At 41.8% G+C, this 72,089-nt stretch overlaps 1 protein-coding gene across 1 annotated transcript; it reads left to right on the forward strand.

Annotated features, from left to right (window-relative positions):
- Nucleotides 1-3,750: 3,750 nt before the first annotated feature.
- On the forward strand, nt 3,751-41,884 carry LOC139695296 (uncharacterized). The gene is made up of 3 exons (XM_071593994.1): nt 3,751-4,004; nt 10,821-11,528; nt 40,482-41,884. The coding sequence occupies exons 1-3, from the start codon at nt 3,984-3,986 to the stop codon at nt 40,758-40,760; spliced, it is 1,008 nt and encodes a 335-aa protein (XP_071450095.1). The 5' UTR covers nt 3,751-3,983; the 3' UTR covers nt 40,761-41,884.
- The last annotated feature ends 30,205 nt before the right edge of the window (nt 41,885-72,089 follow it).

Here is a 72,089-nt window from a genome sequence, read left to right on the forward strand (position 1 = left end):
GCACAAAATGGAGAAGATTGGAGGATTGCAGTCAACCAATCTCAGGATTGAAGTGACGGTGATTTTTTTCCATCTCCCCTTGCATTTCCCCTTTTTGAAACGCATTTCAACCGACTCACTATTTTCACTCAATAACCTGCCTCGTCTAAGTAATTAGTTTTGGAGAAATGTGAATAAAATTAGCCTAAAAATATTTAAGATATAGTTGAGGCCGACACTTAATGTAATTCCATTATAAAGAAACTAGTCGGCGATAAAAATTGTATCTTGTGGAGTTGCTTGATCCTACAAATTCGATGATAAATTTAACTAAATTAAATTATCCTGATAGGCTTCCATTTGGGTTGGAGGGTTGCGGACTAATTCTAACGTCCAATCAAACAATGAGCCGACTGAGGTTCTCGGACTCGCTCTCATGGACAGATGTCGTTCTTATGCTCTTCTTGGTTCAAATACCCGCCCGCCCACAATAATATGTACATTCAACAAACGTGTGTATTACCCTGCGAGCTGTACAATAATGCCGCAAAGTGTTAAGATAGGAATTACCATACTTTAGATACTTCTGTGAGGGTAAGTTGAAAGGTTCTCGGCCTGACACAGACATGGCGTTCAAGTCAAACGTCCTTGACCAGCTGGATGACAAAATTCGCGGGAAGAGGCCTAGTTTGAAGAAGAAAAAAATAATCTTCCACCCGGACAACGCACCTACTCACAATGGTGCATTGGCGATAGAAAAACAATGGCATTTGGGGAACGATTTGCTTGGCAATCCCCCGTATTCTTCAGATCTAGCACCCACAGACTTCTATCTGTTCCCAAACTTGAAGAAATATTTATTTGGGAAGCATTTTCGTCCAATCAAGAAGTTGAGACAGCCGTAGATGGATATTTTCATAGCCTTCCAGGCTCTAACTTCCGGGAAGTAATAGTGAAGTCGGAAAAACGCTGGACCAAGTGCGTTGAAGTCAATTGAGATTATATAGAAAAATAAAACGATCTTTTAATTGAAAATTGAAGTCTTTACATCTTACCATTGTCTGTGAGAGGAGTTATGTTTTCCTTTTAAGACATGTTTGTAAAAAGAAACAGGAATGTTATCACAAGGTCCACGTTAAAACGTCTGTAGACCTCATTGAAGGTAGAAGATGGAGGATAGAGAAGGATGATGAACATTTCGAGGAAACGAGGAGCATCCCAAGGAACTGAGAAGGGAAAGGAAAGTAAAAGTGATTCGAGCCCGGGGGGAAGAGGTGAGGGTGGGCGCCCGAGGGGGAGAGGGGGATGACGGAGAATGGGAGAGACAAAATTTGGATTTCGAGCCCCACCCCCCTCTAATGTTTCAAGGTCTAGGTTTTTTTATAAATATGCACGCACCCTGGTCCTGCTGAGACAAAGAATAATACCAAGACATTTAACTAAATTACAAGTTTTCCCCATGACGCAAGAAAGAAAATAATGTGGCGTATGAAGGCGAGTTTGAAAACATGATATCAATGAGCGGCGCTACTCATGATCCCTCGGGCAAATTGATTTCCTGCCTCTTGGGCATGACTGCTTAACATAATACCTTTCATTCCGTGTTTGCTTACCGAGGAGTGATCATGTAAACGTTTCCTTATACTGTTTTTTTGTTCCCATAGCGACCGACGTCTTCCTCCGGAGATTTAACTTGCCCCATCTATTCCTCAAGAGAAGAGCGATCTTTCATCTAGAGCGCGGGGTCATCTGGATTGACGGGCAGGCATCACTCAGGGATGACACATACGAGTGGGGTGGGGCCCAACACAGCCCGACCCTCAAAGGTCGACAGACAGAAGAAGTAATCGCCCAGGGATCCTATTGTGAAATACGTAGTTGGACTTTTAAGTGGATCGCTGTTTAAGCAGCGGGGGGTTGACTCAAATGATTCAGGTCTTCAAGCGATTGTGACGAAAAAATTCCCCGAGGGTAGGAATATTTCCACATCATAAATGTAGACGAAAAAAAATAATGTTTCAACGTAAACACGGTTTATTATGAAATTAATGCGCATGATTTTATTGTGACGCGACAAGCCATGGCATCGCGGTAAAAACGGTCGGGAAATGTGGTAAGAGATCCGTCCTTCCAAACCAGCCGGTTGCAAGTTTGCTCCGAGCAGTCTGAGTGGAAAGACGTGCCTCCGCATTTAGTGTGTTTCTCCACTTTGTAACACGGCGGGATGGAGCGCCCAGCCAGCCAAATGCCACACGCTCCTAGCCACACGTCCTTCATAGTTCTCAAGGTCTTAGCCCAGAAAACCGCCACCCCAGAGATCCCACAGCCCCCATTATAGTCGCCTTACTTGGCTCCGAGTGATTTTATTTGTTTCCCCAGCTGAAGGGAGAGCTGGAGGGAAAACATTGGGAGACCGCGGAAACATTCAAAAGCATATTACAACGTTCCTGAGAAAGATACTCCCGTCAAGAAATTTCAGGGTGTCTTTAAGGCGTAGCAGACACGTCTCCGCAAGTTTAGCATTGCTGCTGGAGGAGAATGTTGAAGAATTTTTTCAAGTACGATCAATAATTCTATGTTTCCCAGATAATGCGCATTACTTTTAAAGTTGACCCTGTTTGTCATTTAATATGGGAAACTTTCAAAATATATCATCAAAAACGGCCTTTACGTTGAACATTGATTGTTTGATGAGATAAATATAATATATTCAATTGGAAGATTGGAAATCAGAAATTTCTTTGCAAGAACGTCTATTTGGACCCATCGCATGGATGCGAAACTTGGACATGGGGAAAAAGAGAAAAGGCTCGGTTGGAAGCCAAGTTGCTTATCTGAGAATGTTAAGGGCATATTATAGGCCACCCCACTTAGAACTATGGTAGATCAGATCACCAACTTAAAATCAGAGAGATTTATTGTAGAATGGATAGATATTAGAAATTTCGTGTTTTCCTCAAATCCTCAGAGGTCATAATGGAAATGACAGCAATTGCGTCGGAAAAAACTGGAATTGGTTGTGTTTATATTTGTCGATATCTTGCATCTTTCTTTCTGCATGATATTCTTCTTATTTAATAGACCCATCTTTTTACATTTCTGCAGCATGATTTGAATGTACGTATCCAGTTATTGAATATTTTTACATGTAATTACTTTCTTTCTTGCGTGATTTAGGTTTGTCGAGTGCATGAGCAAACTAATATTTGTGTAGAGGTGACTTACTATGGTTTCGAATGTTGTTTTATTCAAGTTTATGGGTGGTGACTTAACACCCCCCGCCACACACCCTTGCGGCGATTTTCGGGGTATTGTGTTGACGTATATGTAAAAGTAACAGGTTTACAGTCCTTCAATTTTGCTATACTTACCAATATAATCACTCTGGACTTGGAAGCCTTACCTTGTTATTAAATATGCTATCGCTACTTTGAAGGATTCGCTCAAATATCATAAAATGAAAGACACGTCACAATTTCCAAACGCAAGTGACAGTTATCGCAGCCTTTTCCGTCATATGTGTTAATTACAAGGAGCATGCTCTTGTATCGATGCATAGGAGGCAATCTGGTGGGACTGTTCGGAACAGTCGGCCCCCCCCCGCCCCCTCCCCATGAACTGGGAGGGAGGCTCCCCTCCCTCCCCCCGGAGACGGAGGGGGCGGGCGGAGGAGGATGGCGCCTCCCCCATTCCCCTCCGCCCTCCCCGCCCCTCCACTGGGGAATAAAAGGGCCGCCGGATCCTCCGGGGACAGTCAGAGTCGCGTGTCGGTGGAAAAGGGAGAACACGCACGGAAGACCTAGCCGGTCACTGGTGGCGATTGCGCCGCACAACATTTAAGTGTGAGGGCCCGCCGGGAGTGAGACCGCACGACCGAGGGAGAAGAGGACTCAGGGCCCCGCAGACAACGTCTCCACCGACCGGGGGAAGGGACCCCTTTTTGCCGTCGCCAACGAGACGGCCCCAGCAGAGCTACACGGCACGTCGATCAACGAGAAGCAACAATGAAGGCCACAATTCTACAGGTGCTTTACAAGGACACGGATATATCATTGTTATTACACATGTAGCCTTTGTCGCTGTTTCCTGTAATTCTATCCCCCACCATCAGTGGCCCCTGCTTCGCCGTCAGGGACCCCAGATTTGAGTTGGCACGGCCTCCGAAATGATTCCCACCCGCGGCGATGGGATTCCGTACCTGCGAGGAGACTTCGAGTCTCGCTACACATACCACTTCGCCCTCCGAAAGTGCTCTGTTCTAATTTTACGACGTCGAGAGTGTCGGGCATCGACGAGGGGGTTTTATTGTTCAAGACGGTTCGGAATTATTACGAGGACTAAAATATGAAAATGAAGGTCATCTTGGCTATTGTACGAATTTCTTGGAGTGTGTCAAGTGGGAGAGCGAGGGGATTGGCTTTTTCAATTCCCATCAAAGTCCAACTCGCAACGCAAAGTTTAAACCCATGATGCATATTCTTTCAAAAATTTTAACAAACACAATTTTATCCGAAATACCAAAATGAATTTTTTATATTGTTTCCCGATAAATAGGCAAAATATTGCAATAACTACCACTATTTTTCAAAGCTTTACAAATAAATACGACCCGAAAAGAGATGTCTGTTCGGTAAACACTGGACAGATTTCAAAAATCCATGTCACAGAAAAGATTTTCCTAATCTTTTGCTTTTTTTAACCACAAATAATGATCACGCGTTTATTGCATCCAATCCAGCATAATATAGTAGAAAAAATCATGAGTAAAATTCAAGAGCTCAATTTTGATAAATGCGAACCGTAGACCTAATGTTCGCTATTTTAAATTCATTTATTGAGCACCGAAAAAATATTGTATTGAAATGCTGTGACTTTCCAAAGATTACATACCCAGCGGGAATAATTAGATACAGCAGATGATCATTACACTGTCTAATTCAGGGTGAATTGCCCTGGGGAGACAATTTGAGCAACAGGAAGACTAACGAGCAACCACTATACAGACAAGAACGTATGTCGTGGGAGTGCGTTTGAAAATTAACGACCCATCGCGCGTGCACTAGTCGTACATACAAGACGCGGTCAGCGTAGGGGCTGACGGAGGGCGAAGGGAAAAGCCAACGGCGACCCAACTAATTACTTCCGCACCACAGATATGCTCGGACGAGCTCGAGTAACTCGAACTACAAATACAACCGTAAAGCCCTTAGCATAAAAAGAAGGTTTTTTAAGACTATCTGCCTATCAACAGCAACACAGAGAGAGAGAGAGTGGAAGTTGGAAAATAGAAAAGGATTTATGATGGAATTTGTAATCTCTAAGGGTGCTAGACAATTTTCTACAACAACGCAAAGACTTCCATAATTTCAGGGTGAATTTTCCATTCACTTAATCAAATTTAAATCTGTCGAAAACTAGTTCCTGTTCTAAGCTTCTCTCTAAACAAGATTACGAATATCAAGCCTTTGAATTTCATTTTAATTTTTGCTTTTGGCAGTCAAGGTACCTTGAATAAATTATTTAGTAAAAGCAAGAAAAGCTTTATGGCTGAATATTAAATAAGAATTGCCATTTAAAATAAGGACCTATCAAAACACCAATTTAGTAAGTGGAAACTATATGAAAAAACAATGATTTTGCCTTAATGCTAGTTTCAATCACATTAATTTCTCTTCAGCAAAGAGGTTACATTCTCGCCTTTCCTCACTGTTTGATAGATCCTCAACACTAGATTTTTTTTTGGAATTTAAATTTAATAATTTGTCACTAATAAATACGGACTAACAGTACTGTTTAAGAATCGCACCGTAAAGGAACCCCTTTCCAGTCGGTGATTCCATAATGTGTACGCACCGTTCCATTCTCATTTTTCATGCAACCTTGGCTAAAAAAGTAAACCCTTAAAACGTTCACTAAACCTAAAGTTACTTGTTTAAGTCTGTAATATATTTGAATCTAGTTTCCGACGTTCGTTAAAACCTTGTATATTTATGCACGCGCTTATTTCTGATTTTTGTCTCATTTATTTGGTCATTGTTTGTCCTACCACCACACTATATTTCTTAGTGATTCGATCATTAATTTTGTAACGTAAGCAAAGTATCATGAGGAATTGAAATTGATTTCTTTTTCAATCCATTACGACTAGTTCCAGCTATAGTTTTCCGTGATCTTGTCTGTAATTCTGAATAGACGTCATTATCCAGGTTGTTTAACTAGGTTACGACGAGTGATAAGTGAACTATAATGACCGTTTGAATGTAAATCTCATTTCGAGAGATCAGGGGAGAATTATACAATATCAAATTGGAATTCTCAATATATTTCGGAGAAATCGATATAAATTTTGGTTAATACTACTGTTGGAGCAAAAGGCAAAGTGTAATCCCTTCTGGACACGTTCACTGTCATCTTGAACATTGTGAAAACTAGAATCAGACTCATTCATTGAATTGCTTTCCCTGTCAACACTCGATTGGAAAAATGTGATTGAATCGAGGAACCAAATTTCCAAGGCGATCATCTAGTTAGCAGAAGAGAAATCATCAACCCTGAATTGACTTTATTAAAATAATACGCTGCGTAGGTAAAGGAGCCTTTTCTCACGTAACATCTCCGGAAATGATTCAAATCATCTGACTCGTTCTTATTAGGTGTCAGAGACGTGTAAACGACAAATTGAGAGTTTAGATTACAAAATCATCCCTATTTCATTTAATACCCACTCCACTCTCTCGCTTATGGTGAGAGACACGCGGAGTACGACAGAGCGGATTCCTACTACATTTATATATATATATATATATATATATATATATATATATATATATATCATTACACAGTAACAAACAATATAGAAACACAAAAAAATATCACTCACACGTTATTTCTTGATAATTTCGACGGAATTCTACTCCGTCTATATATAGGATTCCTAATGTTCCGATGAAGACGGAGTAGAATTCCGTCGAAATTATCGAGAAATAACGTGTGAGTGATCTTTTTTTGTGTTTCTATATTGTTTGTTACTGTGTAATGTACTATTCGGCACTCCCGTGTTACGTCTACGAAAGCATAAATATATATATATATATATATATATATATATATATATATATATATATATATATATATATATATATATATAATTGGCTGACACAACATAACACAAATAGAAAAGAATAGACACATATAAAAGAACACTTACACGGTAAATTGTTCGAGCTTTCGGCCCTCTCAGGGGCCTTCTTCAAGAGAGACTCTCTTGAAGAGACAGTCTCTCTTGAAGAAGGCCCCTGAGAGGGCCGAAAGCTCGAACAATTTACCGTGTAAGTGTTCTTTTATATGTGTCTATTCTTTTCTATTTGTGTTATGTTGTGTCAGCCAATTATTGTGCCGCTCGTATGAGTTTTTCCGTACAATCGTTATATATATATATATATATATATATATATATATATATATATATATATATATATATATATATACATGTGGGTCCCGGGTTCGATTCCCAGGCAAGGCACTCTGGGCACCTGCAGCCCCAACCAAGCTAAGTGATTTTTCGGGTACCAGGTCTTCATGGGAAACCATAATCGGTACAGGGAAAGGAACTGGCCCCCCTACCCTAATGTGTGAATTTTCACACGCCGTATAGGGCTTAGTACTGGGTCTCTACCATCACCTACTAAACCGACCTTCGGGTTGATTACTGTGTTTATGGTTATATATATATATATATATATATATATATATATAATATATATATATATATATATGTATATATGTATATATATATATATTTCATTGGCATTAACGCGTTCAGCTCCGGTGAGCAAAAGCGTGTTATAAATCAATGATGAGAACTACGTCATCAAAAGTTATAAACAAATTTAATTTTTTCTCTCTTTCGTGAAAGAAAGAGTTTAAAAAATAAATTGATTTTCAGAGTCATTCATTCCATCGCGACGGCGATCATAGAGAAGTGCGTGGGTTACGACGGTTGGCGTGGGGAACCGAGTGTGGTATCATCTTCTGGGAGGGGAAACCACACAACTAACGCACAAATAACACTCTTTGCACAATTCCACCGGGGAAAGGGGGCCCGGGGGACGTCCGTCACAACCGGAAGTGCGTCATGCAAATGCGGTCAAGCAGTTTCCTCGCCTCATCCGTTTGCGTAAGCGCTGAAATCCCTCGCATTAAAAAAACATCGACACCAATGAAAGTCGAACGCGATTTCGCGCCGAGTGGTGCCCGACGCATTATTCATCCAGAGAGGGGCGAAGGGGTGGGTTGGGGGGAGGGAAGGTGGGGGTGTTGAGGGAAGGGGAGAGGATGAGGGAGAGGGAGGAGGTGGCGCGTGAGGGGAGGGGCAAGTAGTTGTTCTTCTTCGAACGCAGAGGGCGCCCCCCCTTGGAGGGTGAGATGGAGGGAGAAAGTAGTCGAGTGGGGATCCTTTCCCTTTCGTTGCCGCTTCCTCCGCGAGAGGGAGGAATGGAAGGAGGGCGCGCCTGGAGATGGGGTCCACGGCGGGCGGGAGAAGGTAGGAAAAGATGCAACGTTCATTCCACCTTTAAGAGTGTTCCAAGGTCCTCGAGACAACAGGCATTGCCCAAGACGACTACCGTGCCCTCCTGGGGGAAAAAATAAAAACACCCGCGGACGCTATCAAATCCTCTTTTTGCGAAACCAATCTATTTTCGAATTCATCTCTCACGTCATCTTATTTCTCTTAAGCGAAAATATGTTACGCGGCTTTCGTGGGAGACCCGTTAATACATTTTTCGATCGGCCAGACGCGGAGTGAGTACCATATTTTTTCTCAAGTAAAGATTTAATGTTGGCTAGTTTCATATGCGATGCCTTTACCAGTTTCGATTTTAAAAAGCTATATTTAAGTGTTTATCACAATTTTGCTCCTTGTAGCTGTCATTTCGTTCAAATTCGTGGAATCATTATGAGAAAGGTTTTTAATTTTTTAATTTCTGTGCTTACAACTTTGTTATTTCGTGAACTCAAACCAAATCTTTGGCCTTATTTTTAATGATCATTGTAAATAATTTAATAATTAGTATTTATAAGGTAATAATTAAAGTGTTACCAAACCAATTAAAAAAAACCATAAATACAGTAATCAACCCGAAGGTCGGTTTGGTATGGGTGATGGTAGAGATCACCCCGTAGTAAGCCTTATACGGCGTGTGAAAATTCACACATCAGGGTAGGGGGGCCAGTTCCTTTCCCTGTGCCGGATATGGTTTCCCAGGAAGACCTGGTACCCGAAAAACCACTTAAGCTTGGGTGGAGCTGCAGGTGCCCAGAGTGCCTTGCCCAGGAATCGAACCCGGGACCCTCCGGTCAGCAGTCCAACGCTGTACCAAACCAATTATATTGTCAAAATTATAATTTTATCAGACGCTACTCTCTCATCTCGCCCTATGCGGCTTTTACTTTCTCAACTAATAAACTCCAATTAAATCGATAAAATTGGATTGCAGCATTAATAAAATAATCATGTTAGATTTTATAGACTTTCATTGTGCCATGAATTTCGAATGGCTAATGGTAGAGAGAGGTGGCGTTATCGCTTGGTGTGGTACACTTTTCGTTAGTTTCCACATGTTTTAACTAAAGAGGACTTAATGTTTCGACATTTATAAGAAAAACGTTTTAACTCACACGGATACAAGCCCAGATACTATCAAAATACATACACTTATATCCAACAATGTACCTATAAACCTGCACCTGTGAGTGTTGGTTTTGCATATGGTTAAATTTTCCATTCACGGGCGGTGACGTTAACCCCCCCGCCACACGCCCTTGCGGCGGCTTGTGGGAAATTATGTAGATATACATGTAGAAACCATTCAATGAAGCAAGAATAATAGTCGCGGGAATTTAGATTGCAGCATCTATTCTCACCTAGCGGGAATTTTTTTGTTGCGACAAAATTGCAAAAAGTCGAAAATTGGCAATAAGATATTGCCAATTTCCAACAGATTGGATCCATTTTCCCCACCTGATTTCGATGAAATCACCTCATTTCCTTCAGGTGTCCGTGTCGTCACTGTCACCGCCGCCATGCCACGTGATGTAAGGGGGCCGTGTAAAATAAATAAATACAATTTCCCGGATAACGAGGCGAATATATATTATATATATAATAATATCTATATATATATACATATATATGTATATATATATATATATATATATATATATATATATATATATATATATATATATATATATGTATATATATATATATATATTTATATTTTTATATACATACATATCGCAGCGAATCAAAATCACAAATATTCAGAAAATCATATCCAAGTCAGCGTTTCCTTTTTGTTTTAATTATGTTTCCATCTCCAAAAAAAATTGTAGCAAAGGGTGAGCACCTAAAACCAATTAATCTATTTAAACAGCTCGATTTTTTTATTTGAAGAAATATCCACAGTTTGCCCAAAATTCTGAGTTCTCGAACTTAGCTCAGAAAACGATTTACGAATTCATTTCAACGTTGGGTAGAAGAGTAATGTCGAATTCCAATTGAAATGATAATTTATGCATGGTAGGTATTTAAGTGTTATTGGTAATAAGCATAAAAATCGGCTTAAGTGTACCGCAATATTTATGCACCTGTAATCAATATCTAATTCAGAAAATGGATTTTCAAATGTTTACTTTGGATGAATAAATTGTGTGGAATAAGATTTCACTAGATAGAACTAGATCCAGGTCTGAGTTAAGGAAACTCGTTTCTATGGAGACGCCACTGATTACGTGTGGCCCTATACTAATGTCTCTCTCTCTCTCTTCGCATGCCAAAGGTTGCTGTGGCGTTCCTTGCAGCACTAAGCGCCGCCAGCGCCGAGCCTCCAGCACCCGGCCAAAACGCGTACCTGCCTCCGGACAAGGGCTACCACTATCCCCCGCCCAAAGTCCCATTCCCATCGCCGTCCCCAACAAGCCCCCCGTACCGGCCCCCTACACCAACACAGCCCCCTTTCCGACCACCTACGCCCACGCAACCGCCTTATAGGCCCCCTACGCCCACAAGACCACCGTACAGGCCCCCGACACCAACACAGCCACCGTACAGACCACCTACACCAACACAGCCACCATACAGGCCCCCGACACCAACACAGCCACCATACAGGCCCCCGACACCAACACAGCCACCATACAGGCCCCCGACACCAACACAGCCACCATACAGGCCTCCAACACCAACGCAGCCACCATACAGACCCCCGACACCAACACAACCCCCGTACAGCTACCAGCCGCCAACGGTGACCTTCACACCTCCCCCGCCCACATACAGGCCACCGCCCACTTACACCTACCCACCATCCACGAGGCCCACCACTCCCTCAGGGCCCCCTGACTATGGTCTTCCGGACGACGGTAGGCCCAACTACGAGAGGCCCCCAACCTACGGGCCCCCAGATGTGACGCCACCAAGACCACCAGTGCCCAGGCCCACGCCACCACGACCCCAGCCGCCAACGCCCCCAGGACCTCCCGGCGAGGTAAGATCCTAATCCAACGGAGCACTTAGTCTGACTTTGTCTCGCTTGCATGGGAGAGATCGCAACGCTAGCAACTGCGGGCTATTCCAATATTGCAACAAAACTCCAACACACACCTGAAAATCACGAAATTTCCAATTGGATATAAGATATTTATGCTCTTACCAGTAAAGTTATATGAAAAACCGATGGAAAATTTTGTTCGCATGAATTCCGTCATCAATTGAAACAGAAATTCTCGGGAGAAAACATTGAAATTTTCGATTTAAAAGTTTCGAGTGCATCCATTGACCAAATTTGCCGATCGTGGACCGAGGCATAATTAATTTGGAGAATATTGTCGCAGTTCGTTGGAAGTAAAGTTAGTTGATTCCCACTCAATTAGTGGTGCTTACTTCAGAAACTCGAAACTTTAAATTCTGAAATTTAAATTATTAAATCCTTGTTGTTTTTATCATAAATGTGACAAAAGGCGGAACACATTTCACTCAGTACGGTATGAAGCAAGAACCTGTACGCGTTTCACTACGCGGTAAACATTTAGGCAAAATATATCTGAGGTAGTGCCGGAAATGGAAATATCATTCGATAATTCCCACTAAAACACAGCGTATGCATGCGACATAACAGATATAAATAATCCCTGCAAGAAAAAATAAATCAAAGTGCGCTTTTGTCTCAAAATTTGAATCACTTCTATAGATGAAAACGCATTAGTCCACGCAAGTGACATTTATTCGGTCGCGACAATAAAGCTGGCAAATTGTAGCAATTCGTAGCATAAAACATTTTCTCGCGCCATTAAATTGCTTATGATCACAAATTATAAGATGCCATCGAATGTGATAAATCAAAACTTACCATACGTAATAAAAATATCTATACGATAAAACAAATCCATATCAGATAAGACCTCGGGTGTAATTTATTGCAACGGTTAAGCATTCCATTTTGAAACGCCATATCAAAACTTATATTTCAAGAGTACAATGTTCTTAGAAGAAGACAAGGAAGGAAAGACTAGTGTCCAAAATATTTCAGGAATATTAAAGAAGTAGCTGCTAGTAAACCTGGCGACTACACTGGATAACTTAGAATTTCTCGTCAGCAACAGAACAAACCAGAAAAGTTACCTGTGTATTTAAGATTCCTAGTGGGTTTATGTGAACATGCACGTTTTAGTATTTCTCAGGGCACTGAAAACCCGTGAATTAGTGATAATTGCGAAAATTTATGGCTAAACAAAAGTCATTACTACCTATCGCTTTCTCTTTCTTAATACGTCAAATTGCTTTTTAGCAGGGCAGTAGTAATAAAATACGCCCGCACTTTTTCGACACACACTCCCCGGCCTATATCTAGCTTCCATTGCTTCATAACAACGGAAGCGGTCACTTTTGATTCTAGATACACCCGGAGATGGCAGAAGAAGCGCTCTCAAGGCCGGGAGAGAATGAAAATGACCGAATCTCTATTGCTTTCAATTCACAATTCAATCTAAATCTCTTGTGAGTGTTGTACTAATTGATGGTTAATGAAAATTTTAAGAAAGCTATCCCATACTTAAGACGACTGAATAGAAGTTCCATAGGCATAGTTCACATAAATACGTAATTAAGCCGAACGTTTTCTTGAAATTCACTCTTGGGTGCCATAAAAAACACTATATATATATATATATATATATATATATATATATATATATATATATATATATATATATATATGAACTAGATTTGGAAGTATTCATCAAATCGTATATAAATTTCTTTCTTTCTTTGGTGTTTTCAAATTTTTTCTGTGCCCACTGAATCAATTTGGACTGTTTTAGTGTCTAACTTATCATTGCAACCGAATTTTGTTAGCTTTTTCTTTTAAGAAACGTCATGGATTTGATGTAGCGTGAATCTGGGCTTTAATTTATGAAATTTTGCCAGCGCGATAATTTCGAATCGTGCAGTAAGGGACGTGTATATTCACCCGACCAAAAGCTATTTGCAGGTAAATAAAATCAGGAGAGAAGGATACGCATTAGGTAGCCAGAGAAACGTATAGATTACCATAGCTCACAACAATGGCCGCGATTAGTAGCTTAGCAGCGATTTTTAAATGAAAAGCGGTTGCTCACTGATTATGCGTCTTTTAATGCGAAAAACAGTCGCCGGATATAAAAGTCTTTTAAAGGAAGGCCGAGCCTCGAAGCCATTGTAGGCGGGCCTCCATCCCGAGGACTTATTTTCCCAGAATAGTTCTCCTGACTATATTCAAAACGTCACGATACCCGTGCATTTCAAATATTTTAAATTCCCGAATGTTTATTTAAAAAAAACTAAAAGATCCATATCTATTAAAGACGGCATTGAAAAACCGGGGAAATAGGAATACTACGTCGTTAAATTATTAAAAAGATAGTAGCTACTTCCTTAAACGGAATGAAGACAATTCGGCTATAAAATTGAACCAAGGAATGCCCAAGCATGCAAGCACTTTCAGACGTAACATGGTGGAAACCTTTCATCATGAAAGACAAGACTTTGCTTTCGCGCATAGGATTCTTTTTATTAAGACCTAGGTTTCATTACAGCGTAACATCTTCAGGTCCTGAAGATGACGTCTGAAGAGTACACCCTGCAACGAAACCTAGGTCGTAATAAAAAAATTCTACGTGAGAAAACAAAATATCTCTTTTTGTCATCCCTGGTGCCATTTAGAAAAAACTCATTGGAAAGGGCATCTTGAAAAAATGCCTAATTTGCGTTTTAAAACTTAATGCAAAAAATCTCTATTTTATTTTACTGGTTGAATGGCTATGAGAGTGTGTACACGAGTATAATCAAAGGTAAGCATTGCGTCTGGAGAAAAAATAATTAAGTGAAACTATTCCTCTAGATTTAAACTAAAGTGTGCTTGACTTGCCTCACTGCACATACTTCAATGATATTATCGGTATATGTTCACGAGTATTAGATTGGTATTCAACTCGACTGCATTAATAATATTTCAAAATGACCGAATGGAACAAGGGGGATGCATATATAATTGAATTTGCTGTACCAGCTAAAGCACTGTGGAGTGGATCTATGCATCATATTATCCGGCACTTTAATATCCCTTTGGCACGAACTCTGGTGGGACGGGACGAAACATTTGATCACAAAAGAAAACAATATTTCTATGCGTTGCACAAAACACATAAAGCAAAAAAATTTGCGTGAAATTTGACAACTTTCAAGTCGATTTAAAATTCAATTGTGCTACGTTTTCAGGGAGCCTGCCGTCAAAACATTTACCATTACCTCAACATGGTCTTAACCGAGCTATGTAGTAAACATTACGTTCTAGGGACCTGACTATCATAATTAGGGTTATAAATTTCCAGCATATCATAGAATCATGGTATTAGTCATGTAGATGCATTACCGACTACAGAGATATAATTTTTGTAATATTAAAAATTAGCGTTTTTAAAATGTATATATTTTTCTAGATATTTTAGTAGTGCTTCCATTTTTTGAAGAATGACTATATTTTCCTTTATTCAACAAAGGACTAAGCCGTATCTTTCACAGTAGTAGATTTTCAGGGAAGGCGACCGGCTGACAGCTGAGTTCATGGGGATGAATGAGAAAGAATGAAGGGTAGAGAGAAACCTAGCGTCGGAATTAGCCTACTCTAAGGCGCCAAGGGGTAACACAGTTTTACGTCCCATCCGACGGACGGCGTACTCACGAAAAGTGCTAACGAATGCTGTTCCCTCGCATGTTACGTGACATATTTCGCATCAGCTGTCGTGGTTTTCATCGATTGGGCTCGTTAACGAAAAAATTAGTACGAAAGATTGCAGACGGTGTCGGAATGTGAGGTTAAAGGGTTCATCTATATCTACACAATACCCCACAAGTCACCGCAAGGGCGCGAGGCCACCCGAAAAATAGAATAAAACCACCCGACATATTACCTCTACCCAACTATTAGTTTCTACATACACTCGATTCAATTTAATCCCGCGAAGGAAAATGCAAAAATATTCAATTACAGGATACTTATATTCAAATCATGCTTTAGAACAGTTAAAAAGATGGGTCTATAAAATGAAAGGAACATCATGCAGAAGGACACTGGCGGGAAATTGACAGCTACCAATTCTAATTATTTCCTACACAATTGCTTACATGTCCATTATCATCTCTATTGGTTCGAGGAAAAGACGATATTTTAAATCTATATTTTCTACAATAAATCGCGCTGATTTTACGTTGGTGATCTTAAATCCCATAGTACGCGGGGGCCTGCAATATATCCTTAACATCCTCACATAAATAACCCGCATCAAACTGCACGCAGTAAATTTAACCTGCATTTAAGCCTGCAGTCAACTAGTAGCTCTTATTCTTGTTCTTCAACTAGTTTCGTGATACTGCTAATCATGTTCATGACGTTTCAAAAACCTTGCTGCTCTTCGTTGCACTCAATTTGGTACCAAAATCAAGCCTACTTCATGAGAATCCCATAAACTTGCAGCATACTCAAGCCGGGGCCTAAATAACGTGAAATAACAAAGTGCCTTGACCCTTTTCAAAATATTCTTTTTATGAATCCTAACTTTTTAATGCCTATTCCGCAAACTTTGAATGTATTTTCCCCAGGACGTAAAATCCTTAGTTTCTCGTTACACCCAAGTATTTTACCAATTCCGTTAGTATAATAATGTTGTTTCTCTCTGGAGTGAAGCTTGTTCTGGTGGAGTAGCTTTCCTCCAAACATTTATCGGAACATATTTATTTAAATTTAATATCAGCTCCCATATCTCGCACCGCTTTTAGAATTTGCATGCGTATCGTTAGCTAGTGATTTTTATTATTATGATTGGACCAATTTCATGACTGGATATTTACCTATATATCACACGCCACCGTCAGCAATTAGACGAAGTTTACTGGAAACCTAAGATCCAATATCACTAATGTATAAAAGGAACAATAGCGGACCAATAGCACTTCCTTGTGGGACACCCGGTGTTACGCTTACTGCTTTCTATGTATATGTCTCCTCGTCCAAATGCATTACCTGATAAATCAAACAGGTGAACTGTGGCTAACTGAGGGTGAGGAACAGGGGAGTGGCTCTTCTTCCACCCCTTGCCCCCCCTTGCCCTCCCCATGAAGCACCCTTCCTCCTACGAGCGCGGAGTGAGAGGGAAGACCCAGACAGACTGCCTTGGCACACTAAGTAAGTGAATACTACGTCCGACGAACGTTCGCTCGGATCCCTCGCTTCCGGGCCTCCTCTCCACTCCAATCCCATTGTTCCCACTCCCTCCCCCGCCCCCGCTGGCGAAGGAAACAACTCCCACCCCTTCTAGCCCATCCCCACCCCTTCTAACCCACCCCTAACCACTTTTTTATATTCCATGTTTTTTTTCTGCCACCGCCTCATTTCCCTCCCATTCAAAATTTTTATCGTCGAACCGGTCATTGTCTTTCGAATCGCACGCACACTAAGATGCACACACACACACGCACACGCCGACTGACTCCCCGTTGCGATCTGCAAGCTTCTCGGCATAAGAAAAGAAGTGAGTATGCAAATTACGTGTAACGAAAAAACTGAAACCGGTTCCCGTTTCATATTTTCCTCATTTTCCAATCTATTCTTGTTTATTTTTAAATATTATTATTAGGATTTCTGACGGGCCATATCTTCTGCCAGTGATCAACCCGCGAGTTTTAAGCAAGGCCCAGTCTTTTAATCTTTCAGTCTCGCATTAACGCAATTAATATTATGAATGATTTATGTACTAGTAGCGGATGCTATTGTCTCGTTTAAACCGTGTTGATGACCGCGCGGCATGCGTCGGACGGCGCAGGTCTGGACTGCGTCCGACGGGATTTACTCCCGAGTGGCAAAGCCGCGCCGTGAAGGTGAACCGTTTCAGAGATCCGGAACGGCTCACACAATGGCGGGAAAGACAGAATGCACAGTTTTAAGTGGCCAAAAGGCAATATCTCACGAGGATCAATTATGAATGGAAGCCCACGAGGAACTGATCTCCTCATGGAATGGTAATTTTTTAAGCCATTGTGTCTTCTAGTGTCCTTTAATCCTATGTGATCATAACTGGTCCATGTTGAGACGAGAAGAAAATATATTTTTAAAAATACACAGATTTCAGCGTAAGTTAGAAGCTGTTGCCATGGATGCGTCCGACCATTGTGAAGAAGCTATTTTTATTTGCGAAAGGGGGAATGTTTTAGGTTTACCAATTCAGGGACCCCACACAGTAGTTTGAAAGTAATTTTGCAAGTTGACGGTGAAAGGGCAACTCATTTCGCATGCGATGGTAGCGTGTCATAAGCTAGAATTTAATAGGGTACCGTTTCCGCCAAGTGCTCTATTGCTTTTTGCATTTTTTGCCGTTTATCCTGTATGGCGAAATTTCGTCCCTGGCGAATTTTCGTATCATTTTGAGTCAATCCTATGCTGCTGTTATTTTTCTTCAAAACGTTAGATAAAAAACCGTTGCGCGGTTAGGGATTATGGATTAAAGGCGAGATCGTGAGCTCCTTATTAAATGCGGTCCGATAAAAAAAACACTTTCTTCCTTGGTTGCTTAGATTAGCATGACAAACGAGGTGACTTGGGATGGAGGAGGATTTCAATCGTTTCGAGTGTTTACTTTGTGCTGTCGTTGATTCCACCAAGGTCCCCTCCACGGTCGACATTGAAAATTTTGCGCGCCTTTTTAAAGAATAGAAATAAATTACGAAGATTGGAAGAAGTGATAGCGAGCGGGACTCCACCGTCCAGGGACGAGGAAGGTAATTTGAATTTTTAGTCATTTAGCCAGCAGGAAAAAAATATATATATACATTGTTGAGCAGTTAGTATGATAATTTTTTGCCGAAAAATTTCCCTTCAAATCCTAGCGGAAAATTAAAGTCTTTCAGAAAAACTTTATCGCATAATCAGAATAGCAAGTGATATTTCGGCTCGCGCGATAAGGTTGCCTCCGGATTTACCTGTAATGGCGTTATATCTACTTTCCGGGTTTAAAAAATCTTTGTGGTATCGTTTATATTTGAAACCTTTCTGCTTTCTCGGGATAAGCATAGTGCGCTTTAGTGTCGTGGCGTGCGGAGAAGAATTCAAAATTGTTATAGAAAGCCTGAATAGAATTGGGGCTGTCCTCATTATATCTCAAATTCTAATTCTTCAAAATTTAAACTAATCATAAAATTTTGACTTACCAGGGGGCAATTTTTCACACGCAATCGACGCTCTATATTTAATTAATAAACGTGAGTGACGCCTAGAGACACAGATACAGTAATCTTATTTCTTGAAAATACGTCCATTTCTATAATTATATTTTAGCTTTCCATCATTATTTGAAGATTCGCGATGAGCGAAATACCTTGACGGTTACTGAGAGTGTTATTCATCAAAATGGAAACCGTCATTCTCCCACGATCCATTCCTCTTCTCTCCAATTTCAAACAGTTCTCAAAGTGTAATGAGTCCTTCTCTAATAGATCTGATTTTTTGCATTTTTCAAATGCTAAAGTTTAGGCCAAAAAACACAATGCAAGTACAACTGCAATTGAGTAGTAGTTTTTATGGGAGGCCACGGATAGCTGAAGTAATTTGCGCCGTTAAGGATGGATGGGAAAGGATGAAGGGTGAAGAGAGAATCCCGGCGTCAGTATGAGCTTACTTTTAACGAATGGTGCCTAGGGGCCACACACAATTTAACGTCCCATCCGACGGACGCCATATTCACTAAAAAAATGCTCTCGACAAAGCCCCTCAAGCAGGCATAGGGATGCCATTGAAAAAGATCTGCCACCTCCAGGATTCGAACTGGGACCCTCATGTTGGAAAGCCAGTACGTTATCCACCGTAACATCCCGATCCCCCTGCAGCATTATTACCGCTGCTGTCATTGGCAGGAGTTTTTCATTCGCGAAACATAGAACAATAAGTTCACAAATTAGACGATTCATGAATGGTCAAAGCAGGATTTCAGCAGTTTGACCCTCTGGGTGGGAAGCCAGTACGTTAGCCACCCTACCATCCCGATCTCCAAATGGAATCGAATAGTATGTATAGACCTACGTACGCACTTCAATGGATGGTTCTCAGGGTGTTATAAAACAACGTTTCAGCCATTTCTCCACCAGTTTTCCTTTTCTTGGCATTTAATATAATAATGAATTGCATGCAATAAAAGCGAGAAGGAGAGCTGACATCACCGAGAGTCGAAATCCTCCGCAGCTTCCATGATTTGAAAATGAGAGGAATCTGCGATAAGAGAGACACCCAGTCGAGTCATTAACGCTTCCAATAAATGCCATCGCCACCTTCGTAAGAGCAACCAACAGGACAGATTTGACGTGGTCAACTTAAACATTCTCTCTTTTTCTCACGCACACACACACAGCTATTGTACGTGTTGTGGCCGATGGGTGAAGTCTTTGTTTCCCCCCTCCTTTTCGCGGAAATGCGGGAAATCAGTTTGTAAAATCTCTTCACATACCCCTATAAGAAAATAAATGGAATAATATCAACAGAATTGTCAATTTTAGTTACTCAAGGTTTTATTAACGGAATAAATTAACTCAGGTCTCCCAACCCGTGCCACATTTCCAATCTAGATATGTAAAAACCATATACACAGTTATCAACTCTAAGGACGGTTTCTTAGGTGATGATAGAGTTCACCCGGTACTAAGCGCTATACGGCGAGTGAAATTCACACATCAGGGTAGGGGGGGCAGTTCCTTTCCCTGTGTCGGTTCTGATTTCCCAGGTAGATTTGGTACCTAGATTTTCATATAATATTCATATTGTAAAAATTATACTTTTGTTAAAAAAATCAGAGCAAAATACAAAACTAACGCTATTATATCCTTCTGAGTACTATCGCTGTTGAGATTATAGCATAAGAGTTACTTCTCCTCACTGAAAACACATTAGAGATACAGGTACAGGTCGAGCCTGTATGTCGAGTACTCGTAAATTTATATTCTAGAATAATTTGACATATCTCTCTATTTCAACTCATAATATTTTCTCATTTAAGCATTAAAAATAATTCTTAAAAAATATAAATCGTCATACTCTAATTACGGCTTTGTACGTTTTAATACTGGGACTTGACTGGGTTGATGCCTTAGAGATGGTATTAAGGTATTGAAACATAAAAGAGGCAAAGTAAAATAGCAAATAAATAGGAAAAAACAATACGATCTCCCTAATAATCTTAGCCATAGGCAGAAGGAAAACGTTTTTGGCATGTAATCCCGGGAGTTATTCTATTCACTGATGACAATTGGGGTTCTGCGGATATCTGAGTTCTTTTTTGGAAAGACACCATTGTACTAAACATAATAGAGGAAGATTTTATGTTACGACCAGTACTTTGCCAGTAAAATATTGAATTAAAGAGCACCAAGATCTTTTCCCGGACCTAGGCTCTTAGGATCTATGCATTTCCGAAATAATAAAATGACAGTGTTGGAATGCGTTCAATTTTCACATATTTAGAGCCAGCCTTATTCTTCAAAGATTTGAAGAATAAGGCTGGAAATTTTGAAGAAATTTTGAAGAATTAGAAGCCATTTGGTTCAATAATCGATTGCATTAGTGAACACGAGTATTTTACACAGTTGGAGAAAGAAATCAAGAAAGAACACAAACTAATAAAGCCATTTAGAATGTGAAATCGTTATACTGAGTTGAATGGATCGAAATAAGAATTAAAAATGGAAGAATACAATGGGCACTTTTCAAATAAGGGGACTTCCAGGGGGGCTTGGGGACCACCGGTGGTACTCCGGGCCAGGAAGTTTGTAACGATGAAGGACGTGTGGCTGGGGGCATGCGCCTTGTGGCTGGTCGCTCCATTTCGCCGTGTTACAAAGTCGAAAATAACACTTCCCGCGGAGGCACGTCTTCCTACTCAGACTGCTCGGAGCAAACTTATAACCAGCTGCGTTGAAAGGGCAGACCCCGCACTACATTTCCCGACCGATTTTACCGCAATGCCATGGATTGTCGCATCACAATAAAATCGAGCACATTACTTTCATAATGGTCCATGTGTTTTTACCTCTTCTTCTCTCGTGACACTCCGCATCCTTTTATTGCGTCCTTTTCCCCTTTTAGTTACCCCTCTCAGTATTATTTTGATATCTCTCAATTTATTTCCTTTCACTTATTTACATATTTACATTCTTTATTTCCTTCCTTCGTGTGTCTATCTAATCTGCTTCCTTGCATATTATAGTTTCCTCGGTCTGTTCCCATCAACCGTTCATTTTAGTTTCGTTTTCACGTTCGATATCCCACTCTTCAATGATGTCCTGATTATTTCCTGCTCTGCCCTCACCTCTGTTCTTCTTCGCACGTTTTTCCCGCTCCTCATTGTGCCGCTTCCTTTTCGTCTTAGTTCATTATTCTCTATTTCGTTTCCTCAGCCTTCTCTGTTTCTATTCCCTTAAGACCCCGACGGTTTACTTCAACAGCACTGAATTGTGATCTATTCCGAGAATGTATGGGTGCATTAATTGTGCAGTTTCTGTATCCGGTATTGTTTTTCGGCAGAGATTGTGCCCTCGCCGCAACATTGGTCACTTCCACTTCTCTCTCCTCTTGAGCAAGTCAAAAAACTGAATGATTGACTTAGGCCGTCGAACTGTTCTTTCTTTAGAGTCATTTGCTCTTTTTTCTAACGTCTTGTGCTTCTGCGAATCAGTGAAAATTTCTTGAACATTTAGACAAAAAAACTGGCGCAGATACAGTTGAAAATTTGGATTATTGCATTCGGCGCAACATAACATAATTCGCATTTCTTCCATAATGGACCGTGTACAAAATTATTTTCTCCATCCCAAGTGCGTACTCGCCCGCGATTCCACCCCTCCTTGGCGACGTCCTTCCAAACACACCCCTCCCCCCAAACCTTGTTTTCCTCCCCCCGAGAGGGGAGGGCGTCACTCTATCAAACGCACACAAACACACACAGGCGCACGCACGCACGACCGAGAGAGGACGGGCACCCGAAGGGCATTCATCCAACCACCTCCATCACGCCAGCCCACTCCTCCGTCAAGCCCCCCGGCCGTTAAAAAAGCAGCAAATCCCTTTCCGCCCGCTACTGCACCAGCATAAAGAGACCCGCGCTGCCCCCACTCCCCTCCGCAGCGCGTGGGTGATGGCTGCGGGGGGTTGGAGGGAGGGGGGATGGTGGGGCCGCCGCTTCTTCTTGGGCTGTCCCTCCCCGCCGCGCACCGCTCGCCCCAGACGGAAGAAAACGGAGAAAGAATGACTTCACCCGGCCAGTCACCCAGAGGCATATGCCCTTGACCGCTCCGGCATTATGTTACTTTTCGGGAATCGAGAAACGGGGAACCGTATTTCCCGAGAATTCCCCCAAAATAATCTTTTTCATTTGAATCTCGTTTTTCATCCGTAATAATGGCTGTACCAGTGTATCCATTGAGGTATAACGAAGTGCGATAATGTTGCTGCAATCAATCGTTCACACTGATTCATCGTAATTTACAAATCGGATGGGTAATGGCTCAGAACGAAAACAAACTCCGAAGCATTCTGAACCCTGATTGAATTGAAGTCACGGCAAAATGACAGGCGAAGAATTTTCAAAAGAAAATTTAGTATATTGTAGGAAAGAAGGTCAGGTAAAAATCTTTTCACTTTATTTACAAGTAGTCTTTTGAGTAGGATACATAAGTAATGTATAAATACCGTCAGGTGACCGATAATTCATTCACCAGCGAGAAGGAATTACTTTTATATTGATACATCGATTGATTTTGACAAATATTCTCACTTATTTGGACATTAAATGCTAGTTAAACAAAAATTGGCAATTTTCCACAAAATAACATTTAAAATCACCAGTTTAAATGTGACTACATTATCATCAGATGATGTAATAACATTGAAACCGGTCCTATTAAATTTTATTTTGTAAAATTTGTCAATGTTTGATTAATCATGATATTCCACCACATAACTCCTGAAACGTCTCTTTTTATTAAATGCTAGCTTTAAAGTTTTGTTTTTAAATAACTTCGGATGAGAAATAAAATAATTTCCAAACAAATTCGTCCTAACTCGATGTTTATCTAAATCCTTGAGTGAGCTTAGTTTCCCAACATGGAAAGGATTGCAATTAACAAAATAATTAATGCATTATTCCGAAGAATAATTTAGCTCAATACACACGAAGCTAGATTCATGTCGTAATCGAGATTCGCACGGTTATACGTGTGAAAGATTCGTGTCTCGAAAGGATAGTTTGATTTTCTCTCCATTGAGTCATAACGAAGTGCGAAAATATACCTGCATTCAAATAAAATACGTTACCATGCACAATTTCTGCTTTCCGGTAACATTCATTACAGACACAACCACAGCCGCGTGTGAATATTTTCTTGCATCGGGAAGTGGTTTGCGATTCGTTTTGGTCAATCATACTTTGTCTCTTTGTCAATAATTAATTATTGTTTTGAAGTTTTCTATAGTAAGCGATAGGAGCCGATTGATAATCAATAATATATGGAGGAAAGCTAAATTAAGAAATATAATGACGCAGATAGGGTTACCGACATTTTGTAACCTCCGGGAATCGAGAACGGGAAATCGTACATCCCGAGAATTCTCGATAATTCCCGAAATAATCTCTTTTATTTAATTTTCGTTTATTATCTGTAATGCTGGCTGTAAGAATAGATTCTAATTAAGAGAAAAGCCTTAGAAAAGGTGGGGGAACCGGGTTTCCTGGCCCCCAGAAAAGTCTTTCGGAGTTTTCTAGACACTCCTCTCTGCGCTAATGGATCAACGCAAAGATTGAGTAGATGAAATAATAAATTATAGAAAAAATGAGAGATAGAGTCACCTTAACATGAACTAACTGAGGAAATCTAAGGTAGATCCCATGAAGATGACTATGTCGAAAAATCTTGAGTTGTGAAAATAAATATTTCTCTGTGTGCACAGAAACTGTTTCCTGGCCTCAGTGATCAACTTATGCTCGAATTACAAGGACTAAAATTAACTGGGCATGTTATATCAGATTCTGGTAATTCATCATAACTTTAGATAGCGATAAATAGGAAAAATGTATAATAAATACCTTATATTAATAGTACGTTCATTTCCCATTGAAGGGTGTTGCTCGGTTCATAAAATTGGTTTTCCCGATTCACCGATCAGCGTTTGTCGAGATTCGGGACCGGGAGCGCGAAAAAATTCCCGAGAACGACGGGAAGGAATTCCCGGCCTGCAACCCTACTCTAAAGTTAGCACATATTGACCATGCCTTCCCTCAGCGCGAATACATTGAAAATATCATCGGTTCGCTGAAATTTACGCAAATATATTTAACTCCGAAAATTTAAAAATTTCCTCTAATCGCATTTACGTAATGACATTTCAATAAATTTCCACGATACATATTTTTAATGAAAAAATTGGCCCGAGTATCGTCTTTTGACAATTGATATTACCTACATTAAATATGAAGGGGTACTATATATTGTTTACTACGGCTTAAACAAGGGTTCCTCGAGTCAAAATGGCATGATTACAGTGTTCACTGAGTCGTTGTCAATTTATTACCAAGGTAATAAATTGACAACGACTAAATTAAACCAACTAAACGAGCACCTTTGCCAACTTTAACTTAACAGTAAATTTTTAGAAAGATTGAAAATTTTCAACAACCAAAACTTTATCATAAATCAGCAATATTTATATATTTCAATATAGGCGAAATAGCAATGACCACTCCCAATCCCTTTTGTAACCAGACCCTGGAAAAAGGTTAACATAAAATTGCAGCAGTTTTTAGGGGAGGCGACCGACCACTTATGCCATTTTCGCCATTAGGATGGACGGGAAAATATATACGATGGAGAGAGAAAACCAGCGCCGGTATGAGCCTTCTCTTAACGAAAGGCGCCTAGAGGTCAAAAGTTTAACGTCCCATCCGACGGACGGCGTACTCCCTCAATGTGCCCTCCACAAGTAGGAATCGAGATACCACTGAAAAACATATGTCGTTCCAGTCTTCGGGGGCCCAGGATTCGAACCTGGGCCCTCACGGTGGGAAGCCAGTTAGCCACCGCATCATTCTGATCCCCATAAAATTTTGCACGATTCTGTCAAAGTACTGTCAAAAAATCCGATAGCATATTTGTAAAATAAAAATAGGATCTCAATAATTCTAAATGCATTCACGCCGGCTAATATTGTTTTATTTTTTACTTTACCTTCCAAGCACACGTCTTCGCCTCGAACGAACACACGCACATCCACGCACGCCGCAAACACACGTTTCGCCCCGCTTCACCCTCGTCTTGCCGCACGGCTCAAGCCTTTTCGGCAAAGCCATCTGGCGGGGGTCGTTTGAACCAAGCCTTGGCAACCCGCATGTCGAGGGGAGAAAACTTCCGGCTTGGCCCGCGAGAATTTTGCCGCGCTTTTCACTGTCGAAGGGCCCTCTCCCGTTTGAGGATCGAGGGCCAGGTCTTCTCAGCGGAGGACTCTTCGGACTTCGGGCACTTCCTAAAGTACTGGTCGAGGAGTTGGAATCGTGAACAAACAAATCAAAAAGCGCCACCTTTTTATGTGAGCTGATGAGGGATGGTGAAACTAATGAAACTTCCATTCATACGTATTTCGTCAGCAGATTTGAATATAGGGTTTATAAGTACTCTATTGGATTCTTATCGATTTTTAAAATGCATCATAGAACGGATTTTGGAGTCGTCTATTTTTTTAAACATGCAATTTTGGATGTATTTCCTCAAAAATTGGTAAACATCACTTAAACAAAGACGGTCATCCAATCCTAAATAACTATGCCCACGACATCAAGTATTCGTGAGGACAAATATTTCTGCAGAATTAATTCATTATTGTCTTGGTAGCAGTCCTCCACATCAGTTAGACCATGTCAATATTTTTTATGTCGATTTCCATGGAAGTTAGCATGGGGAAAGTACCCTATTTATCAAATATCATTCCATGGAATACGCTCAGTGTTACAAATGGAGGGAAATTGATCGAGGTGACATATAACTTGACGTTTCGATAAAAATTTCCGTAAATTATTTATGGAAATAGTTTGGAAAATGCGTTAATCTAGTCGTTTAAACCTTGAATATCCGTCAAGTGGTTGGGATTTCGGGAAGAAGGGCCTAATTGTTGTAATTGGAGAAAGTAATGAAGAATGCAGCCTTTTACGTGAAAAATCTATTAAAAATTTAAAGTACCATATTTAAATCGAAGGTTAGAAACACTACTATAATAATCAAAAAATATGGAAAACATTCAAGTTTCATGTTGATAGAGAGGGGATAACTTAGCCATCTAGTGCAATGGTGCGTGACCTACAGAAAAATAACATCCAGCAGTCTATTCAACGCATTAATTCTCCCCCATTATTCTCAAATACACAAGTAGCCAAATAAAATTACATACGTAGCTCATTATTACTACATATGTACTTTAATAGCTGGTGATATAACACCCCCTGTCACGCTCCCTCACGGTTGGCTTTCGTGGATAGGTGTAAAAGTAGAGAGTCGTATCCACTCTTGCGTGAATCCTTTCGTTCCGACCCTCGTGACGCTCATTCACGAAGCAGGAATGGAGTTTTCGGAATTTTCAGGTTTCAAAATTAACTCTCACGAATATTGAATGAAGGTGACATTTGCTGAAAAACCATGGGCAAATTTAACAGTTTAGGTCCCGTGTATTACATCTGCCTGACCTAAAACAGTTCTAAATTGATCTAAACTGGAGCGGCGGGTTACCAAACCAAGTTTGTAGAAGATGGCTTTTCCATTTCTGCGACTCAAACCAATCATCGATTTTCACCGATTGCCAAAATGGAGAATTTTCGAAATCCTGTGGCGAAATTCAGAAAGGCCCTTATCCAATGGAAACCCCTAAAGCCTTAGCAATCTCTGAATCGTTGACAACATCACTGATAGAGGCTTGAATTTAAATTTTGGACCACAAAACAGTAGCGAGAGCATCATATTCGGAAAGTAAAAATTTAGAAAAGAAATCAAAACGGAAATTCAATAACTTAGGCGGATGAACTTTGACATTGCGATGAATTTGGATGAGGTAAGGGAGCTGTTTCACACACCAAATATCATGGATGAAGTATCGGGGAACTTGGTTGTATAAACCCCTCACAGATTTCACGGTAAATTCATGCTTCAGCATTCGTTTATTTATTACTTTATGTCACCAAGGGATTGGGCAATGACCGCCTTCAACAAAAATTACCCGATTCATCGTCTTTCCTAACAAATAGGGCGGTGTAATAAAATTTATTAATACCGTTCTACGCCTCTGGTTACAATACATACGTATGATAACATATTTACCCAACTTTAAACTTCGACCCCATTCAGAATTAATACCCGCGAAATCACTTAAAATTGGAAATGTTGGAAGAGGGTCACAAATGGTGATCACAAACATAACGCAGAAACCTTTCTCCAAAAGAGTAGGTAGCAAATTCACGTCCTGTGATTACCCTAACAAATTACGAAGATGTCTGCGATGAATGCTGAATATCAATGAGTAATATATTTATAAATACCAAAGAAAGATACCAGTCCCTCGAAACACTCGTGGCATACAAAAATTTAATTGAAATTTATTGAAGTTTCTAATCAATTTGTTACGAACATGCGCGACCAAAACTGCCCTTAAACTTTTATGTTGACGACATATTTGCTGAAACAGATTTCAATTTCATTTTTATGTCAATGAATTATTGCTTCACTCAGTTGCGTATGTTGGCCTAGTTTCAATTAATTTCTCGCTCGCAATGATCAACCCATGGCTCCTTTCCCACCTAATTCGTCTTGAATGAAACGAAATTATCCCTTTTTGCCGTTCACCCTACCTCTGGCTAGGGAAAAATGGAATATTTTCATATCTCATCATATGCAGAGATAGTTGAAGCGTTTATTACGTTCGCGAGAAATACTTTCCCCTTTCGATTCGAATGGCACCATGCGAAGTACCACACACATCCACGCACACGCTGCGTTTTCACTGCGAAAAGATTGAATTGACAAAAGCGGATCAAAAGAGTAAACCCGTTTCAGGTGCATTTGAATCACTCGCTGAGAGATGGTTTATCTATCAAAAATGGTGGACAATATCTTCCTTGTCTATTCAGATTCCTACCCGGTTATCCTGTTGGAAAATGTACCTGATTTAAGTTCGCTGCTCTGCCCACCGCATGGGTTGTCGATATGTTTATACTTCAGTGTCTATCGTAATGAGACTAAGTACTTTCTCATCGCTCTTGCCCACTTCTCTGCGTAAACTACGGCCAAAACCCAAAAAATATACCATCCCAATGATCTCGAGTGGCCAATGAACCACCTTAATGCTATCATCTCACATGCACGCTATAGCAATACTAGCCCCGGTGAATATTGAAACGCACAGTTATTTCATGCTTTCTTCAAAAACACCTTTGGCAGACACCTCTGTAGAAGCCCATTCTCATCATTTCAAAGAATATTTCCCCGCTGAATGCACCAAAAACTTTCGCATCGGCTCGCCATTCGCGCTAACCTGTTTCAGGAAACCTCTTGTACGACATAAGTCATCGGTCATCAGCCCCCCCCCCCCCCGGTTCAAGATAGACAACAGCAGATTCATTTTTTAGTACAAACCTTATTTTATGCATTTTTAATTAGCTCCGAGGTGATATCGCGGCATTCTATAACCTTTTACGTATGAATAAATCTAGTAATTGTCCAAAGTATGGTTTTTTATAGTCCATATCGAGTGATTTCAAACCAAATTGGTTTCTATCGTATTTTCATTTCATCAGGCATATCTTCAGCATCTTCGTAACATGTTTTAACATACTGCTGTTCCCGATTTCATATTTTCACATCTGCATATTACCCCGCAAACCACCGCAAGGGCCCGTGGCGGGGGGTTCTGAGTCACCAATCGTAAAATAGAACAAAACCACATGCCAAATCAACATTTCCATGTAAACCTATACCCACGGGGGCGTATACATTCATGCAAAAACCTATTTAAAATTATTTCGCGTTGTTATTGAAGATTTGTATTTGGACCGAATTGAGTTTCGAAAGAAAGCATCTCCCATCGCTTAGTGAAATGTACCAGCAGGATATTTTTTTACATCGCTCTATCGCTGGACCTTTAACCATCAATTTGGGCAGAGCCTAGAGCGCAAATGTTTCTTCACCCCGAAACAACCTTGTAAAATTAGGTCCACACATAATCCCTCCGACTTTTTCAAAGAAAAAGAAGGCCCCTCGGCGAAAGGGGGGAGGGGGCATAATTTCGTAAAATTTCATCCGAGGCGCCTCAACTATTGCATTGAGGTCGAAGGAAACGGAACGTCCTCCAAACGCTTTGCACGCGTGTTTTTTCTCCATTGACCGAAAAAAAAAGACCGCGGGGCCATTTTAGCGAAATTAATTTTTCCGCAGCCTCTCTCGTAAATTTCCAAGAGGTAAACATTTTCACGGGACGGCTTCTTCTTCTGTCATGGCCCATAAGGAGGGCGGCCCATAAGGAGGCTGTCCCCTCACCTCCCGGCTGCTTCCGATGATCTACATCTACACAATATCCCGCAAGCCACCGAAACGGCCTGTGGTGAGGGGTGTTAGGTCACCACCCGTAAACTAAAACAAAACCGCAAACAACACCAAATCATGTTACCTCCACAAAAACATTAGTTTGTTCATGCAATCGACAAGCCTTAACAAAACACGAAAGAAACCACTTACATGCAACACAATATTCAATAACAGGACATGGGCATTCAAATCATGCTGTTAAACTGTTAAAAAGATGGGTCCATTGAATGGAAAGAATAACATGTAGGAAGAAACATGCAACATATCGACAAATTACAGTTATCTCCGACGCAATTGCTGTAATGTCTATTATGATTTTACTTTAATATGACATTTTAAATTTATCCGTTCTACGATAAATCTCCCCGATTTTACGTTGGTAATCTGATCCACCGCAGTAAGTGGGGGCCTGTAATATGTTCTTAACAACCTCAGAAAAGTAATCTGCCTAAATTATTACGCAGTAAATTTAACCTATTTGTAAGCCTACGGTCAACTAGTGGCTCCCATCCTAATTCTTCCAATAGTGTTGTGATACTGCTGCCTTGTTCGTAACAACTATTCACAAACCTAGCTGCTCTACGTGTAACCTTGTTACACTCCATCTACTTCTGAAATTAAGCCTACTACATGAGATTCCCATAACCCGGCAGAGCATACTCGAGGTGGGGCCTAACTAACAGTATAATAACAAAGTGCCTCGACACTTTCCTAAGAATTTCCAAGTATTCTTTTTCTGAATAACTATTTAATTAATAACTATTTATTACCTATTCCTCAAATTTCATGAATTTGATTTCTGCTGGACATATCCGTAGTTATCGTTACACCCAAGTATGTTACCGATCCCACGTGTGCAATATTGATCCCCTGTATAATGCAAATACTTTTCCTCCAAATATTTTTAGAAACACATTTATTCAAATTTAATTCTTGCTCCCATGTCTCGCAAAATTGATCCTTCTCCTTGGAACTGTCACCTGAACGAGGACACCAATTAATGGCCCTGGAATCCTCGGAGAACACCCCGGGGGGGTGGGGGGAGGGGAAAGCACACACTCTCCCGGTACAAAACGTATATATAAAAAAAGAGGAGGTGGACTATGAAACCTGGAGTCGAAAGACCTTCGCTGAGTCGCTAATGGGACTCTCTTGTTCGCCAATGGTCACCGGCAAGTAGCAATTGTCGAGGTGTTTCTTTAAAGAGTATTACTATTTTTTTAAGTTATGCCCGTGCGAACGCACGGAAGCAACCTCGAGTTGCCTTCGGGAAACATATTACACGCCACCATTATCAATGTGCCAATAAAACTCAAGGATTATACGGTAATCCATTCGGATGTTAAAAAAACCATTTGGAAAAATATAATGACAAATCAATATCACCAAATAAAATATGATTCTGTTAATTAAATAGTAAACTATATCAATATATACAGGTACATTAAAGTGCAACAATAGCAGAGTGTAAAAATCATTCGTCTTGACCGGGATTCGAACCCGTTTCCCTCGATGTCCGGCCGTGAACATTAGCCAATTAAGCTACCAAGAGGCGTCATTTTATACTCCGAAATTGTGAGATCGAGTAATCTGGGTTCGAATCCCGGTCAAGGTGAATGATTTGTTTGTGCTCTGAAATTGTTGCGTTATAATGCGTTGCGTTAATGCGGATGACTCCGTCAAAAGTTACTGTGGCGGCATCTCCCTTGTTTTCTAGGAATTTGTCAATATATTGAGATATTGAAATATTTGAAAGGGCCAAAGCAATTTATTATACGAAATATTGATTTTTAAAAATGTGACCTGATGCCGATGTATGTTATTTCGATGCCCCACGGGCGATTTTGCTTGAAGGGGATGCAAGGGGGATTTACTTCACCTCATTCCCAGCATCAATAAACACCCAGTTGGACACTGAAAAATAGCAAGGTTGAACGGGTCATTAAATCATCATTGGCTTAAAACGCCTCCATCCTCATTTAAAAAAAATCCACAACACGTAATTGCCGTGAGGTTAGAATTTCCACAAATAAATCCACGGGAGCTAATTAAAGAGCGATAAAAAAATAAAAACCACCCGAAGCAACTTTCACAACTGCGATGGCAGATATTTTTGAGAATGGTAATCAATCCCATAAGAGTTGCCCATGGACTCGGGCAAAAACATTTTAGAAAGACAGTTTGTTTTCCCTAAAGGACGTCTATTGGAGGAGGTAACATTACAGAAATTCAAAGAAACTGCCGGAGATGCCGTTGGGGTTATTTTTTTGGCGGAATCACCCGCCAAGTGTGCATTACAATGCAACAATCTCAGAGTGTAAAAATCATTCGCCTTGACCGGGATTCGAACCCGGATTCCTCGATATCAGGCCGAATGCTTTCTAGCCAGGTAAGCTCGAGGCGTCTTTTTACACTTCAAAATTTTGGACCCGGACATTGAGGGATCCGGGTTCAAGTCCCAGTCAAGACTAATGATTTTTACAGTCTAAAATTGTTGCATTGTAAACATTTAGAAACATAAAAACTTAAATTAAGGAAAATGTGTGCATACGCCTAAAAAAAATATCCTTTTTTATTCTTTAATTTAGCGATTGGATTTTACTCGGATTGTAATAATGGACATTTTGAAAGGAGAAGATATGAGTGTGTATGTATATATATATTTGTATATATATATATATATATTTGTGTATATATATATCCCTCTGTATTTGTTCGCTAGTACTCGCTTGATATGCATCAAATATATATATATATATATATTATATATATATATATATATATATATATATATATATATATATATATATATATATATATATATATATATACATACATATATATTTGATGCATATCAAGCGAGTACTAGCGAACAAATACAAAAAAACACAAAAACGAAAAGAAACTCACAAGTTTTCGAATTTTTAGTGGTCAATGCACCTTTCTCAGGTAAGAGAAGGTCCTTGAGAAAGGTGCCTTGACCGCCGAAAATTCGAAAACTTGTTAGTTTCCTTTCTTTTTTGTTATTTCTATGTTTTCGTTCTTGTTCCCCAGTGCTAACTTGATATTCATTATTATTCCCATCTGTTAGACTTTCACATAAGTTTTATAAAGATATATATATATATATATATATATATATATATTTATACACACACACCCACGTGTACTCGCATATGTGTGTGTGTGTGTTTGCAAAAAGTACATAAAAAAGGACAGCAACGTCCTCGGATGTGGTTTACCAGACGAAACATCGCGTGACTCTTTAAAATTATACATTCAAGGACTTCACTAAAAGCGTTGGGGCAAGAAAAGAAAGGAAATCGAGAAAAAAAATCAAATCGAGGGGGGGGAGACAGAAATGATGCCTCTTAATGGAAAAATGTGGACTCTCGCATCTCTCTCTCCCCCTTCTTCCAACTTTAGTATTTCTTTGATTCCGAGGCTGAGCAGAGGCTCGCCCGAGGGGGGGGGGCAAGTGGATGAAGGTGAATGGGGGCGCGGGCCGCGGGGGCGCAAGAGAGCGGCGGGATCGACCCGACCTTTGGGCGCAATTTTCGCAATCCAGAGATGAAAGCTCACGCCTTATAATGAACGAGAATCTGCTTCGCCCACCCACCAACGCACCGAAGTTTAGATACCCCTCGTCCCATCCCAACCCCTCGTCCCACTCCACCCCCGGCCACTCCCCCTTCCAAACCACCCCCTTGATCCCTTCAGGGCAATCACACAGCCCCTTCCTATCGTCCGTGACGCGTGAGCGGAGTTTGGAACCCACGAGCCTTAAGGAAGCATACTTACCCATAAATGGATATCTATTCAAACATCACATTAACGGGAGCTGCATTACACATGGTCTGTCCACAAAGTAGTAGGACTGAGTTGATCAAAAGTATTCAGTGCCAAATTTTGATCGTCCTCTCTAAAATCTCCAAAGTTGCACCCTTGTGCGTCCACGTAGCGCTGCCAGAGAGTTTTCCTTGCCTCTTTCGCCTCCTGTAAGGCGGCGCCCGGAATGCTGCTAAGCTCTCTCGTCAACGGCCTGATGAAACGCTTCCACCATACCGTAGTGATGTCCTTTCAGCTCGGATTTGAGGCAGGGCTTCCCCAAGAAGTAGCAAGAGGTCTAGTGGACAACGTCAGGGCTAAACTAGGGCGGCTGAGGCATGATCGAGAATCACTTGGTAGATCCGCGTGCGAGTCTCCCTTTCTTCGTCCGAGAGAACTTCTTCCCACACATCTTTCTCATGTTTCCGGTCACATCTCGATGGACGTCACTTTTAGCATGTTCACAAGTTCATTAAAAAACCATGCGAACACTTGACCTGCGACTCCTGTTCCGCAATGCCTTCAGTATTGCAAGACTTCCGTCATTTTTTGAGGTCGAAGCGCATCCCGAACATCTTCTCTGCCCTCCCGAATCGACTCGTGCCACTCAAAACACACCCTGATCTACCCATGGTGTTATCCTCATAAGCTTCCGTGAGCATGTCATGAGTCTCTATCCCGGATTTGCACTATTTCACGCGAAATTTGATGACGTGGCGCAGTTCCAATAATCGGTTCATGACGGGGCGTAACGAAGTCACGTCAATGAGGTTGCGAAAACGAGCGATCAGCACTCCGCAAAGGCTGGGAGCCAACTGCCACTGGCCTTTAGCCTTTCCTGAGACTCACGTCCCTCGAACCAAGCCAGAGAAATTGCCGCCCGTCTGTCCGTCTAACCGGGCAAAATAGGTCCTACTACATTTGGGACAGACCTCGTATTTATATAGTGTATTTCGGATCGTCGTCATGACATATCATTGCTATTGGATCTTGCTTCCCTGTTCCGTAGTCTTAGAAACGCGAGGTTACTGGAAGGGTTGGAAAAGAGGGGAAGATGTTTGAATTCGCACTTTGAATCCGCAGTTGGGAGGATTAAGGAAGTGTTTTATCGCAATTGTCGCGAAAAGTTCACCGAACGATTGATTTCGAAATGTAAGACAAAAACATCGCTCGTTTTCAGCTCACTGTGCAATTTTCTGCATGCGAGTTGAAAAATAATTTAAATACTTTTTGGGATACGAACAATTTTAATTTTAATGTTAAGCATCTCCGTGGTTTTGTCAATTCGTTGGTCCAGACAGACTGCAAGGTTTCCTCAGGCCATGACCATGAGATTCGCTCCCGTTGCTATGGCGTTCGTCGGAAGCGTCGTCCAACGTGGTAGCCATGCAGACTTTTGTATCAGGAGTTAGAATCCCGTTCCATTGGGTTCGCAAGTATCGCTTCGCCAAGGACCCCTTCCGTCCCTCGCGCCACTCCATCCTCCCCGACTCTCACCCCACCCGTTATACCCTCATTAAACCCATTATCATCTTTTCGATTTCATTACCGACACTTTTCCTTCGTGCCTTTAGTTCAAAGCCGAAATTCCTAAAAGAAGTCACATCGCCAAGTGATTTTCTCTCTTTACTAAAACTCGTCATTACTATGCAATAATTCCAGCGTCCTTCATTTACATAAATTTTCCTTCGTGATGAAAGAAGACTTTTTGCTTTTCCACATAGAATTTTTTAATACGACATAGGTTTCGTTACAGCGTAAAATATTCAGGTAAATTCCTGTAACATCTACATCTACACAATACCCCGCAAGCCGCCGCAAGGGCGTGTGGTGGGGGTGTTAGGTCACCACCCGTAAACCTATAACAAAATCACATGCAAAACCAAATCATGTTACCTTTAAACAAATATTAGTTTGTTCGTGAGCCTGAAGATTTTAAGCTGTGACGAAACTTTGGTCATTCTAAAAAAAAATTTTGAAAAGCAAAGTGTATTATTCAAGTGAATGAATTCCACCATTTCACGCCTGAAACTCTGTCATAAATTATCCTTCGTAAAAATAGGCTTATAGATAGCAGCTAATGGAGACAAGAGAGGTATGGGAGAACAGTACACCAAGTCATTGATACTTTTTCAATCATAATACTCTGCAATATGGATGCATGTTAAAAACTCATTCCTGATATGTTTTTTTGTTTCCACGACTGTTAATGTAATTTATTAAAAAACGAACAAATAGCATTCCATAGACCAGCACTCAAAATTGAGTCAATGCCAAAGGGGAATACTAGTAGTAATAGTAGTTTTTATGAGAAGCGACAGTGAGCTGAAATCATTTGCGCCATTAGGGATGGATGGAGAAAGGAGGAATGGTGGAGAGAAACCCGGCGTCGGCATTGGACGAATCTGCATGAGGAAAGGCGCCAGGGGGTCCACAGTTTAACCCCCCATCCGACCGACGGCGTACTCACATTAAGTGCTCTCCACTAAGCACCTGAAAGTAGGGATTCCACTGAAAAATATTTGCCGTCTCCAGAATTCGAACCCTGACCCTCTCGGTGGGAAGCCAGTACGATAGCAAACGCACCAATCCGGGTGATTACTGCAGGCGACATCGAATAGAATATTTTCGTCATATATATTATTTCACATGGATAAGGAAATGAGCAATTGTAAAACCCTAAAAGTAGGAAAACAAATGATTTGCAAGAAAAATACGAATGCTTACACTATGTTGAAATTTTTATTCCAAGTTAGATATAAGAATAACTTGGATGCCTCAAAAGTATTCAACCCCTACTTTCCCCTGGATGATGACATTCATAGCACGTCTTTCGCCAATTCATTTACAAACCTCAATTCCATTGCTTAAAGTCGGCGGAGTTATGCGACGATTCCTGCTGATGTCCTCTGAGGGAGGGCATGATTTGAAGAGTATGGACCAAGACTCTCGGGTACATTCTCTTATATGTTGTTTTGGTCAAATAGCAGCCACCGAGTCGCTCTTGGATGAATGAATGAAATCTCGCTTCCGCGTTCGAAGATCACCAATCAACGCGTTTCCGCGCGAGGGTGCGCCAATGAGGGTTCTGTTTCGGCAGCGAGCGGGTTGCGACAGGGAGGCGTGCGGACTCGAGCGGGGGTGAGGGAGGGAGGGTGGGAGTGGAATGTAAATTTGGGCAGAGCCGCCACCGGCGAGCAAACAACAAGCGACTGATTAAAGATGCCACAAGGAAATGCCTCGGAGGCCACAAGGACACTTCTTCCACGACATACTGTCCCAACGTGTTTGCGGTCGCTTTAAAAGGATTTGAAAAGAGAGGATGGTGGAAGTTGAATTTGGATTAATGGATATGAACTAAAGAATCTCCCTTCAACTCTCGAGAACCCGAGAGAATTTCCTACGCAACTGTTTACTGGAGCGTTTAAAAGACGCCTGCTTTTTTTACCAAAGAGATAGAATTGCGAATTCAAACGTGAACAAGGGGACCGAACTAACGATATTGCAGTTTTCTTAAGCGATAACATTGAAAAAGATAATAATTTCTCTAAATGTTCTGAATCAATATTTATCTAAATCTACCAAATAGTTATATGGAAGACGGGAAATAGATATAACATAACAAAGTGATGGTAATAAGAATTTCAAGAAGAACTATGGATTCTTTGACTTGAACAATGATGAAGGACGTGTGGCTGGGTGCATTGTCATGGTGGAGCTTGACCGTGTCTTTCCTGTGTAATACAAAGTCGAAAAACACACTTAACGTGGAGGCATGTCTTTCCACTCAGACTGCTCGGAGGAAACTGGCAACCGGCTGCGTTGGAAGGGCAGACCCCCCACCACAATTTCAAACCTGATTAGCCACGCGGCCATGGAAAGTCGCGTCACAATAAAACCATGCGCATTACTTTCATAATGGACCATGTATTCACCACTGACCTTTTCCCACGCTCTCGCTCCAATTACGTCACTGCCGGCACACGGGGAGGATTCAAGGGGCGGGGAAAGAGATCGCTCCGAGGGAGTGAAAGGTGACGAAGGCCGAAGTCACTTCCTCTTTCAAAAAGGGTCGCTGGGGTTGAACTGAAATAATTGTTTGGCGCAGTTGGGCAGCTCGGACGGCGTGGAAAAAGGCGCCAGCCTAAGCACACACACACACACACACGCACTCCCTCTCTCTCGGGGAATTTGACCGTGGCGAGGGTGTGATGAACAATGAGGGCCCGCGCCCAACCAATCCAACCTCCGCACAAACCGCAACCACCGCGGCAAAGGACCAACTCGCAGAACTCTCTCGAGAAGTGATCATTCAAAGACACAAGCACACATGACGATCGACTGCATTGTGAGCATATATTGTTTCATTGCAAAAAACACTGGCATTTAATTAATAAAAAACATTGACTATACCATTTCTTCGTTATGTCGTTGCAGATTATAAACTGTGTCATATTTTAACTACTGAGAGGCAAATATGTATTTATTTATTAACCTTCGATTTGATCAAGGAAGTTAATAAGAACTCTACATCTACATAATACCTCGCAAGCCGCCGCAACGGTAAGTGGCTGGGGGTGTTAGATCACCACCCGTTAACTAAAATGCTAAACCATATCGTTACTTCTTCACAAATATTACTTTGTTCATGCACTCTATAAACCTTCAAACACGAAATAAATTGCTTGCATGTTAGAAGATTCTGTGTGGCGACGTTTTAATAGTTTCGGGGAGTCTTGAACTTCAAGTATAAGTAATAGACAAAGCATACCTTGAGATTTCAACCTCTGCCTCATCATTGTGTGCCTTCGGTCCATTCCGTTGCTGGGAATAATAATTGCGGAGTGCCCCTCCTCCCCTCGCTCCATCACGCCCTCTCACCTTTTCCAGAGACGGCGGCGATAATTGGGGAAGGGGATGGTCGCCACTATCGGCTCAACTTGCTCTCTGATATGTGTGTGTGTGGGTGTTTGTGTGAACAGCGATCAAGCCATAGCCATCCGCCTCTTACCGCGAGACCTCCGATGATTTCTCAAGAACGGTCACGAATTTTTCCCATCTGTTCCTCATCCTGCATCACATATTAATTATTCTCGAGCATTGCGAAACTCCAAACCTTCTTTCTTTTCTTTTTTTGAGATGAAGTCTAACGAGTGGAATTAGTAATATAAAGTCATTCAGAGTTTAAAAAGAATAAAAAAAGTCTTGGGAAGTTTTTTTAATGGGACGCCAAAGTAATAAAGGCGCCTGGGTACGCCACACTTACGGGCCGAACCACTGGCCAAGATTTCTTCTGCTGATAGGTAGTCTCAGTTGGAACGAAACCAGGATGCCACTTCGTTGTAATTAGGTGCTCTAACGTTTGAGGTCATATCGCACAGTAAACCTAATCCAAGGAAAATGCACACTGACTTATGCGTCATTCTCTGAGTATGAGATGGGGCTCGAACCAGAGTCCATCTGGCTAGACAATCATTGAAAATAACCTGCTAGTGTTCATTAACCGCAACTTTACAAACAGGAACCATTCGCGAGCATATTCAGCTGGCAATTAAAAAAAACACAAGAAGTGGAAATCACATTAATTTCCAGAGTAATGGAGTTTCACACAAAGTTCCCCAAGGTCCCTGTTTTCGAACACACCCGAGTGATAGAGTAAATGAGCGAGAACATTCGTGGATTCCACTACCACCAAAGCATGCGCCATACTGTGATCTCCTCCCCCGTGGACACCGGTAGGAAATGTGACCCAATGCTGCAGGTAGCGGGAGGGTCCCCCCACGGAGAGAGACGAGGGATGAAAGGAGAAACTTAAAACAGACAAGGCAAAGAAAGCAATACTGTAATGAGCACTGCATTATTTAATGGCATATTAATGCGGTCTTGCGGGAAGAAAGAGTTTTGACAACAAAAAACACGAGGTCAGAGAAAGTGCATGTAATTGAGTAACCCTACAGGTAATTATTCCCTAGGCGGAATTTCTGCTATCAATAACCATACAGTTGCTATCCCATAATGTACGCGGGAAGGAGTCCTTGAGTCTGCCAGTTCTGGCATCTATTTCCAGAAATGTATGCACTTGATCCAAGCGGCCAATGTATATTGGAGTTCGAATAATATTGCGAGACCTCGATGCTTAAACATGCGGATCTGAATTTATTTAGTACATTCTATCTGTTCTACAATATTAAAAAGTATCTACCTATTCCACAATTAATCTCCATAATTTAACTTTGGTGATCTGATCTACCGTAGTATGTGGGGGGGACATTTTGCATTCCGTTGAAAATTTATCCTAGACGAAGAGGTAATTTTTGAATTAAGAACGAAGCTGTAAAACTCGTTCCGACCAACTTCCGTCACTTTGAGCATGTCAGAAGAGCACCAAGAGTCACGTTGGATCGTCTAATAATCGTTTTTCAATTCTTTCCAGCACCACCATCACCACCACGAGCCGGGCATGCCGTTCGACTTCACGTACGCCGTGAGAGAGTCGGACCCTAGGGGGTCAATCAACGACTACTCGCACAACGCCGTGTCCAACGGCGACGAGGTCACCGGAGAGTACAGGGTACTCCTCCCAGACGGCAGGACCCAAGTGGTCCGCTACACGGCCGACTGGGCAACCGGCTACCATGCACAGGTCAGCTACGAGGGCAGCATCAACCCGGCCGCCTACGGATCCAACTCGCTAGCCAACGCGAACTACTGACCAGACACCACCGCCATCAGGAGCCCACCGGCCTCGAGGATGCGTAGAGCGCGGGGCACACACCACCGTGCCAGATGCCAGTGGGGCTTACTGTCGACCCGAGAAGAGAAAGGAGCCTCGCTCGCTTGCAATATCGCGCGAGGCAAGTGAGGAGAGGTGATGATTTCAATCTGGGAGAGAGCAGTGCGCGCTCGAGAAAGCACTCCTGTACCACACGTGCGTGATAAGGCAACAGGGACCGAAAAAGACCACGGGAACAAAGGTCTTCCACATCTTTCCTCCGGGGAGTGGAGGAAAGTTTGGAAGACTGCGGAGAGAATCATCCAATACATTAGTTTCCGTATCGACGGAAAAAAGAAATGTCATTCGTTTTCACAGATCTAGGCCCTGGAATCCTAACACAGAGACGGAAAGTGTTCAATATCCATAGCAAATCAAGTGGAAGTAATATTTTTGGTACCATTCATATATTTTTTGGGAGAAAAAAATTAATCAATCCCAGAACTGAAATATTTACAAAATACTCAAGAGTAACAAGGTTTGACACTCACACACACTAAAAAAGAGGGGGGAAAAAAGAGAGAGAGGAGAATGATATGTGGCGATTTAAAAAAAACAGTTGCAGAAGCGATTCGTTTGCCAAATGATATTATTTGCTTTCGTGTAAATTTTGTACAAAAACACAATCTCTTCTTCTAAAAGATTTTAATTTATTATTACCAGGGGGAACCACATACTCGCCACGAGACCCCATGGCGTCATTATTTCTCCGTAATCTGTCATCAAAACGCCTCCGTCATCTCCCCTCCCCTCCCTTCCTCCCCCCTCCATTTTATCCCCCTCCCCCAGAGCGTGGGAGCTTACCCACTGGAAGACAGAGGGAGCCCGCGGCGTCATTATTTAAAAATTTGCATTTTAAGTTTATAGTAACCTATTTTTTTAAGAGAATTTTTCATTTTTTATATAAATAAATAAATATACATATATATATATTTAAAAAATCTCTCCTTAAGACATCTTAAAAGCCTTCCTGGCAAAAATATGCATCTGCTTGAGTGATTGTGTGTTTTTTCTATGTACCTTAGAGAGAATAACTATAGTGTGAATAATAAAAAAACGCATTTTAGAAATCTTGTCTTCATCATTTCTTGTTATGATTTATTTATTCATGAAGAATATTTCTGCTGAAGCGGCGACCTCTTACAGTTATCGGTATGAGAAAGGAAAGGTACGCCTGCGGGAAGCTATGTGGAAAACATGAACATGAAAATGTTCCCATGGATGGCACAGATTACCGATTAACTGTAAATTGTTCTTCTCATAAGCAAATCAGGGCAAATGCTTACGGGACCACTTTTAATATAAAAACAAGCTGCGGATTAAGAACTTGGTCAGCACGCCACACTTAGATGTGACAACATGGCAGGAAGTTCTTAAAATTAAGACCACGAGGAAAATCCTTTAATTACTCACATAACTGACATCTACACTTGGGTTGACACCTATTATTATTACCTACTTGAAAAGTGGCCTTTTGGCATTTTTAAGAAAGCACGAAGGAGATTAGCTTTTGCTATCATCCTTGCAAGAAAGAATTGCAACAATAGAGTAGTAGTTTTAAGGGAGGCGACCCACAGCTGAGGTCTTCTTATACCATTAGCGATGGAAAAGAGGAAGGGTGGAGAGAAACCCGGCGTCTGTATTAGCCTGCTTTTGACGAATGGTTTCTAGTGGTCACACACAATTTAATGTCCCATCCGACGGACGGCATACTCACTCAAAATGCTCTCGACGAAGCACCTCAAGCAGGGATATGGATACCACTGAAAAAGATCTGCCACCTCCAGGATTCGAACTGGGACCTTCACGTCGGAAAGCCAGTACGTTAGCCACCGTACCATCCCAATCCCCATGCAACATTATTACCGTGGCTGTCATTGGATGGGGTTTTTCATTCGCGAAACATAAAACAATTTGTTCACAAATTAGAGATCCATGAATGGTCAAAGAAGGATTTCAACAGTTTATGGTGGAGGAATGAGATCCCACGAATTGCGTCACTAGTGGGTCACTCAGAGGTATATGCATGGGAAGTGTAGCTATGGTGCCAGGGCGGCAATGCCTGGAAATTGAATTAATTTTAATGCACAGAAATTCTTGAGAGTTTGGAATTAAAGTTGGCATAGTCCTTTTTAATCGCAATGGTCATGAGCTGTCTCGTCGCATTCTCTTTTATATCGCCCAATTAGAGAGGTCATCTACATCTTCACCATACCCCGTAAGCCGCCGCAAGGGCGTGTGGCGGGGGGTGTTAGGTCACCACCCGTAAAAGGGAACAAAACCACATACAAAATCAACACACTCATGCAAACCTATGCCCACAGTGGCGTATACATTCATGCAATAACCCTTTCAAACACACACACAACTGCATATACTATCAAATAACAAACAATTGCGCCTTAGGATGCAGTAAAACATGTATCCAATGACATGCAAGTAATAGAGTTTGACAAATTGGAAGGCGAAATTCGAAGATCAGGTGTAGAGCAGATAGATTTAAGGTGTCATTTTTTCCACGAAAGATAAGGGATCGGGATGACATTGTACGAACGCGATAGGACCATATTCGGGTCAAAATTAGTCTGATGTGTATCCGCTCCTTGCCACATACCCTGGCGGTGGCTTGCAGGGTACTAATGTAAATTTTAAAAAATGAGGTTAAAGGGACTAAATCGCATTCCAATAAGTTCCAAAGTGACAACTGCGTGTTTCATAACATCAACCCGCTAAAAACGAAGATCAATACCTACGCGGATCCGTAAATTACTCGTGAACATTTAATCAATTCCAAATGGAAAATATAGCCTCCGGGACCTCTTATAGATTCAAGGGAAGCCAAAGTGCCCACGGCTCTCCCTTAGGTCACCGTGTCCACCGCAAGGCAGCGCCGTAAATGATTGACCAATGCCTCCTCCTCTTCAGACTCCTCCCACGTCGGGAAGGAATAGTAATCCTTAATGGGCTTTTACAAAGCCGTTGGGAGGTAAGTGGTAGCCCGCGTCGCGAATGACTTATTCATCGCTCTCGGAATCATAAGGCCTCCGCTAATTAACAACCAGGTGCAGAAAATAATGGACTTGAAAAAAAGCACTCCGGAACACGTCGGAGGCATGGGAAAAAATTGGAGTGGGAGAACAAAAGAATGGAGGAAAAAAATAAAACAATGGGCATTCGTCGCGCGCCGCTTCCAAGCAAAGGTCGATGTGGCGAATGCATATTCTCCGGGTGAAAAACAGCGCCACCAGTCGGCCTAGAGCAGTGAAGGGATGTGGGGGGCGGAGGGGGGGAGGAAACCCCTCCTCCTTACCCTCTTTTCCCTCCTCCTCGCCCCCCTTTCCCCTCCAAGAATGCCCCGTACTTATTCCTTTCTCAACCAATTAGCATCACCGCGGGCGTGGAACGGCTCTGCAAAAGGTGACGTCGCTTCGCCGTGGAAGGGGGGCCGGGGAGAGGTAGGAGAGCGTTGTGCAGCAGAGTAATCACGCAAAGGTCTCCCACGGGGGCGGGGGAGGAATGGGAGAGGGAGGGAGGGCGGGAGAACTCCGCGGGATGCCCTCGTCTTCTGCCGGAAGATCGGAATGTATCGGCGCCCCTTCGCCATTCAACCTGGCTCATGGTTAGCTGCCGAAGTTATAGTATTGCCGTCTCTCTTATTCCACATCAAATGACAAAATTATCAACCACTACCGACTCTACACTTAAAATTTCGGTATATTAAATTATTATTTTTATTTATGCCTGTCCGCGTTCGGCCAAGTCAATCTACATTATTTCATATCCCAAATATCCTTCCTCACTAAATGAAGAACACAATGCATTTTTCCACTGTTCTTTATTCTAGTACTTGGAAAAATACACTGTGTTCTTCTTATAATGAACATGAAAGTCCACAAAGTTGAGCCAGAAACCATCGAATAGTCCAGGTCACTCACACCCTCTATACGTTTCCCACTACTTGAGTGAATATTAACTATTTTTGTGAGGTATCTCGCGATGCAATATTTTTCTTCGTTCTTATTTTCCATTGCTTTCTTTATTTTCTCACTCTATCCCTTCTATTTATACTCAAAACTCTCTATGTACTCCGTTCCTATTTATGTTTTCAACGTTTGAACTTATCCTGACATGTACATCTACATTTACATCAAATCCCGCAAGCCACCATAAGGGCGTGTGGCGGGAGTTGCAAGGTCACGACCCGTAAAAGGGGACAAAACCACATACATACGCAACACATCCATACAAACCGACACTCACATTGGCAAATTCATTCATGCAAAATTATTTTCAACTTAAATGCATGCAAATACATATACTATCAACTGACAAATAACTGCACCTTAGGATGTGGTAAAATATTTATCTAATAGTGTGTAAACTAGAATTTGACAAGTAAGAAGGCGTAATTCCACTGCCACAATTACATGCAACATACAACGGTCTCTTCCCTCAAGGATACAGGTAGGGAATGCGACCCAACGCCGCAGGTAGCGGGAGGGTCCCCTCCACAGAGAGAGACGAGAGATGGAAGGGGAAACTTAATAACGTACAAGGCAGAGTAAGAAATTCTGTTAACATCGTTGATTTGATAGCATTCTAATGCGGTCATGCGGAAAGAATGGGTTTTGAATACAAAGCACACGGGGTTACTTACATTGCATGCAATTGAGTGAAGTAATTATTCCCTAGACGCTGGTAACATACCCACGTTTCACTTACTACCATAAATAGAATATAAAGAAGAGTAAAAGTAGAAAGCCTCTTCTTGTGATTCAAAACTTAATTTAAACCCCATTTAAGACTCTCCGACATGTCCAGTGCTCTTGAGTGCTTTGCATCTGCCACTGATGCGATTGTTAGCCACTCACGATTTTCCACTTGCCGCATCTCCGAAAAAATAGAAGATATAGTGTCGCAATCTTGATTGATTGCTATATGCTCTCGTCCTTCCTTTGCCTCAATTACAATCACGAGAAAACAAAAGTACCCCGTCAATCTTGATCGGAAAACTCTTCAGACATTTGCCGTTTGTTTTTTGAGTCCATTACCAAAATTTGCGCATTTATTGGTGCGTTATAATGTTGAAAATTTATTATTATTAGGATTATCTTACTACAGTTGTGGATATTATATCAATAAAATCAGAGAGAGTAATATGTAGAGCAGATGTCATTTTTTCCTTGAACGACAAGGGATCAGAATAACATTTTCTGACCGCGGTAGTGGTAAAAATATTCGGGTCAAAATTAGCCTGGTCTGTATTCACCCCCTGCCACACGCCCACGCGGTGGCTTGCATGTTAATTCCAAATGTCCCGCCGTGTTGCCTTCATATATTTTCCCTTTCGCTCACATCCTCTCCCTTCTCTTCCAGCAAGAGGCTCACGAACACTCCGCGCCCAGAGATAATCCAAACTTTCCTCTGTCTTGGAATTCATATCCTTCTCGGCCTTCTACATCTCCCACTGAGAAGTCTTTAAATTCCCTTCCCTTCCATCTGATTTAAATCACATTCAGCGTTCGTCGCCAGACAAGCAAGAACTGGCGTCCCAATGCCCCCCCCCGCCGCACCTTTTGCCGGGCGCGGTGTCATGATTGATGTTCGGTCGCCCCTTTTCAACGTGGTTTTTGGTGGACTGCGGGGTGCCAGGTGCATGAGGAAATAGAATAAATATATGTAGAATCGACGGGCCTTACCAATGTAATTAGGGGGCCTAATTGCATCTCCAATGTTGGATGCAAAACCACACGCTTTTAATCTTTGAAACAGGTATAATGTAGCCCTGAATCTTCTCTTATCTAAAGGTTCCCTTTACCCCAGATTCTGTATTAAATATTTGACGACGCTTTGTGTCCTTTGGTACGAGTTTTCACGAATCTAGCGGACTTTCTCCGTACTCCATTCAATTCTAAAATTAATGTATTTTGAAATTGATCGCAAACGCTCGCCGCATACTCAGTATGATGCCACTTTTAATCCGGACGAGCACTCTTGGCAAAGAATTCAGATTGAGTCACAGAGATTATCTCGGGGATAAATCATTTCTGAAATATAGCAGATTTGAGAGAGTAGGCGAGGAATCATGTACGTATTTTCACACAGTTCATCAAATCACGTGTGAACCCTGGGATCTTTCTCACCCTTAATGGCTCGTTTGAGTCAACAAGGCTTGGATTATTTTCCCTCCTGACCTGTATTTTGCCCGCCACCAGTTCTCATATTTTCATGAGAAGTACCACTTTTTCATAGGGAGAATATATGTGTTTGTCATTAACTTTATATTCTTTCACTTTTTCAACATTGGGACAGCTCTAGGAAACAGTTATTTTGTCTTAAAACCACATTAAAAAGAAATGAAGGCCTCAAACGACCGATCTATATTATCTAAGTGGGAATATCATTTTTATTACCCTCGATCCTATGCACTCGACTGAAATAAACAAAGACTTGTTTTCTCTTAAGTACAATTTGGGGTTTTTTTAAGACTTTCAATAATTGCGTAACAACTTCAACAGATCAAAGCATTTTATAACTTTGTTTTTATTATCTCAACTATTATGTGTTAGAGATAAGCTATATAACTGCCATTCACTTCATAAAACTAATTTTTCCGGAAAATTTTAAATTTTTAGTTCTATACGTAAAGGAACTGACATCACGGGAATCAGTTGGATTTCTGTGTCGAGCAACATTTTTTGGACATAAGTATGAGGCCGAGCGGTGGTGGATAGCTACATCTACATCTACACAATACTCCGCGAGCCGCCGGAAGAGCATGTGGCGGGGGGTGTTATGTCACCACCCGTAAACTAGAATTAAACTACGAGGGCGATTCGAAAAGTGAGGTTTGCTATTTTTTTCATGAGAAATCAAATTTATTTTCAACTTTGTGTGCATCGCAGGAAAGGCTGAGCATTTAGCTATTTTTCTACATAGTCGCCTTGACGATGAATCACTTTTTACATCCTTGTATCCAGCTTTTTTAATACCGGCCAACACCTTTCCAACGATGTACGCAAAGCTGAGAATAAATTTGATTTTTCATGAAAAAAATAGGAGAACTTACTTTTCGAATCGCCCTCGTACATTCAAAACTAAATTATTATACCTCTAATCAAATATTAGTTAGATCATGCTAGCGACAAACCTTGATCACAAGAATTTTCAAAACTTAATGAAAATAAAATGGTAAGGAACTTCGTAGTTTTCGGAAAAAAAAACCTTTTTTAATTATCTTTGTAGGTTTTTTTTTACAATTCACCCGACAAATCATGGAGTCCATTCTGTCTCATCCTGTATAAACATGTACATATACATACAATGGGAAACCTAATATGGACGTCAGAAAAACTATTGAATGAGTATAGAACACATGCATTATAAAAGCAAGAAAAAATCACTAATATTATGATACAGATTAAATCTACTAAGGTAATAAAAACTTACTTCTTATGCTTTACGAACCCCAAACGAATGTTTTGGCCATTCAGAATATTAATGCAAAATTAAACATTACTTATAATTCGAAACAATCTTTTCCCTAATTCTGGTCAAAATTTCACTTTCAATTCTGTTATGTTTACAATTCAAAACAATGATTTTTTCAGAAAATATTAGAGTTTAACATAAATGGCACATGCCAACTTAGCAGAGGCAAACGTTCATCGAAAGCAGTTACATATTACAATAACAATTTTCTCAAATGCAATTTGTTTTTATGCTCCTCTGATAACATACATTTTTCCTTGCGATTATCGGAATTAATTACCATGCACATCACATTTAAAATATATTACGTTTCTGTCTTTTTAGCTGCCTAATTTATTTTGAAGCTCCTTTATTTTCTTCGTAAAATAATCCTCTTACCTTCAAAAAATTGATGTGAAATTTTCTCAAATATTTAAGCACGAAGATCCCAAAATAGCCCTTCCATGCTCAAAAAATTTCATCGCAAATGTAAGCCACGGCCAATCCCACATAGCAGTGACAAAAGGATTAATATTAAACCCGAGAAAAGAAGAATTACAGAGTCTATTAAGAGCCACTGCATTCCAGCATGAAGTCACTTCCCTCCATACTGTGCGCACAAAAAATATAATAGTGATTAATTAAACGCCTTAATGCCATAAATTCATCCCTGACGTGTCGGTTAAGTCGCCATCAGGTTGTTAAGCAACTCTCTCGCCCGGTAAGAGACGATATTTCGTTAAGCACTGACGATGAGTCCTTTGCATATATATATATACAGGTATATATATATATATATATATATATATATATATATATATATATATATATATATATATATATATATACATATATGTGTGTGTGTGTATCTATATTATTTTTCGCGGAGGATTTGGGCAAGCGTGTTTTGGTAAATTCGGGTCAAGACGCGTCCCGCTTCCACAAATTCAAACAGACGGTATTACGCGAAGGGAAGAGTGATGAGGACTGATTGCGAGGCAGGCGCGCGCCTCTTTGGAGGGGCGATGACACTTACTCCGGAGGGGCTTTGAGGGAGAGCGGGAGGCGACAGCCCACATCTGCATACATTTCCCTCATACAACGGACCATCAACTCACCGTGAGGACGGTGTGTCGGATGGAGTCAGATTGGTGCTCGCTTTCTATCGTACACCTTCCAAATAATGCATATCGTGGAAGCACCGATATCGATGACCACGTGGCGAAAATTTTAAAATAAAACAAGCTGTATCGAAAATCCCGTCCGTATTCCACCAAGACTGTGTCCATTTAACACGTTATGACATTCTTAATCGTTCTATTGAAAATTATTTTATTATGTCCTATTGAAAGTTGGGACTTTTTATAGTACTTGGCGTTCTACAATCGGGGGTAATAAACAAGCAGATGCGATATTCTTGGATTTCAAAAAGGCCTTTGATAAATTACCACTCACTTAATTGATTCATAAGTTGCAAAAGTACAAAATCCACGACAAATTTATGAACTAGATTCTAAGTTCAAAGTATAACCTAGGCTTGAATGCTCAGGCCATAAGCATCTGTTGAAGAATTCGAGATTTCTTGCGAGAGAAGGCTATCATTTTGCTTAACTATTAAAAAGTTAGCTCTGCTACTCGAGTCAAATTCTAATACCATTTTGTCAAACACCTCATGACTTTCTTCGGGATCCGGACTTCGTCATTGATTGCAAACAAAAGGTTATGATAGATGGCTCTAGTTATCTGCAAGTAACATCCGGCGTCCCACAGGGTAGCGTCATAGGGCCACTGCTATTTCTTACATATATATGTGTATATATATATATATACATATATATATATACATATATATATATATATTAATGACATTACCAAAAAAGAAAAAAATATGATAAGACTCTTTGCCGACGACACTGTAATCTACGGGGAAGTATCGAATGACGCAGATCGTGAATCACTACAAACTGAATTAGGCAATATTCAAAAATGGTTTGAAGAATGGGGGCTTAAGTTAAATACGAAAAATGTACCGCCATGTATTTATTAAACAAAAGAAGACACACTCGGAGATGTTCAAATGAGCGTCGTGGATGAAGTAAAATACTGAAGGGTCACCATTGCATCGGATCTTTCTTCGGGAAAACATATACGCACTATTTACGAAGGGGCGCTAAAAAAGCTGGCATTCGTCAAACGTATAGTGGGCAAATGTAGTGACGAAAAAGCAAAGGAAACATACTATTTATCTTAATTAAGGTCTTGAGTATACGGCGAACGCTTGGGATCCATTTAAAATATACGAGTAATTACAGAATTCAATAGGGTACAGATAAAGGCCGCTAGGTTCGTGAAAAACTCGTACCAAAGGACACTAAGCGTCATTCACATTTAATACAGAATCTGGGTCTAAGGGCTAGAATAAGCTTATTACAAAGATATAAAGTGCGATGTTTTGCATCCGATACTGGAGATGTCCTGGAGGCCTACTAATTATACAGGAAGGGCCAAAAATTGCTACAAAATAAGAGAGTTAGACTGTCGAACTGATAGAGTGAACTAGATCGCGAGGTACACTCTAGACTTAGACACAATATCGGATTGGCGCAAAGAGTGGGGATTAATGGTTAATATAGACAAATGCGAAGTTTTAAAATTTCGAAACAAAGAAAGTGGCGAACAGGACAAAAACTATGAAATAGAGAGTTCAGTGCTAACTACGGGCCATCAAGTAATATATTTGGGGTTAGTTCCAACACCACGCCTTTCATGGGGATCACATATTATCAGGGCAATATGCGTATCCGCTTTAAAGAAACTCTGCTTCATTAAATGGATGGTGGGGAAATGTAATGATAAAGTTAAAGAGATGGGTTCTTTTACTCGAATTAGACTTCATTTGGAATATGCCCTAAGTACTTGGGATCCTTGGGAGAAAATTTGGCTAAAATATTGAGATAAAATCCAGAGAAAATCCGCCACATTGGTTAAAAATTGTTATAACAAGAAAATAAGTGTGACAGGTCTCTGAGGGGAATTATTTCGGGAGCAAGTTGAGATACGGAGAGAACAAAAGACTTAGACTTTTAGAAAGGTTCAGAACAAATGAGTTTAACAATGTCACTAAAGGAATTATAATGGCCCCACACTACTTAGGTAGATCAGACCACAAAGATAAAATAAGGGAGATAGATTCCAGGACAGATAGGTACAAACACTCATTCTTTCCCCAAACAATCAGGAATCATAATATTAAGAAACCGTAGTCACTCTTAAAATATTAAAGTTATTTAATATTTCAGTATTTCATATTAATCAAATCAAAACAAATTAAACATTACAAAGACATCAAGTATATTTATAGGTGTATACTACCTTGATCAAAAATTTCCCGGAATTTATTCAGAAAATTAAAAATACAAGTTTATTCATCTAAATCTATATTGTCCCCTTCAAAGTAATCCCCATCGACTGCAACACACTTATGCCAGCGCTTGATCCAATCCTCGAAACATTTTTTATATTCGGTTTTCGGTATGTCCATCAGTGCTTCCTGCGATTTTTCCATTACTTCCTCTCGGCTGCTAAAACGCGTTCCCCGTAATGGTTTTTTAACTCGATTGAACAGAAAGAAGTCACAGGGAGCCAAATCAGGTGAATTCGGTGGCTGTTGGATGGTATTTGTTGCATTTTTCGTCAAAAAATTACGAATAATGATAGCACTGTGCGACGGTGCGTTATCATGGTGCAAAATCCACGAGTTTTCTGCCCACATTTCTGGTCTCTTTCGGCGAATTGCTTCACGCAAACGTCTCATAACGCCCAAATAATACTCTTTGTTTACTGTCTGGCCTTCTGGCAAAAATTCATGATGCACTACACCGTTGTAATCCATGAAAACCGTCAGCATTGCCTTCTTTTTTGACTGAAAACGACGTGGTTTTTTTGGTCTCGGCTCATTTGGTGAACGCCATTCACTTGCCTGATGTCTGGATTGCGTGTCGTACTCATAAACCCACGTCTCGTCTCCAGTAATGATCCTTTTGATGAATGTGGGATCGGATTCAGCCTCGCAAATCATGTCTTTAGCGACGTCAACACGGTCTCTTTTTTGCATGAAATTGAGGTCTTTTGGCACCAACTTTGCTGCTACACGACGGAAACCCAAATCATTAACCACAATGTCTTGGGCGGATCCATAGGCAATGTTCAAGTCCTCCGCTATTTCTCTGATGGTTAATTTGCGGTTATTGACCAACATTTCTTTTACTTTATCAATTTTTTCACCGACTTTCGATGTCGATGGTCTGCCACTGCGTTCATCATCTTCGATTGACTCACGACCACTTCTGAACCGCTCGTGCCACTGGTAAACGACCGTTTTTTTTAGAGAATCGTTGCCGAAACACTTTTCCAACATTTCCAACGTCCGTGCGCCACTAAATCCGTTTTTTACGCAAAATTTAATACAAGTTCGTTGTTGCAAATTTAAATCCATTTCTGCAATTGTAAAAAATCGCCAACACACACAGAGATAGATGTACTCTTGGCTACGTAACTTTTGCAAATGTCAAGTTATGACCCTAAGATTTAAAGGGAATATCAACAACAGATGTACCAATTTAACAAAAAAAACAGAACTCAAATCGGAACGATGGGAGCGCCACACGGTGGTTATTCCGGGAACTTTTTGATCAAGGTAGTATGTATGTTGCTTGGTAGTTTGTGCGTTTATATGTTTGTGGGGTTTACGGGAATAAGAACAAATGTATACCATTTTTGTTTGTGGATTGTATACGTTTGTGGCTTTTGCATGCGGTTTTTTTCTTAATTACGGGTTGGGCCCTGACACCCCCCGCTACACACCCTAGCGGAAAAACTGTCGCCAACACTAGTCAAAAATAAAGTAACCAACATTTCCAACTGAAATTACCTCCTCATTTCTTAATCAAAGAAAGGCTCCGTTCTCCGCATGCCACGGGTCGGACCTTACTTGGATATTATAGCTGGACGAAAGGCAAGTAATTTTTTCCAGGATTAAAAGCCAAAAGATAAATTTCCTTACCTACACGTGGTTTGTCATCATTTTGAATGTACTTTAACGTTATTATACAATTATTAATTGGTTTCACGCTGCGTAATGATAATTATTAATTTAAACTGCAATTTTCAATGCCACCTGAGAAAAATTCTGACTATTGACCACTGACACAAGATAAAAAAAAACAGTGATCTACCCGAAGGTCAGTTTGATTGGTTCACCCAGTAGTAAGCCCGACAGCGTGTGAAATTTACACATTAACAGGGCATTAAGGGGGGCCAGTTCCTTCCCCTGTGCCGGCTATGGTTTCCAAGGAAGATCTGCTACCCGAAAAATCACTTTAGCTTGGGTGTAGCTGCAGGTGCCCAAAGTGCCTTGCCCGGGAATCGAACCCGGGACCCTCCATTCAATATTCCAGCGCTCTACTCCGGCAGACTACCGAGACACTTGTCTGTGTTCTTCAACAATTCGCTGAATAAATTGTAGGATCGACAAAAATGGAAATACAAATTATAATAAAAGAAACTTCTTGGTCTGCATTTGCTATTGAGGCTGAAAAGAATTGACTGTTTAATATTTAGTGAGAGGGATATTTGTGTGCCAGATATTTGAGATCTTTGAATCTCTCTGTTCTACACTTAATCTCTCTAATTTTACTGTAGCGATCTCATCTACCGTGGTACGATTGGGAGTAATAATACAGTTTCAGCATCCCTGTTTAAGAGGCGTCCTTCCAAATAATATGTGAAAGATTTAATCTATAATTTAACGTTCGCTCCGCGAGTTATTCCCAAGTTAGCTCCCCTGATATCTTGGATTAGCTTCTAAGTTTCTTGGAAAAACGTTTTAAAAAATTAGATCCTTTACGAGAGAGAAATTGAAGTAATCTAAATGATGATTCATTGTCGTTTCCATTTTAGAACACTTAACATCAGAACACTGAAACCTCATACACTTGAGTGATTCGAAATAATTTACGATGGCGTGACATTAAGGTTTAAATTATAGAGCCAATTGCTTGAACGCACGGAAGGGACAGAACGTACAACGTCGACATACTTAGAGAGTTGAATATAGAAGTAAAGAAAAGAATTAAGTGAATTTTTAAGTAAAAAATTGCCAATAAGGCAATATTAACCCATCTCCTCAATCGTGCTGGGTCAGATCTGCCATAACCATTGTATAGAGGTTTTGATATGTCATATAGCTTCGCAGCACAAAAGAAATGGTTATACCATGTGTCTATCAAACAAGCCAGACCGAATTTTGCGCTATCTTCTTCAGTATACAGTATAATTGGACTAAAATGAAAATGAGAGCATTAGAGAAATGCAACAATAGTTAATTTACTGGAAAAATGAAACAAATCAATGTAAAGAGTTGAAACGCAATCCATCACAAAGAGGGAGTTAAGTGGAGGGGGCTTGCAGAAGCACTCGAAACGAAAAAACTCGCTCTCAGTCAACAGAAAAGGTTGTATTGTATATCTACATTTGTTTAATACACCGCAAGCCGCCGCAAGAGTGTGTAACGGGGGTGTGAGGGCACCACCCGTGGTTAAGAAAAAAACCGCATTCAAAAGCCACAAATTTAGTCAATCCACAAACAAAATGTGGTATACCTTCATGCAAAAACCCTAACAACCCACCCACATTCAAACACACACAATACCAGCTAACATACAAATACACCTACAAATATACCTGAAGTCTTTTCAATGCTTAATTTTGTTCAGACTTATGATTAAATGTTTTCAAAATTTCCAAAGTGACTTCGGTTTCTTACCAATATACGATTCATGAATGTTCGCGGAAAAAATGAGTATTTGTGTTTAGAGACTAATTCCCCTAAGAGACCTATCGCACTTGAGGTCTTATGACAATAATTTTTAACGAATCTGGCTCAATTTCTCTGGAATTTATCCAATTAATTTTGCCAAATATTCTCCCAAGGACCCCAGATAATTACGGTGTATTCCAAATGAGGTATGCCTAGGACAAAATAACAACTCTCTTTAACCTCTCTTCCTCGCAAGAGAAACCGCTTTCTTAGAGAAAAAAGAGGGGAAGTTTCGTGCGAAGGGTGGGGACGATTTCAAACAAAAAGGTCAAAGTGGCGCGGCGTGAAATTATCCAACTATAACGAGTCCCATTACGTCGACATCGACTGAATCGTAATGCGTGTTTGGGATGCGGTTGACGTTATGGCCGTGGCAGGAGAACCATTCAATAATAATACACTTAACCTAGACATAAACTGATCATGCATTAAACGTGTTCAGCTGTGAAATTGTAAATTGTTTCCTCGCGGAGAAATACGAAGTAATTGTTGTGCATCGACACGCTATTTCCATGCAACAGGAAGCCATGACAGATGGTAGGCTTAAAAAGGTATATTTATAAGACGCCTTCAGTGGAGATATACAAGAATTGCTTAGTTTTCCCACTTCATAATGCAGCAATGGGACGGGGCAGACCAAGAGAGGTAACAGCATCGAGTTGGAGGTTTCAGAAGAGAATCATAAAAGAGTTACGAATTAAATAAGATAATTATTTTTCATTTATCTTTGTCAGCGTCAATATTCCTTTCGATTTTAGAAAGAAAATTAAAATAAAGCGTGAACGAAAACATAACCCCCGCTACTTAGTCTGTACATGCATCGCATTGTGTCTGATTTTTTACGCGAATTTCAATATTTTTGCGATTGAGAAACCTTATATGCTTGAAAAAATAAGAAAAAATGAATGATTAGGCGTAAAAAAGCAAACATTCAGTGGCATACAAATAAATGCCAAGCAAAGGAAGAAAAATAAATGGGCAGTGAGCCAAATCATTTTTCTTCCAAATGTCGCCGGGCAAAATCCAAAACCAGCGACATGATATGAGGTGGGCGCCAGCCAGCGCTATCAAGCATTAGTCACCCGGCCTTTCCAATCAACCCCCGCCGCACCCTAGCCTGCTCCGTCGTTCGGGCAATGACCGAGGCTGCCCTTTGTACCCGGGCCAGGCCTTATAAACTCGCCGATCTGAGTGTCGGCAGCCTTTCCTTCCCTTGCCTCCCACGCGCTATCTCCGGTCTCCCTCGTAGGAGACCAGAAGCGCCGCTATCCTTCCCTTGCTCGCGCTCTCTCCGGTCTCCCTCGTAGGAGACCAGAAGCGCCGCTATCCTTCCCTTGCTCGCGCTCTCTCCGGTCTCCCTCGTAGGAGACCAGAAGCGCCGCTATCCTTCCCTTGCTCGCGCTCTCTCCGGTCTCCCTCGTAGGAGACCAGAAGCGCCGCTATCCTTCCCTTGCTCGCGCTCTCTCCGGTCTCCCTCGTAGGAGACCAGAAGCGCCAGCTATCCTTCCCTTGCTCGCGCTCTCTCCGGTCTCCCTCGTAGGAGACCAGAAGTGCCAGCTAACCTTGTTCTCCCCTTCTCATCCCCGTGCCTATCCTACCTGCGTGTTGACCTCACCGACACCGGCCGCTCAATTAGTAAGTTACCCTTGTAATCCAATTGTTAGTAATAAATGAATAGTCTATCAACCACTGGTGTATTCACTCAGGGGCACTGAACGCTGTGTCGTCCACCCCTACGACATATTGGTGTCAGGTGTGTGGGGTACGAGTTGTCGATGCGATGATGATACGTCATATTGGTGTTAGGTGTGCTGGGTCCGAGTTGTCGATGCGATGATACGACATATGGGTGTCAGGTATGCCAAGTCCTAGTCGTCGAAGGGAAACTAAATTCGATACCGCTATAATCAGAAGGCATTATCATGCTATTTGTCAGGTTCTTCTTCTCTTTAGGGTAATGCCGAAAGCCGTGACGTTGAAGTCTTCATTAAAATCCTGTCGTTGCAAGTTTATAGCGTCGTAACAACGGATATAAAACTCAGTAATGCCTCACCAATTATTCAGATCCCGTATAATACTTCCGGCAACTCACCCACGAATTGTTCACGTGCACCGAGTCGAATAAATAACCACGACTATTCCAGTTAAGCTCCAACCTAATATTTTAACCATGGATCCGTCAAACAGGGGCACCCGAGTGAACACTGGTCATTTCCCTTTGCCTTGGGAGAGACACAATTTGCAGGGCTACCAAGACCTTATAAATTTCCCCCCATCCATCAATACGATAGAAAATGCACAGCAATCAAGCGGAAATACGTCGAGGGCTGGACAACCCCCCTTCTCGGGTAATCACATACACTTAATTCCAAGTTTTAATGGGGATCACGACGTTCATGTCGATGATTTTTTGAATTCCCTCCGAATCGTGAGCCACTTGAGCGCGTGGAGTGAAACCCAAACCTTAGGGGCTGCTCGCTTACGTCTAAGTGGTACCGCTGCCGAATTTGTTAAAACCAACCCTCATGTTGTTGATTCCTATGAAAATTTTTCCAACTTAATGAAGAAACGTTTTACTCCCAAAATTTCACTGATCTCACTCGAAAGAATGTTCACTAGCTGTATTCAACGGCCACTCGAGAGCATCAATGATTATTCTACACGACTAAGGCAACTAGGTCGGAAGCTAAGGGAGGTAAATACAGAACCCGACTCGCCGGCGACTAAGGTAATGATTGAAAACCGCCTGCTAGCCCAATTTTTAGTGGGATTACGAGAAGACATTGGACGTTTTGTGTTAGTCCGCAACCCCAGAAACATGTTAGAGGCCGAAGAATATGCGTGCATGGAAGAAGCTAATGCAAGAAATTATTCCATCAGTAGGGAAGTTAACTGTGTGCACCCCTTTCATACTCCCACCTTCTCTCGTCATTCTTACCCACAAGCAGAATCAATTCCGATGCACCGAGAGTCTTTTCATTACTGCTCTCCCGAGACTCAACTCCCATATCATTATCCGCAATGTGATAACACTGTGAGCGGGAGTAGCAACTTTCCTTCCCAAATACACGCTATGCAAACGAATAACTTCCGGGGTGACTCGCAGACACGAAACAAGAACAACGTTCGAACTTGCTACAATTGCCAAGAGGCAGGTCACATTGCCCGTTTTTGTCCCTCGAAACGCAGAGAATGTCAGAATTGTGGAGAAACTATTCATGCCACCAAGGATTGCCCCTTGGTGATGTGTGGCCTTTGTAAACAATTAGGCCACCGCCCAGTCACTTGTCCTGAGCGAGCACCAAAATTCAATTCGGGAAACGCGCGTCCCCCGACCGACAGGTCGGGGAAGAAATAGTGCTATCGGTAACACCGGAGGCTGGCATGACGGTCAGAGTGGAGATAATTGGGAAGATACGTAATTTTCTTGTGGATACTGGTGCATCCTTAAGTATTGTTCACAGCAAAATTTTTCCCTTCGCGCAACTTCAATTATCCGAGTACTCTACACCGGTCAGAAGCGCATCAGGCCACGTTCTAAACATCTTAGGTCAGTGTCACATCCCGTTTCGCATTGACCACAGATTTTATCCACACGATGCTCTGATTGCTGACCTTGGTCACTCAAATTATGACGGCATACTTGGATTAGACTTTATGATCAAATATGGGAGTAGCATTCGTTTAAAGGAATGTAAAATAGAAATATCTAAGGGTCATGAAACGAAATTAGAATCAGCTATGGCTGAGCGACAACTCTCAGAAATTACGACCGAAGGAGACTTAATCTCCTTTGAGGACGATGATGATTGCAGTTCAAAACCCGATATCAGCAACCCTACTTATAGGAACCATGGATTTTCCACCTTTGCATTATATTCGCATAGTAGTATTAGCGAGGAAGGCAAGAAGAATAGTGCCGCGTGTGACGAATTGCTCGAGTGGGAAGGGGGCAAGGATTTGAAGGTATCGTCGGATACGAGAGTAAACCCAGGTCACGGGGCTGACGATTTTTCAAATCAGACCACCTTCCCCGGCGGGACGGATGATGAAATGACCTGTACGCCTAATGTAGAGAACAATCGCGGGACAGAAGAGTTTGCCTGTACGCGAGTGGCTAATGTAGAGAACAATCGCGGGACAGAAGAGTTTGCCTGTACGCGAGTGGCTAATGTAGAGAACAATCGCGGGACAGAAGAGTTTGCCTGTACGCGACAAGGTGAGTTATTAGAAGCCACGGTGATAGAAAACATTAAGGTTCCCCCATGTTCAGTTGTATTAGCTTGGACCAAAATCCATGGTTGCCTTGGGACGGAAATAATGATCGAAACGGGTGGAGAAGGAATAATCATTTTGCCGACTCTAGTCAATGTCGCACCCGATGGGTCTTTGCCTCTTTTGATTTGTAATTTGGAAAAGGAAAACCGACTAGTGAAGAAAGGTGCAAAGATTCGTTATGATATTCATGTTGATGGAAGCTCTATTTGTGAAATTAAAGTAAATACACCAGAGATGCGGGCTGGAGACCCTACGGATGATGATCTGCTCTCCCTATTTGAACTGACACAGGTCCCCCTCGAGGCACTCGACCCCTTGGCCCAACTCATATCAGAATATCAAGAGATTTTTGTCCATGGAAATGTAAAATTAGGCTGCACTCCGCTTGTTAAGCACTGTAGTAATTTAAATGACGCTAAGCCCATAAAAAGACCCCCGTACCACGTCCCGCATTCGCAAAGAGAAAAACTCAAGGGAACGGTTCAGGAAATGCTTGACGAAGGAGTTATTTCACATTCTAACAGCCCGTGGTCGTCACCACTAATTCTGGTTGGAAAAAAACCTATAGATGGAGAACCTATTACCTATAGGCCCTGTATCGACTATCGTGCCCTGAATAATGTCACTAAAAAGGAAGTATTTCCCCTACCGAATATGGACGAAACCTTTGACCAACTTGGCGGCGCTAAATATTTCAGTTGTTTAGACTTGAGTCAAGGTTATTGGCAAATAGAAATGGAGGAGAATAGCAGGGAGTATACTGCGTTTAGTACACCAGACGGACATTTTGAGTGCAATAGAATGGCCTTCGGCCTTGCGGGAGCACCTTCAACCTTTATGCGCTTAATGACGACAGTGTTCGGAGAGCTTGTCAATCGAGGAGTTCTTTTTTATCTCGATGACATATTACGATTTGATGCCACGATAGATGAACATATCGCGGGTCTAAGGGAGATTTTTAGAAGACTAAGAGGAGCTAACTTGAAATTAAAACCACAAAAATGTAAATTTTTTAAGAAACGCGTGAAATTTCTGGGTCACATTATTTCTCCTGATGGGTTAGAGCCTGATGACGACAAACTCCGAGCAATAAGAACCTTTCCAGTGCCCCGAGATGTTAAAAAAATACAATCGTTTCTCGGGTTAGCCGGATACTACCGGAAATTTATTAAAGACTTTGCGCAGATTTCGACACCACTCACGAAGCTAACGGCAAAAGATGTTAGGTTCACTTGGGAAGTAGAGCAACAGAAATCTTTCGAAACCTTACGCGATCGCCTCACTCGTCCACCCATATTGCGTTTCCCAGATTTTTCTAGGGAATTCATTTTAACTACCGATGCCTCCACACATGGAGTAGGTGGCGTACTATCGCAGGACTTTGACGATGGAGAGCATCTTATTGCTTGCGCGAGTAAGCAACTCACACGTCAACAACGGAACTACTCAGCCACAGAATTGGAATGTTTAGGGGTAGTCCTAATGGTAAAAAAATTCCGAGTATACCTGCTGGGTAAGCATTTCACACTTGTTACCGATCACCGCCCACTCCGATGGTTGCTCACTCTTTCCGAGCCGAGACCCAGGCTCGCCAGATGGATCATGGAACTGACGGAATATTCATTTACAATTAAATACAGACCAGGAAAAGATATACCGCATGCCGATGCGCTCTCACGCCTACATCAACCGGAGATTCATGTTGTAGAAAGGGACCCAGAATATGAGCCGGTATGGGACATGAGTAGAATCGCGAAGGAGCAGGCCACTTGCGCCGACGTTCAGCCATTCCTTAAATTAGCCAGGGAACACGATCCCACCTACTTTATCGATGAACAAGGGGTTTTGTTTAAAGTTCACACGAAAACCCCTGACCCTCATTATACAATTTATGCACCTTCCAGTATGAGAACGCACATAATGCGTAGATGCCACGACAATCCGATGGCAGGACATTTAGGCCTTGATAAAACAGTAAACATCATCCAGAGATATTTTAATTGGTCCGGATTGTACACGGAAACCCAGAATTACATCCAGAATTGTATTCAGTGCAAAAAACGGAAGGCCATAAAAGAAAAAATACCGCTCCAAGCAGTTGCAGAAGCTTCAGTCCCCTTTGAGAAAATTGCACTAGACATAGTCGGTCCCCTCGGAGTATCCAAAAATGGTAATCGTTATATACTCTCCTGCCAGGATTATCTAACCCGTTACCCGGAAGCAGTTGCAATCCCCGACCAATCCGCTGAAACGGTGGCCCGAAGCTTCGTGGAACATGTAATATGCCGGCATGGCGTTCCCAAGTTTCTCCTCACAGACAGAGGAAGTAACTTCACTTCCAAACTGATGCAAACAGTATGTTGCATTCTAAAGATTAAATCAATTCTGACTTCACCCTATAACCCTGCCGCAAATGGTCGGTTGGAGAGAGCTCACCAATCCTTTTCAGCAGTAATATCCCATTATGTCAACCAAGACCAATCAGATTGGGATGAACAACTCAATTTCGCATTATTCGTGTACAGGAATAGCAAACATAGGATAACAGGATTTTCCCCGGCTTATTTGACGTATGGGAGAGAGCTCCGTATGCCTTGGGATGACATACTTGAACCCTTACTCCCATGCTATTCCGAAGATCCTCCATATGGTGTTATCATGAAACGTAGGCTTCAGATTGCTCATGCCCAAGCCACAGACTTCAATGCTATTAACACCAAAAAGGAGCACGAGCGATACAATCGAAATTTAGTTCTAACACCTATAACTCACGGTCAATTAGTGCTTCTCCGAAATAAGGCGCTTCCCCAAGGGCATTCACAAAAGCTTGCTTCAAGGTGGATAGGTCCTTACAAGGTGATAAGAGTTAGAAGCGCTGTCACCTTTGATATTGAAGACGTGACGAGTGGGAGAATTCTGACCGCACACCATAGGAATTTGTTACCCTTACCACCCGAACCCGAACCTCCCCCCATATTCCTTGGGGATGAATCCAACGATCAGACCAACAAGGTCGATGACCACACGGGTATTCAGATAAGGACTGAAGGTTCGTCACCACCGAATACCAGCGCCCCCGATCCGAGCATTAGTCCCTCATCCGTTCAAGTTCATCATGATCCTGTAAACCACACGGAGAAGAGATACGACTTGAGGCCGCTACCCGGAAGGAAGATAACCTAGCTCTCCGCTCAACTCTTCCTTGTGTCCTGCCATTTTTGTTTCGTAGAGGTATGGCCCGAGTTTTGCCTCGCAAGCTGGCGCGAAAACGAGCAGAACTGACGGGAAAATTCTTAGACTTATTTGGTGATGACTCCCCGTTGAACGGTCACCCTCCCACCCCAAGGGTGGACGTCACCTCAATTAAGGAAGAGTGCCAGTACTCCTCCCCTGAGCCCATACCCCAAGAGGAGGAACCCGAGGGATGGAACTTCCAAGGGTACAGCCATCCTCCGCCTACTCCCGGTCGATCCCTTTTTCCGTCGCCCGTGCACCCAGGATCGGATATCCGCATCCCGTACGCCGAGACCGTCAAGGTGCGGGAGAGAGAACGGGAGGTGAGCGAGGACTTTCGCCCCAGCCATCCCCCAGCAACTCAGTGGCTAGAGTGTGCGCCCCGTTCCATCAACGCGAAAAAACGCCATAATAACAGACGCCGGAGGTTAAATAAGCGACGACTAAGGGCCACAAACGGAACCCAGTGCAATCCCCCCCGAGACCCAGTGAGACCAAACTAGACATTTTATCCATCATTTCGGTGCTGCAAGTGGTTAACATTAATAATTTTTTTCCCCTAAAGGACATGGCGAGCACTGAAGACTGGACCCGTAGAGCCCTATGTGTTTTACTAATAGTTTATCAAGTGAACTCCACCGGACTGCTTTACATCCCCCAAGGACAACTGTATTTTGCCACGGGTGAATGGATCATATCAATGGATATGCACATTGGTCCACTTAAAATCGCAGTAAGTACAGTGAATCACCAGTATAGTGAATTTTGCGAAATAAATGCGAGACTCATTGCTCAATTCCCCTCCAACATGGCCCTTAACATGTCTCACATTACTAAGGAATATGAAGTTAACACGCTGTATGAGCTGGATATCCTACGAAAGGATTTGGCCTTATTATTGGGTCCTAATAACACCTTCCGCAAGAGTAGAGGCTTATTCGATGCTATAGGACATGGCTTGCATTATTTGATAGGCACCGCGACGGATGATCAAGTAAAAAAATTGTCTAAAGACATTGCCCGCCTATCGGAAGAAACGGAACACGCTTTAAACTCCCGATTTACATTCCTGTCTAATGTCTCTAACGCTATTAAGAGGCATGACGAACTCATTTCTAAGACATCCAAAGCCCTTCAGCTGCTACAAGAAAGCATAGCGTCAACTAACGAAGCAATCGCTGACGCTATATCCACTGGAAATCTGGTTTATACTTTTTTCAGTCTCACCCATTCCACTTTCATCGCGATTTCTCGGCACATTAACGTGATTCACCGAGAAATAAAAGCTGTAACCGAGAAAATCACGATTGCAGAAATGGGCAAACTTACACCTTCCCTACTACCTCCAACCCAACTATTCGACCTGGTGAGAACTATGTCGAAAAAACTCAGCGTGGGAACTTTCTTCCCGTATTACCCCGCTGCACTCTCCTCCCTCTATGATGTTGCTAGAGTGAGAGTACTGCAGAATCGGGAAAATTTGGCGCTAGTGATAATGCTGCCACTAACCAGTAAGGAGACAAGCTTCAAGGTTCTCCGAGCCGTTTCATTCCCCACAAGGGATGATAAAGGGAGGGCAGTGATGCTCGCCCCAGATTCCCCCTACCTGGGTGTGTCTGCCACGCGGGGCAAGTACGTGCTCCTGCCAAAAGACTATCCATTGCAATGCGGATCGTTGAGTTCTACAGTGTGCCCCCCTACTTACCCCATCCTCAATAAATTTGCCCGTTCCTGTAATATCGCCGCATTCCGTAATGATACTAATTCCATCCGAAAAAACTGCGAAATCAAAATAGCCAAGCCACCTTTCGCCATGTACATTAAAGGGGAATCTCCCGGAAAATGGTATTATAGCGTCAGCGAAATCCTCGAATTAAAAATAAGTTGTCCCCAGTTTAACAAGAATATGTCCATAAGCGGGCAAGGAGTACTGAAGCTTGCTTCCGACTGCTCCGCCAGCGATGGCAAATATTACCTTCCGGCTATGACTGAATTTCATAATTTAAGAACGTCCCTTGCCCCCGAAATAGTGATCGACCCCTTGCCTAAGGTAAACATGACTTTTTTTGATGACCAGTATTTCAATTTAGCCAATCGTTCCGAAAAACTGCAACCCTTGTTAACCGCCATTGAAAAATTGGATACACACGATGTACCTGTAATATCTACTTCCGATGTGGAAGCAAAAGTAAAGTTACTTTCACCAATAAGCGGGGATATTCAACGCATTCACTATACAGGTATCACTGGTATTTCTGTGATTTTATTATCTGTGACGCTACTTTTTCTGTGTGTTTGTTTCCAGTGGAAGAAAAATTTTGTTCCTTCACTAAATGTAACCCCTCCCTGTGATAATACTCCGACTAGTGCCCCCACTGTGAATGTAATTAATCCTCAAATGAACAACGGCACCTCGCTAGCAGCTTCTATACATGTGCCACTCTTTCCAGATTTGTGAGTGATGAAGTGAATAAGCGATGTGAGTGATTTATTATCGAATTCTTGTTCCAGTAGTCCTGTGAATGTCTTGCTACTAAGTGACTCCTACACGACTGTACGTGAAGTGAATTGTGAAATCATTAGTGACAATATTGTATTCATGTTACTGAAAATGTGGCTATTAAGCAACTAAGTATGTTCTATAATTTACTATTTGAGTTGATTTTTTGTATGTTTATGGTCATTGCACTCTTTGTATGAATTAGTGTCTTATGTGTATTTGAAGTGAGTGTGCCTTACGACGGAGCACGTTAGACGGGTGACGCATTTTTAAAAGCCGGGGTGATGTCGCCGGGCAAAATCCAAAACCAGCGACATGATATGAGGTGGGCGCCAGCCAGCGCTATCAAGCATTAGTCACCCGGCCTTTCCAATCAACCCCCGCCGCACCCTAGCCTGCTCCGTCGTTCGGGCAATGACCGAGGCTGCCCTTTGTACCCGGGCCAGGCCTTATAAACTCGCCGATCTGAGTGTCGGCAGCCTTTCCTTCCCTTGCCTCCCACGCGCTATCTCCGGTCTCCCTCGTAGGAGACCAGAAGCGCCGCTATCCTTCCCTTGCTCGCGCTCTCTCCGGTCTCCCTCGTAGGAGACCAGAAGCGCCGCTATCCTTCCCTTGCTCGCGCTCTCTCCGGTCTCCCTCGTAGGAGACCAGAAGCGCCGCTATCCTTCCCTTGCTCGCGCTCTCTCCGGTCTCCCTCGTAGGAGACCAGAAGCGCCGCTATCCTTCCCTTGCTCGCGCTCTCTCCGGTCTCCCTCGTAGGAGACCAGAAGCGCCAGCTATCCTTCCCTTGCTCGCGCTCTCTCCGGTCTCCCTCGTAGGAGACCAGAAGTGCCAGCTAACCTTGTTCTCCCCTTCTCATCCCCGTGCCTATCCTACCTGCGTGTTGACCTCACCGACACCGGCCGCTCAATTAGTAAGTTACCCTTGTAATCCAATTGTTAGTAATAAATGAATAGTCTATCAACCACTGGTGTATTCACTCAGGGGCACTGAACGCTGTGTCGTCCACCCCTACGACACAAACCAGCAAAACCCACGCTTTTTCGTGACATGAGAAAATTTCAGCAGCAAATACTCGGTGACATTTGAAAGCCAATGCTTTATATCATTTGTGCGCTTCCAAAAAAGTCGTCGACCTATGACGACTTTTCAAATCATCGGCGATTAGTGAAGACTTAACGATGACGGCTACTGCAAGATGATAAAAGATGCCGGAGTCTAGACTGAAATTAGCTTCCAAGTCGGCCGATGACTAAATGATAGTCGGAGAAGACGCCCGATGAGAAACTAGAATAGGGTACCCTAAGGAATTGACCTGCTGTCTCCTGTCTAAAGCTTGCTCCAAATTATTGTCACGTAATGCATAACAGAGCAGATTGTTAGAGAATTTTGGAAAGATATTGCATATTTAAGAGATAAAACGACGTTCGACAAGTGCATATTTTATGCATGTAACCATCGCGCTTCTATTTTCATTTCCATCTTCAATTCGCAACAGCTCATAGATTATACGAAACAATGATAGCAACATAAAATGAGAACGAATTGAATACGGCATTGCGAGAAAATTCATAATATTGCACAAGGCATAAATATTGATGGCCTCTGGCTCAACTTTGTGGAAGTTCAGGTTCGTTAAATGAAGACTAAAATGTATTTTTACTGCATCTTAAGGTGCAATTGTTTGTTAGTTGATAGTACATGTATGTTTGCATGCGTGCAAGTTGAAAGGATTTTTGCATAAATGTGTACGCCACACTGGCTTTAGGTTTACATGGATGTGTTGATTTTAAATGCGGCTTTGCTCCTTTTTACTGGCGGTGACCTAACACCCGCCCGCTGCACGCCCTTGCGGCTGCCTTGCGAGGAATTATCTATACGTAGATGTAGCCGAGGTTTTTCAAGCCGATCCGAATGCAGAATATTCTGATATGTATCACCTCATTAAGGTTTTCAAAAAAAGACAACATTAATGCAATTGTTTTTTAAAAGACTCCCGAGGCTTTGGAGCTGCGAAACGACGGATGGAAGGTGGTGACTCCAGGACCAATGGCGGCCATCGACGCTTAGTCATGACATAACGATGGGTGCGGCAGGGGGGGAAGGGGGGGATCCAAGGTGAGATTGAGTGTGGCGTGGAGCGGGAGGGGGTGCGGGTATTTCGGAGTGGCAGGGATTGAGGGAGCGGGTCTTATGCAAACTCGGGAGTGCCCACTCCTCTGCCAAGGAGGTCGGCCGCCGTTCAGCAAGACGAGCTTCGTCGCCCGTGTTTGCGGAGACAAAACAAAAAGCAATCACAATTTCATGGCTAAGTGATCCAGGCATTCCACCAATGTCAAGCGGAATGGGAAGAAAGGGACTCCTGTGACCTCACCTTTAATATCCAAAGGTTGGATGCACACCCGGCATTCCCGAAATTGGGAAGGTTCAACGCCGGGCGGCGTCATCCGATATGCTTCTGGAGTTTGGGGTGGGAATCATTAGAAGAGAGACGATTCAGTGCAAGATTGAAATAACTAAATAAATACAGATCCTCATGTTTAAGCACCGAGGTGTCGCATATCATTCGCACTCCAGCATACATTGATCGCTTGGATCATGTGAAATTCGGTAAATAGATGCAAGAAATAGCATACTCAAGGACTCCTTCTTCCCACGGACAATACGGGATGGCAACTGTTAGGGTTATAGGAAGTAAAAATTCCCCTTGCCACCCTCAGTGTCTAGGGAATAGTTCTAATAAATTACATGCACCTCGATACCAAATCAAATTTCACCAACATATGATTTGGTATCAAGAATAAGTTAAGAAATACGAACGTTTTAACTATGACGAAGGATAACGACAACAATAAAACATTAGTCACTTAAGAAAACGGTACAGCCATATTAAATTTCATCAGTCAAAATTCAGTTAATTAAATGCGTGGAGTCAGTTAAGGGATGTGTTCAGTGTATTACATGTATAGCAACATAATACTCTGCAAAACCGCCGCAGTGAAATGTGGCGGGGGGTGTTAGGTCATCAACCGTAAAATAGTACATAACTGAATGCAAAATCAGCATATTTATGCAAAGCTACATCCATAGTGGCGTGTACATTCAAGCAAAGATCTTTTTTTATTTTACTCGCATGAAAATACAGGTACATATACCGTCAACTAGCAAACAAATGCCCCTTAGAAGGTTGGCAAAATTTGAAAAGTAAGAAGGGGGAAATCCACTTGGGGGAAAATTTGGGGTATTTAGTGATAAAACGATGACTAGAAATGAAGAAAAATAATGGAAAACGAGAACCCAATAAAAAAAGGGAGATTGTTGTGAAGATAGAAAATAAAATGAAATGAAGAAGAATAAAAAAGGATTTTGGGGAGATAAGATGAAAGTGTCTGACCCAACCGGACGAGAGTTGGAAGGGGCGATGCGATAACATGGAAAAATTTCCGACACTGGGAACTTTTCTCGTGCTATAAATAACTGCGGAAGAATTGTCAGAAGGTGGAAAGAAGAAGACGGTCATAAACTGCATGGAGAGTACGGTGAAATAATTGATGAAACCCATTTAGATTGAAGCAGAGGATTTTGAGAAAAAGGTGGAGAACACATGTTGGAGAAAACGAAACAATTTTGAAAATGGATGTGGAAAACTGGACAGTGACAAAAAACATGACTGGAAACACGACTAGCGCAGGAGGCTTTTCGCATAAATAACAAACCCCTCAGAATTTCCCAAAAGTCTTACAGAAAAAAACGGAAAGGATCTATTTTGCATAAGTTGGCGCATTTTTGAATGGGAGGAGTTTGGCTAAAAAGCCTTTCTCTGTCAACTTTGATCCCGCCAAGAGAAACGGCAAAGGAAATGAGGCTAATGCTAACGAATAGCGAAGAGGAAAATAAGCCGAAAATTGTAAAGGGAAATTAAAAAAATAAATAAAATTTACTCCCAGGAGGCCGTAAAAAGAAAACAAACATATTTCAAATAAAAGTATGTTTACAAATGGAACAGCGGAGACTTAAAGTTAATATCTTAGAAGCTTTTCTCCTGACCACACGGTGCAATGCGTATCTTCTGCGACATTTTGAAATGTAGGAGAATCGACTTGCCAAAGAAAACGTCGCAGGAGAACTTTAAATTGTCATTTATCATAATGTGATAGTATTTGAATATTAATTGAGTACCGTTTGATTAATTCCGAAGACATTTTTGAATTAACGCATTCCGCAAAGCTAATTGAAGCAATTATTTTTATATATGTACCTTGCAAGTCGCCGCTACGGTGTGTGGCAGAGTGTGAATACACACCAGATTAATTTTGTCCCGAACATGACCTTCCCGCGGCCTGACGAAGTTATTCTGATTCCTTATCGTCAGTGGAAAAAATGACATCATGAATCTATCTGTTCTACACTCAACCTGTCTTATTTAATTGACGGTCTCGGTGGGGTAGCACGATGGGGATAATACTGCAGCTTCTTGACCGCTCCTAAAGAGACATCCTTCCAATTAATGCCACAAATTTCATTTGTAAAGTAACCTTACCTCTGTTAAGAGATTCCCAGCACAGCTACTCCAAGATTTTGGATGCATTCTGATGCGGTCAAGCGGTAAGTGTCTCGACAGCAAAACCCATGAGGACAGCGAAAGTGCATGCAATTGAGTAGAACTAATTATTCCCTAGACGCTGAGGGTGGCAAGTGGAATTTTAGCTGTCTATAACCCGACAGTTGCCATCCTGTATCGTACGTGGGAGGGAGTTCTTGAGTCTGCTAACTCTGGAATCTATTTCCCGAATTTCATATACACGATCCAAGCGAAAAATGTATGTTGGTGTGCGAATAATTTGCGAGACCTCGGTGCTGAAAAATATGGATCTGAATTTATATAATAATTTCAATCTTGCATTGAATCGTCTCTCTTCAGCGGTTAGCTCGCAGCTACGCGTCGAATGTGAGCGGAGGAAAGAAGATACCATTGGACGCATCTGCGTGGTGGGAGAGACAGCGGTTGTCAATAGCCAATCGATAAGATCATCGGGGAGAAGTGGCTTCTCAGCGGTAGCTGAAAGACGGAGCGCAATGAAAGGCCGACGGTCCGCAATCGTGACGCCGCACGTTCCCGAGGAATGAAAGGCACTTGATGGTTGCATCGGATAACTTGGAATTCCATCAGCGAGCATTAATTTTATAACACCAGGCATGACTTAAACTGAACTGGTGAGCACAGCAAGTAATGAAATCCCTTCTTCACCGCCAAAGTGCGTGAATAAATCCGAGTGACAAGACACAAACTCGTCGAATGTAAAATCATCGTCATAGTCCATCAATCCTAGGATGGAATTGACGAAGTCCCGTTCTCCCAACTGCTTAACACTCATCACTTCATATTCATGCGCGCTGGCAACTACCGCCACTTCTTTCATCCGCGGTTTTCCTCTCATTTGCGCTCTCTTTTGTTTCGACGACAGCGTAGTTCCTATTTCTTTCCAACGGTGTAAAATGACTTGTATTAGCAACTACCGGTATGAAATTTTGGTTATTTAGGCATTCAATTAGTTCAACTATGTTTCCTGGTCCTTCTGAAAGACTTTTTAGGCAGAAATATTTTGAAGCTTTTGTCATTCTGCCTTTTTTTAAGATAATCTACCAGTTAAGGTAGCTCTTGGATGAACATTACTACCAAATTAAAATGTTGGCATTCCTAACAAAACACACCCAAACTTTTACCCCTACAAAAAGTCCCTATTCATCTATGTGTACTTCCTTCATCACGTCCAACATCCCTATCCTGTTCCTGTCCTTTCCTCGTTTGCCTAACCTTTGACTTCTATTACAGTTTTCAAGAACCCACTGTCGATTAAATATGCCCTTCATCCATTTTTCCTGCCTCCTTAGGATTTCTCCTCTCTTCGCCCATACCAAGTACTTCCTCATTTGTTTTCTTCTCTATCCATTTCACCTTCTCCATCCTTCTCCACACCCACATTTCAAAAGCCTCCAGTCTACGTCTATCCTCCTGCTTCAATGACCACGTTTCCGCACCGTACATAGCTACGCTCCATATCAAAGTTTTTACGAGTCTTTTCTTAATATCCTTACTCAACGTCCCCGTCATCAACTCCCTCCTCCTTGTGAAAGCCTCTTTCCCTAGCGCAATTCTTCTCCTTACGTCCCTACTACTTTGACCGTGTTGGTCCAAAACTCTTCCGATATACGTAAACTGTTCTACCTGCTCTAGTTTTTGCCCTCCTATTTTAATGTTTAGCTTAGCCTTTTTCTTTTTAGAAAATCGCATCACCTTTGCTTTATTAATATTGATTCTCATCCCATACCGGTCGCACTGAATTTCCAATTCACTCAGCAATGCTTGCAAACCCTTGACTGACTGACAAACTAGATCTTGGTCGTCAGCTAACCTGACTGATTTTATAAATTCCCCTCCGACTTTAATTCCAACATACAGTTCTTCTCATGCCTCTTTAATAATTTTATAAATTCCTCATATACGCTGAACAGTACCTCTAAGAATAGACAACCCAGCTTTTTACCTCTTAATTACTTTCACCTTTTCCACCCAGACGAACAAATGTCTTCCAGTTGTTTTAATTCATTAATATCCAGAATCATTCTGCCATGTTACTTTCAGTCCTTCCGCTACTACGAACCAATCCGACTTGGTTTCCAAACGTGAATACAAGTTCATAGGGGGCCGTGAAGCTCATCTCGAACTCATGTGGACATGTGCAATTCCAACAACGGGGTGGGCGGGCTCAATGAAATTAAAGCATTAGCAGCTTCTGTGTTGTCGAGGAATAGCCATTGAACTGGTTACCACTCTTCAAGTGTAAAGACGCAGCAATCTTCGTGCTGTCAGCGAGGAGTTGGCCTCGTTTGTTAAGTAATTTTTTCCAAG

The sequence above is a fragment of the Hetaerina americana genome, unplaced genomic scaffold (assembly GCF_022747635.1).
Source record: "Hetaerina americana unplaced genomic scaffold, ioHetAmer1.1.p SCAF_6, whole genome shotgun sequence".
Classification (NCBI taxonomy): Eukaryota; Metazoa; Arthropoda; class Insecta; order Odonata; family Calopterygidae; genus Hetaerina; species Hetaerina americana.

Excerpts from the sequence above, each read along its gene's own strand:
- LOC139695296 (XM_071593994.1), top strand. The coding sequence starts at position 3,984 with ATGAAGGCCACAATTCTACAG. Across the intron at positions 4,005-10,820 it reads TGAAGGCCACAATTCTACAG|GTTGCTGTGGCGTTCCTTGC; the intron begins GTGCTTTACAAG and ends CGCATGCCAAAG. Across the intron at positions 11,529-40,481 it reads CCCCAGGACCTCCCGGCGAG|CACCACCATCACCACCACGA; the intron begins GTAAGATCCTAA and ends AATTCTTTCCAG.